The sequence below is a fragment of the Pleurodeles waltl genome, chromosome 12 (genome assembly GCF_031143425.1).
Source record: "Pleurodeles waltl isolate 20211129_DDA chromosome 12, aPleWal1.hap1.20221129, whole genome shotgun sequence".
Lineage (NCBI taxonomy): Eukaryota > Metazoa > Chordata > Amphibia > Caudata > Salamandridae > Pleurodeles > Pleurodeles waltl.
The window spans coordinates 116786948-116857959 of record NC_090451.1 but is presented as its reverse complement, the minus strand read 5'-3'; the positions used below and the strand labels follow the sequence as shown (position 1 = coordinate 116857959).

Here is a 71012-nt window from a genome sequence, read left to right as displayed (position 1 = left end):
TCCGGAGGAACATTTGCTGAATACACTTGATGTTTAAAGAGCTCTTTTCATTTATGTCACCAGGCCTCTGCAGTTCAGGAAAACCGACTCCTTGTTTGTGACTTTTGGACAGCCTGGAAAAGACAAGAAGGGGACTTTTATGACTCTGAGTAGGTGGATTAAGTTTTCAATTTTTCTGGCTTTGCAAGGCTTTTTAGAATATCTTCCAGTTCAGGGATGGTCTACGAGAGGAATGGCCACCTCCTGGGTTGAATTCCAGTGAGTAACAATCTAGGAAATTCCTAGGGTGGCTACTTGGTCCTCAGAGCATACATCTGTCAAGCATTATGGCTTAATAATTTTTCTGTTTTGCATTTGAGTACCAATGTTTTGAACTCTGCATTACCCTTAGTCCATCTTGTCTTTGTCACAAACATTACATCCTGCCCACCTTCCCATCAGTCCTTTGGCAAGGGCTTGGCACCCAGGTTGGGTGCATGGGGCTAGCATTTAAGTCTCCTCATGTTCTTTCTTCCTGTTGGAAGGTGACATCACCTTACTTTGTAATGACTGTCACAAGGACGCAATGGACTAAGGCTAATGAAGATTACCAATAAGTAACCAACGCATCACCACTCTTTCTGAATGTGCGTGGCTCATTCCGCAGGACTTGTTCTTTGTATAATTCCTGGATTTTCGGAAGCCCTTTGATGACAGCACCCCCACACTGAAAATTGTTTCAGCACCACTGTACAAGGGTCAGTTGTCATGCTCATCTGAGGCGTAAATTTGCATTGAAGTAGTCTAACTCCCCAGGCCTTGTCTTTTGCTCAATTTGCCTTTGTGAGTTTTCTCTCAATCACTGTCGACTTCCTTTGATCTTTCTTTCTTCTCTCACTTCACCTTCGCCTTCAGTGTATCTTTCGGACCTCTTAAGAGACACTCCCCCTTGTAGCCACTTCTATACTTCTGTCACCTAATTATTTTCCTATCCTTTCCCCTGTAACGTTGCTGATCCTAGCTATAGCATCACTATCCAGAATCTGTTCACCTGAGTTATGTTCCTCTTATCCCCACGCATCTAATAATCAGCTCTTGGTCTCCCTCCACCTCTCACGAGACATAGTCTGAGGCAGTGTCTCCATCTTGGAGAGACAATCCCTTGCACTTGTTTTGTTCTACTGGCGCTGCCGGCTTGAGCTTTGGTCAGCAGTGGCAAAAGAAGGACTAATGGAAAGTGAACGTATACTGGAGCAACAGAGTGTATGGATTTATAAGAGCTTGATTAAATGAGAAAAAAAGAGTTTAGTTGAGAGAAAAAATGCAACCTGGCCCGTACGGGGATTGAACCCGTGACCTTGGCGTTATTAGCACCACGCTCTAACCAACTGAGCTAACCTGCCATGAGTACTACAGATATCCTTTTTCCATGAGATGCAGATAGATAGAAGAGTGGTCTCACGATCGCAATTCCTTCATACTTTTCTCCTTCCGCCCCCTGTCTGGATTACAATAACAAGAGCTGTGGAGTGCTGCACGCCAGCCTCAGTGCCTCTTCTTTCACTCAATCTCACTGTGTGCTGTGATATCTTTGTAACATCGCTTGTTGCCGGAAAAAAAGGAAAGGATGGATAGTTTTTTTATTCTTTTACAACAAAACCCAAAATGCATCGGCTTGCTTGCTCATTAAGTTTACAAGGCCAGCTGCTTTTGAGATATTATAATTATAGTGGTTATTCGGCGTTGGAGGTAAGAGAGTTTTTTTTAGGTCTGGCCGTTCCTTCTGCTTCAAATTACTTGAGCTCATGTCAACAAAGTAACAACAAAACATAGCCAACGGTTCGATGCTCAAGCCTTCCCTACTGCGCCTTCCCATGTATCTCCTGCCGACCACAGTGCAGGAAATCTGAGTTTGCATTTGCGCAAAGAGACGTACAACACAAGAAGGCGCGCTTTCGTGCGCCGGGCACCACCCGGCCTGTGCATTCCTCACTGTCGTGAGATCAGTTTACTCAGCACAGCATGACGCTGCAATTGGTTAGTAGGGCAGGCCTGACCAGAATAGTATATTTGGGGTCATGTATTTGATTGCATTTTTAAAACATTAACAGAACTTAACTGCAATGTTTAAATAGGTCTAGACATATTTAAACAGTGTCAATTTAATAGAAGAATTGTGGACAATTCAGAGGGGAGGCAGCAATGTTTTTTTTTCCCATTGGGTGGATGCGGCATTAAAGAGTTTGAAGACCACTGGTCTAAGTGGACACTAATACACCTGGATGCTCCTGAATTCCTCGCAACAAATGCCAGCAAACCTGGCTGTAGAGCTACTGTGTTGGACTGATCCTGTCGATTCAAGTGGTCTTTCCTAGAGAGTCGGAGGTCATGGAAATAGATGGAGTTGATGGTAATCTTCAGGGCTTTGAAGTTTTCCCATCATCATCTGTCTCAAAAAAATGTGCTAGTAAAGACAGAGAATAAGGTCGCTGTCTTTTACATTAACCAAGAGTGAAGCAGGCATTCAAAATCCCTCAATGCAATAGCAGAACAATTGGGTTATTGAGCAGAGACCAACCTGTTGCATACGTCGGCAGTACTCATCAAGGGCACCGACAATGTGATGGCAGACAGCTGGAGGTTTCCAAATTTGCTGGAGTTGACGTTATCCAGGTCGTTGTTTTGAGAGATATGCCGAGAGTTTGTGAAACCCTTTCTGGATCTCTTTTCAAACAAGGACAATGCTCATCTTTGTCGATTCTGATCCAGGCTTCCGGAACAAGGAGTGTAGGTAGTGGACGTATTGGTGATAAAGTGGCTGAGAAGTCTCCTTTATACATTCCCCCACTTTTTATTGATCCAGATGGTTCTCTTCAAGTCTCAGCAGGGGGGAGGGAACTTTATTCTTGTGGGCCCTTATTGCCCAGAGATGTCATGGTTTCCTCTTCTGAACCCCTGGCTCTTCTACCTCCTTGGGTACTGCTCAAGTGTGTCTCTCTCAGAACGTCGTCCCTGACCTTCTTGCTCCAACTCACTCCATCGCTTTGGAGGTTGAGAAGTCTGGACTGCTAGCAAAGGGTCTTTCCTCTTCCTTAGTGGAGTTAATTCAGCACTCCAGCAGGCCTTCTACTTCGAAGTCTTACTCAAAGAACTGGAAGTCTTTTGAGCCGTGATGTTCTGCTCATGATCTTTTGGCACCTACCTGTAGTTTGTCTGCTATTTTGCATTTTCTTCTGAATGGGTTTCACTTGAATCTCTTTCCACTCTGAAAGCTCATTGCTTTGCGATAAAGGTTTTTAGGGACTTTTCTGTACCTTCGTCGATGTTACAATCTTTGGTGTCTAGACTGTTCTGATCTTTTGTCAATTGTAAGACCAGTTGAAAAATCCCTTTTCTCCAACTCAGAATCTTCCTACTCTTTTATAGGCTTTGCAATATTATCTCTTTGAGGATCTGGATACTGTAGACATAAAGATTGTTTCCTATAAAGTTATTTTCCTTTTTCCTATCACCTTGCTGAGAACAATTGGGGAGCTGGGAGCCTTAAAATGCTGTCCTCTCTTCATTTGATACTTTGGAAGATGGGGTAAATTTAAGGCCTAGCCTTACCTTTGCTGCAAAGGTTAAGTCTATTTTTGATAGATCTTAGGAAATAATTCTTCCTTCTTTCATTCCCTCTCCTTCCTCTCCGGAGGAACATTTGCTGAATACACTTGATGTTTAAAGAGCTCTTTTCATTTATGTCACCAGGCCTCTGCAGTTCAGGAAAACCGACTCCTTGTTAGTGACTTTTCGACAGCCTGGAAAAGACAAGAAGGTGACTTTTATGACTCTGAGTAGGTGGATTAAGTTGTCAATTTTTCTGGCTTTGCAAGGCTTTTTAGAATATCTTCCAGTTCAGGGATGGTCTACGAGAGGAATGGCCACCTCCTGGGTTGAATTAAAGTGAGTAACAATCTAGGAAATTCCTAGGGTGGCTACTTGGTCCTCAGAGCATACATTTGTCAAGCATTATGGCTTAATAATTTTTCTGTTTTGCATTTCAGTACCAATGTTTTGAACTCTGCATTACCCTTAGTCCATCTTGTCTATGTCCCAAACATTACATCCTGCCCACCTTCCCATCACTCCTTTCGCAAGAGCTTGGCACCCAGGTTGGGTGCATGGGGCTAGCATTTCAGGATCCTCCTGTTCTTTCTTCCTGTTGGAAGGTGACATCACCTTACTTTGTAATGACTGTCACAAGGACGCAATGGACTAAGGCTAATGAAGATTACCAATAAGTAACCAACGCATCACCATTCTTTCTGAATGTGCGTGGCTCATTCCGCAGGACTTGTTCTTTGTATGATTCCTGGATTTTCAGAAGCCCTTTGATGGCAGCACCCCCACACTGAAAATTGTTTCAGCACCACTGTACAAGGGTCAGTTGTCATGCTCATCTGCAGGGTAGATTTGCATTGAAGTAGTCTAACTCCCCAGGCCTTGTCTTTTGCTCAATTTGCCTTTGTGAGTTTTCTCTCAATCACTGTCGACTTCCTTTGATCTTTCTTGCTTCTTTTACTTCACCTTCGCCTTCAGTGTATCTTTCGGCCCTCTTAAGAGACACACCCACTTGTAGCCACTTCTATACTTCTGTCACCTAATTATTTTCCTATCGTTTCCCCTGTAACGTTGCTGATCCTAGCTATAGCATCACTATCCAGAATCTGTTCACCTGAGTTATGTTCCTCTTATCCCCACGCATCTAATAATCAGCTCTTGGTCTCCCTCCACCTCTCACGAGACATAGTCTGAGGCAGTGTCTCCATCTTGGAGAGACAATCCCTTGCACTTGTGTTGTTCTACTGGCGCTGCCGGCTTGAGCTTTGGTCAGCAGTGGCAAAAGAAGGACTAATGGAAAGTGAACGTATACTGGGGCAACAGAGTGTATGGATTTATAAGAGCTTGATTAAATGAGAAAAAAAGAGTTTAGTTGAGAGAAAAAATGCAACCTGGCCCGTACGGGGATTGAACCCGTGACCTTGGCGTTATTAGCACCACGCTCTAACCAACTGAGCTAACCTGCCATGAGTACTACAGATATCCTTTTTCCATGAGATGCAGATAGATAGAAGAGTTGGTCTCACGATCGCAATTCCTTCATACTTTTCTCCTTCCGCCCCCTGTCTGGATTACAATAACAAGAGCTGTGGAGTGCTGCACGCCAGCCTCAGTGCCTCTTCTTTCACTCAATCTCACTGTGTGCTGTGATATCTTTGTAACATCGCTTGTTGCCGGAAAAAAAGGAAAGGATGGATAGTTTTTTTATTCTTTTACAACAAAACCCAAAATGCATCGGCTTGCTTGCTCATTAAGTTTACAAGGCCAGCTGCTTTTGAGATATTATAATTATAGTGGTTATTCGGCGTTGGAGGTAAGAGAGTTTTTTTTAGGTCTGGCCGTTCCTTCTGCTTCAAATTACTTGAGCTCATGTCAACAAAGTAACAACAAAACATAGCCAACGGTTCGATGCTCAAGCCTTCCCTACTGCGCCTTCCCATGTATCTCCTGCCGACCACAGTGCAGGAAATCTGAGTTTGCATTTGCGCAAAGAGACGTACAACACAAGAAGGCGTGCTTTCGTGCGCCGGGCACCACCCGGCCTGTGCATTCCTCACTGTCGTGAGATCAGTTTACTCAGTAGAGCATGACGCTGCAATTGGTTAGTAGGGCAGGCCTGACCAGAATAGTATATTTGGGGTCATGTATTTGATTGCATTTTTAAAACAGTAACAGAACTTAACTGCAATGTTGAAATAGGTCTAGACATATTTAAACAGTGTCAATTTAATAGAAGAATTGTGGACAATTCAGAGGGGAGGCACCAATGTTTTTTTTTCCCATTGGGTGGATGCGGCATTAAAGAGTTTGAAGACCACTGGTCTAAGTGGACACTAATATACCTGGATGCTCCTGAATCCTCGCAACAGATGCCAGCAAACCTGGCTGGAGAGCTACTGTGTTGGACTGATCCTGTCGATTCAAGTGGTCTTTCCTAGAGAGTCGGAGGTCATGGAAATAGATGGAGTTGATGGTAATCTTCAGGGCTTTGAAGTTTTCCCATCATCATCTGTCTCAAAAAAATGTGCTAGTAAAGACAGAGAATGAGATAGCTGTCTTTTACATTAACCAACAGTGAAGCATGCATTCAAAATCCCTCAATGCAATAGCAGAACAATTGGGTTATTGGGCAGAGATCAACCTGTTGCACACGTCGGCAGTACACATCAAGGGCACCGACAATGTGATGGCATACAGCTGGAGGTTTCCAAATTTGCTGGAGTTGACGTTATCCAGGTCGTTGTTTTGAGAGATATGCCGAGAGTTTGTGAAACCCTTTCTGGATCTCTTTTCAAACAATGACAATGCTCATCTTTGTCGATTCTGATCCAGGCTTCCGGAACAAGGAGCCTAGGTAGTGGACGTATTTTGTGATAAAGTGGCTGAGAAGTCTCCTTTATACATTCCCCCCCTTTTTATTGATCCAGATGGTTCTCTTCAAGTCTCAGCAGGGGGAGGGAAATTTATTCTTGTGGGCCCTTATTGGCCAGAGATGTCATGGTTTCCTCTTCTGAACCCCTGGCCCTTCTACCTCCTTGAGTACTGCTCAAGTGTGTCTCTCTCAGAACGTCGTCCCTGACCTTCTTGCTCCAACTCACTCTATCGCTTTGGAGGTTGAGAAGTCTGGACTGCTAGCAAAGGGTCTTTCCTCTTCCTTAGTGGAGTTAATTCAGCACTCCAGCAGGCCTTCTACTTCGAAGTCTTACTCAAAGAACTGGAAGTCTTTTGAGACGTGATGTTCTGCTCATGATCTTTTGGCACCTACCTGTAGTTTGTCTGCTATTTTGCATTTTCTTCTGAATGGGTTTCACTTGAATCTCTTTCCACTCTGAAAGCTCATTGCTTTGCGATAAAGGTTTTTAGGGACTTTTCTGTACCTTTGTCGATGTTACAATCTTTGGTGTCTAGACTGTTCTGATCTTTTGTCAATTGTAAGACCAGTTGAAAAATCCCTTTTCTCCAACTCAGAATCTTCCTACTCTTTTATAGGCTTTGCAATTTTATCTCTTTGAGGATCTGGATACTGTAGACATAAAGATTGTTTCCTATAAAGTTATTTTCCTATTTCCTATCACCTTGCTGAGAACAATTGGGGAGCTGGGAGCCTTAAAATGCTGTCCTCTCTTCATTTGATACTTTGGAAGATGGGGTAACTTTAAGGCCTAGCCTTACCTTTGCTGCAAAGGTTAAGTCTATTTTTGATAGATCTTAGGAAATAATTCTTCCTTCTTTCATTCCCTCTCCTTCCTCTCCGGAGGAACATTTGCTGAATACACTTGATGTTTAAAGAGCTCTTTTCATTTATGTCACCAGGCCTCTGCAGTTCAGGAAAACCGACTCCTTGTTTGTGACTTTTGGACAGCCTGGAAAAGACAAGAAGGTGACTTTTATGACTCTGAGTAGGTGGATTAAGTTGTCAATTTTTCTGGCTTTGCAAGGCTTTTTAGAATATCTTCCAGTTCAGGGATGGTCTACGAGAGGAATGGCCACCTCCTGGGTTGAATTCCAGTGAGTAACAATCTAGGAAATTCCTAGGGTGGCTACTTGGTCATCAGAGCATACATTTATCAAGCATTATGGCTTAATAATTTTTCTGTTTTGCATTTCAGTACCAATGTTTTGAACTCTGCATTACCCTCAGTCCATCTTGTCTTTGTCACAAACATTACATCCTGCCCACCTTCCCATCAATCCTTTGGCAAGGGCTTGGCACCCAGGTTGGGTGCATGGGGCTAGCATTTAAGGATCCTCCTGTTCTTTCTTCCTGTTGGAAGTTGACATCACCTTACTTTGTAATGACTGTCACAAAGACGCAATGGACTAAGGCTAATGAAGATTACCAATGAGTAACCAACGCATCACCATTCTTTCTGAATGTGCGTGGCTCATTCCGCAGGACTTGTTCTTTGTATGATTCCTGGATTTTCAGAAGCCCTTTGATGGCAGGACCCCCACACTGAAAATTGTTTCAGCACCACTGTACAAGGGTCAGTTGTCATGCTCATCTGCGGCGTAAATTTGCATTGAAGTAGTCTAACTCCCCAGGCCTTGTCTTTTGCTCAATTTGCCTTTGTGAGTTTTCTCTCAATCACTGTCGACTTCCTTTGATCTTTCTTTATTCTTTTACTTCACCTTCGCCTTCAGTGTATCTTTCGGCCCTCTTAAGAGACACACCCCCTTGTAGCCACTTCTATACTTCTGTCACCTAATTATTTTCCTATCCTTTCCCCTGTAACGTTGCTGATCCTAGCTATAGCATCACTTTCCAGAATCTGTTCACCTGAGTTATGTTCCTCTTATCCCCACGCATCTAATAATCAGCTCTTGGTCTCCCTCCACCTCTCACGAGACATAGTCTGAGGCAGTGTCTCCATCTTGGAGAGACAATCCCTTGCACTTGTGTTGTTCTACTGGCACTGCCGGCTTGAGCTTTGGTGAGCAGTGGCAAAAGAAGGACTAATGGAAAGTGAACGTATACTGGAGCAACAGAGTGTATGGATTTATAAGAGCTTGATTAAATGAGAAAAAAAGAGTTTAGTTGAGAGAAAAAATGCAACCTGGCCCGTACGGGGATCGAACCCCCGACCTTGGCATTATTAGCACCACGCTCTAACCAACTGAGCTAACCGGCCATGAGTACTATGGATATCCTTTTTCCATGAAATGCAGATAGATAGAAGAGTTGGTCTCACTATCGCAATTCCTTCATACTTTTCTCCTTCCGCCCCCTGTCTGGATTACAATAACAAGAGATGTGGAGTGCTGCACGCCAACCTCAATGCCTCTTCTTTCACTCAATCTCACTGTGTGCTGTGATATCTTTGTAACATCGCTTGTTGCCGGAAAAAAAGGAAAGGATGGATAGTATTTTTATTCTTTTACAACAAAACCCAAAATGCATCAGCTTGCTTTTTCATTAAGTTTACAAGGCCAGCTGCTTTTGAGATATTATAATTATAGTGGTTATTCCGCGTTGGAGGTAAGAGAGTTTTTTTTAGGTCTGGCCGATCCTTCTGCTTCAAATTACTTGAGCTCATGTCAACAAAGTAACAACAAAACATAGCCAATGGTTCGATGCTCAAGCCTTCCCTACTGCGCCTTCCCATGTCTCTCCTGCCGACCACAGTGCAGGAAATCTGAGTTTGCATTTGCGCGAAGAGACGTACAACACAAGAAGGCGCGCTTTCGTGCGCCGTGCACCACCCGGCCTGTGCATTCCTCACTGTCGTGAGATCAGTTTACTCAGCAGAGCATGACGCTGCAATTGGTTAGTAGGGCAGGCCTTACCAGAATAGTATATTTGGGGTCATGTATTTGATTGCATTTTTAAAACAGTAACAGAACTTAACTGCAATGTTTAAATAGGTCTAGACATATTTAAACAGTGTCAATTTAATAGAAGAATTGTGGACAATTCAGAGGGGAGGCACCAATGTTTTTTTTTCCCATTGGGTGGATGCGGCATTAAAGAGTTTGAAGACCACTGGTCTAAGTGGACACTAATACACCTGGATGCTCCTGAATTCCTCGCAACAGATGCCAGCAAACCTGGCTGGAGAGCTACTGTGTTGGACTGATCCTGTCGATTCAAGTGGTCTTTCCTAGAGAGTCGGAGGTCATGGAAATAGATGGAGTTGATGGTAATCTTCAGGGCTTTGAAGTTTTCCCATCATCATCTGTCTCAAAAAAATGTGCTAGTAAAGACAGAGAATAAGGTAGCTGTCTTTTACATTAACCAACAGTGAAGCATGCATTCAAAATCCCTCAATGCAATAGCAGAACAATTGGGTTATTGGGCAGAGATCAACCTGTTGCTCACGTCGGCAGTACACATCAAGGGCACCGACAATGTGATGGCAGACAGCTGGAGGTTTCCAAATTTGCTGGAGTTGACGTTATCCAGGTCGTTGTTTTGAGAGATATGCCGAGAGTTTGTGAAACCCTTTCTGGATCTCTTTTCAAACAAGGCCAATGCTCATCTTTGTCGATTCTGATCCAGGCTTCCGGAACAAGGAGCCTAGGTAGTGGACGTATTGGTGATAAAGTGGCTGAGAAGTCTCCTTTATACATTCCCCCACTTTTTATTGATCCAGATGGTTCTCTTCAAGTCTCAGCAGGGGGGAGGGAACTTTATTCTTGTGGGCCCTTATTGGCCAGAGATGTCATGGTTTCCTCTTCTGAACCCCTGGCTCTTCTACCTCCTTGGGTACTGCTCAAGTGTGTCTCTCTCAGAACGTCGTCCCTGACCTTGTTGCTCCAACTAACTCTATCGCATTGGAGGTTGAGAAGTCTGGACTGCTAGCAAAGGGTCTTTCCTCTTCCTTAGTGGAGTTAATTCAGCACTCCAGCAGGCCTTCTACTTCGAAGTCTTACTCAAAGAACTGGAAGTCTTTTGAGACGTGATGTTCTGCTCATGATCTTTTGGCACCTACCTGTAGTTTGTCTTCTGAATGGGTTTCACTTGAATCTCTTTCCACTCTGAAAGCTCATTGCTTTGCGATAAAGGTTTTTAGGGACTTTTCTGTACCTTCGTCGATGTTACAATCTTTGGTGTCTAGACTGTTCTGATCTTTTGACAATTGTAAGACCAGTTGAAAAATTCCTTTTCTCCAACTCAGAATCTTCCTACTCTTTTATAGGCTTTGCAATTTTATCTCTTTGAGGATCTGGATACTGTAGACATAAAGATTGTTTACTGTAAAGTTATTTTCCTATTTCCTATCACCTTGCTGAGAACAATTGGGGAGCTGGGAGCCTTAAAATGCTGTCCTCTCTTCATTTGATACTTTGGAAGATGGGTTAACTTTAAGGCCTAGCCTTACCTTTGCTGCAAAGGTTAAGTCTATTTTTGATAGATCTTAGGAAATAATTCTTCCTTCTTTCATTCCCTCTCCTTCCTCTCCGGAGGAACATTTGCTGAATACACTTGATGTTTAAAGAGCTCTTTTCATTTATGTCACCAGGCCTCTGCAGTTCAGGAAAACCGACTCCTTGTTTGTGACTTTTGGACAGCCTGGAAAAGACAAGAAGGTGACTTTTATGACTCTGAGTAGGTGGATTAAGTTGTCAATTTTTCTGGCTTTGCAAGGCTTTTTAGAATATATTCCAGTTCAGGGATGGTCTACGAGAGGAATGGCCACCTCCTGGGTTGAATTCCAGTGAGTAACAATCTAGGAAATTCCTAGGGTGGCTACTTGGTCCTCAGAGCATACATTTGTCAAGCATTATGGCTTAATAATTTTTCTGTTTTGCATTTCAGTACCAATGTTTTGAACTCTGCATTACCCTCAGTCCATCTTGTCTTTGTCACAAACATTACATCCTGCCCACCTTCCCATCAATCCTTTGGCAAGGGCTTGGCACCCAGGTTGGGTGCATGGGGCTAGCATTTAAGGATCCTCCTGTTCTTTCTTCCTGTTGGAAGGTGACATCACCTTACTTTGTAATGACTGTCACAAGGACGCAATGGACTAAGGCTAATGAAGATTACCAATAAGTAACCAACGCATCACCATTCTTTCTGAATGTGCGTGGCTCATTCCGCAGGACTTGTTCTTTGTATGATTCCAGGATTTTCAGAAGCCCTTTGATGGCAGCACCCCCACACTGAAAATAGTTTCAGCACCACTGTACAAGGGTCAGTTGTCATGCTCATCTGCGGCGTAAATTTGCATTGAAGTAGTCTAACTCCCCAGGCCTTGTCTTTTGCTCAATTTGCCTTTGTGAGTTTTCTCTCAATCACTGTCGACTTCCTTTGATCTTTCTTTCTTCTTTTACTTCACCTTCGCCTTCAGTGTATCTTTCGGCCCTCTTAAGAGACACACCCCCTTGTAGCCACTTCTATACTTCTGTCACCTAATTATTTTCCTATCCTTTCCCCTGTAACGTTGCTGATCCTAGCTAAAGCATCACTATCCAGAATCGGTTCACCTGAGTTATGTTCCTCTTATCCCCACGCATCTAATAATCAGCTCTTGGTCTCCCTCCACCTCTCACGAGACTTAGTCTGAGGCAGTGTCTCCATCTTGGAGAGACAATCCCTTGCACTTGTGTTGTTCTACTGGCGCTGCCGGCTTGAGCTTTGGTCAGCAGTGGCAAAAGAAGGACTAATGGAAAGTGAACGTATACTGGAGCAACAGAGTGTATGGATTTATAAGAGCTTGATTAAATGAGAAAAAAAGAGTTTAGTTGAGAGAAAAAATGCAACCTGACCCGTACGGGGATCGAACCCGCAACCTTGGCATTATTAGCACCACGCTCTAACCAACTGAGCTAACCGGCCATGGGTACTAAAGATATCCTTTTTCCATGAAATGCAGATACATAGAAGAGTTGGTCTTACTATCGCCATTCCTTCATACTTTTCTACTTCCGCCCCCTGTCTGGATTACAATAACAAGAGCTGTGGAGTGCTGCACGCCAGCCTCAGTGCCTCTTCTTTCACTCAATCTCACTGTGTGCTGTGATATCTTTGGAACATCGCTTGTTGCCGGAGAAAAAGGAAAGGATGGATAGTATTTTTATACTTTTACAACAAAACCCAAAATGCATCGGCTTGCTTGGTCATTAAGTTTACAAGGCCAGCTGCTTTTGAGATATTATAATTATAGTGGTTATTCGGTGTTGGAGGTAAGAGAGTTTTTTTTAGGTCTGGCCGTTTCTTCTGCTTCAAATTACTTGAGCTCATGTCACCAAAGTAACAACAAAACATAGCCAACGGTTCGTTGCTCAAGCCTTCCCTACTGCGCCTTCCCATGTCTCTCCTGCCGACCACAGTGCAGGAAATCTGAGTTTGCATTTGCACGAAGAGACGTACAACACAAGAAGGCGCGCTTTCGTGCGCCGGGCACCACCCGGCCTGTGCATTCCTCACTGTCGTGAGATCAGTTTACTCAGCAGAGCATGACGCTGCAATTGGTTAGTAGGGCCTGCCTGACCAGAATAGTATATTTGGAGTCATGTATTTGATTGCATTTTTAAAACAGTAACAGAACTTAACTGCAATGTTTAAATAGGTCTAGACATATTTAAACAGTGTCAATTTAATAGAAGAATTGTGGACAATTCAGAGGGGCGGCACCAATGTTTTTTTTTCCCATTGGGTGGATGTGGCATTAAAGAGTTTGAGGACCACTGGTCTAAGTGGACACTAATACACCTGGATGCTCCTGAATTCCTCGCAACAGATGCCAGCAAACCTGGCTGCAGAGCTACTGTGTTGGACTGATCCTGTCGATTCAAGTGGTCTTTCCTAGAGAGTCGGAGGTCATGGAAATAGATGGAGTTGATGGTAATCTTCAGGGCTTTGAAGTTTTCCCATCATCATCTGTCTCAAAAAAATGTGCTAGTAAAGACAGAGAATAAGGTAGCTGTCTTTTACATTAACCAACAGTGAAGCATGCATTCAAAATCCCTCAATGCAATAGCAGAACAATTGGGTTATTGGGCAGAGATCAACCTGTTGCACACGTCGGCAGTACACATCAAGGGCACCGACAATGTGATGGCAGACAGCTGGAGGTTTCCAAATTTGCTGGAGCTGACGGTATCCAGGTCATTGTTTTGAGAGATATGCCGAGAGTTTGTGAAACCCTTTCTGGATCTCTTTTCAAACAAGGACAATGCTCATCTTTGTCGATTCTGATCCAGGCTTCTGGAACAAGGAGCCTAGGTAGTGGACGTATTGGTGATAAAGTGGCTGAGAAGTCTCCTTTATACATTCCCCCACTTTTTATTGATCCAGATGGCTCTCTTCAAGTCTCAGCAGGGGGGAGGGAACTTTATTCTTGTGGGCCCTTATTGGCCAGAGATGTCATGGTTTCCTCTTCTGAACCCTGGCTCTTCTACCTCCTTGGGTACTGCTCAAGTGTGTCTCTCTCAGAACGTCGTCCCTGACCTTCTTGCTCCAACTCACTCTATCGCCTTGGAGGTTGAGAAGTCTGGACTGCTAGCAAAGGGTCTTTCCTCTTCCTTAGTGGAGTTAATTCAGCACTCCAGCAGGCCTTCTACTTCGAAGTGTTACTCAAAGAACTGGAAGTCTTTTGAGACGTGATGTTCTGCTCATGATCTTTTGGCACCTACCTGTAGTTTGTCTGCTATTTTGCATTTTCTTTTGAATGGGTTTCACTTGAATCTCTTTCCACTCTGAAAGCTCATTGCTTTGCGATAAAGGGTTTTAGGGACTTTTCTGTACCTTCGTCGATGTTACAATCTTTGGTGTCTAGACTGTTCTGATCTTTTGTCAATTGTAAGACCAGTTGAAAAATCCCTTTTCTCCAACTCAGAATCTTCCTACTCTTTTATAGGCTTTGCAATTTTATCTCTTTCAGGATCTGGATGCTCTAGACTTAAAGATTGTTTCCTATAAAGTTATTTTCCTATTTCCTATCACCTTGCTGAGAACAATTGGGGAGCTGGGAGTCTTAAAATGCTGTCCTCTCTTCATTTGATACTTTGGAAGATGGGGTAACTTTAAGGCCTAGCCTTCCCTTTACTGCAAAGGTTAAGTCTATTTTTGATAGATCTTAGGAAATAATTCTTCCTTCTTTCATTCCCTCTCCTTCCTCTCCGGAGGAACATTTGCTGAATACACTTGATGTTTAAAGAGCTCTTTTCATTTATGTCACCAGGCCTCTGCAGTTCAGGAAAACCGACTCCTTGTTAGTGACTTTTCGACAGCCTGGAAAAGACAAGAAGGTGACTTTTATGACTCTGAGTAGGTGGATTAAGTTGTCAATTTTTCTGGCTTTGCAAGGCTTTTTAGAATATCTTCCAGTTCAGGGATGGTCTACGAGAGGAATGGCCACCTCCTGGGTTGAATTAAAGTGAGTAACAATCTAGGAAATTCCTAGGGTGGCTACTTGGTCCTCAGAGCATACATTTGTCAAGCATTATGGCTTAATAATTTTTCTGTTTTGCATTTCAGTACCAATGTTTTGAACTCTGCATTACCCTTAGTCCATCTTGTCTATGTCCCAAACATTACATCCTGCCCACCTTCCCATCACTCCTTTCGCAAGAGCTTGGCACCCAGGTTGGGTGCATGGGGCTAGCATTTCAGGATCCTCCTGTTCTTTCTTCCTGTTGGAAGGTGACATCACCTTACTTTGTAATGACTGTCACAAGGACGCAATGGACTAAGGCTAATGAAGATTACCAATAAGTAACCAACGCATCACCATTCTTTCTGAATGTGCGTGGCTCATTCCGCAGGACTTGTTCTTTGTATGATTCCTGGATTTTCAGAAGCCCTTTGATGGCAGCACCCCCACACTGAAAATTGTTTCAGCACCACTGTACAAGGGTCAGTTGTCATGCTCATCTGCAGGGTAGATTTGCATTGAAGTAGTCTAACTCCCCAGGCCTTGTCTTTTGCTCAATTTGCCTTTGTGAGTTTTCTCTCAATCACTGTCGACTTCCTTTGATCTTTCTTGCTTCTTTTACTTCACCTTCGCCTTCAGTGTATCTTTCGGCCCTCTTAAGAGACACACCCACTTGTAGCCACTTCTATACTTCTGTCACCTAATTATTTTCCTATCGTTTCCCCTGTAACGTTGCTGATCCTAGCTATAGCATCACTATCCAGAATCTGTTCACCTGAGTTATGTTCCTCTTATCCCCACGCATCTAATAATCAGCTCTTGGTCTCCCTCCACCTCTCACGAGACATAGTCTGAGGCAGTGTCTCCATCTTGGAGAGACAATCCCTTGCACTTGTGTTGTTCTACTGGCGCTGCCGGCTTGAGCTTTGGTCAGCAGTGGCAAAAGAAGGACTAATGGAAAGTGAACGTATACTGGGGCAACAGAGTGTATGGATTTATAAGAGCTTGATTAAATGAGAAAAAAAGAGTTTAGTTGAGAGAAAAAATGCAACCTGGCCCGTACGGGGATTGAACCCGTGACCTTGGCGTTATTAGCACCACGCTCTAACCAACTGAGCTAACCTGCCATGAGTACTACAGATATCCTTTTTCCATGAGATGCAGATAGATAGAAGAGTTGGTCTCACGATCGCAATTCCTTCATACTTTTCTCCTTCCGCCCCCTGTCTGGATTACAATAACAAGAGCTGTGGAGTGCTGCACGCCAGCCTCAGTGCCTCTTCTTTCACTCAATCTCACTGTGTGCTGTGATATCTTTGTAACATCGCTTGTTGCCGGAAAAAAAGGAAAGGATGGATAGTTTTTTTATTCTTTTACAACAAAACCCAAAATGCATCGGCTTGCTTGCTCATTAAGTTTACAAGGCCAGCTGCTTTTGAGATATTATAATTATAGTGGTTATTCGGCGTTGGAGGTAAGAGAGTTTTTTTTAGGTCTGGCCGTTCCTTCTGCTTCAAATTACTTGAGCTCATGTCAACAAAGTAACAACAAAACATAGCCAACGGTTCGATGCTCAAGCCTTCCCTACTGCGCCTTCCCATGTATCTCCTGCCGACCACAGTGCAGGAAATCTGAGTTTGCATTTGCGCAAAGAGACGTACAACACAAGAAGGCGTGCTTTCGTGCGCCGGGCACCACCCGGCCTGTGCATTCCTCACTGTCGTGAGATCAGTTTACTCAGTAGAGCATGACGCTGCAATTGGTTAGTAGGGCAGGCCTGACCAGAATAGTATATTTGGGGTCATGTATTTGATTGCATTTTTAAAACAGTAACAGAACTTAACTGCAATGTTGAAATAGGTCTAGACATATTTAAACAGTGTCAATTTAATAGAAGAATTGTGGACAATTCAGAGGGGAGGCACCAATGTTTTTTTTTCCCATTGGGTGGATGCGGCATTAAAGAGTTTGAAGACCACTGGTCTAAGTGGACACTAATATACCTGGATGCTCCTGAATCCTCGCAACAGATGCCAGCAAACCTGGCTGGAGAGCTACTGTGTTGGACTGATCCTGTCGATTCAAGTGGTCTTTCCTAGAGAGTCGGAGGTCATGGAAATAGATGGAGTTGATGGTAATCTTCAGGGCTTTGAAGTTTTCCCATCATCATCTGTCTCAAAAAAATGTGCTAGTAAAGACAGAGAATGAGATAGCTGTCTTTTACATTAACCAACAGTGAAGCATGCATTCAAAATCCCTCAATGCAATAGCAGAACAATTGGGTTATTGGGCAGAGATCAACCTGTTGCACACGTCGGCAGTACACATCAAGGGCACCGACAATGTGATGGCATACAGCTGGAGGTTTCCAAATTTGCTGGAGTTGACGTTATCCAGGTCGTTGTTTTGAGAGATATGCCGAGAGTTTGTGAAACCCTTTCTGGATCTCTTTTCAAACAATGACAATGCTCATCTTTGTCGATTCTGATCCAGGCTTCCGGAACAAGGAGCCTAGGTAGTGGACGTATTTTGTGATAAAGTGGCTGAGAAGTCTCCTTTATACATTCCCCCCCTTTTTATTGATCCAGATGGTTCTCTTCAAGTCTCAGCAGGGGGAGGGAAATTTATTCTTGTGGGCCCTTATTGGCCAGAGATGTCATGGTTTCCTCTTCTGAACCCCTGGCCCTTCTACCTCCTTGAGTACTGCTCAAGTGTGTCTCTCTCAGAACGTCGTCCCTGACCTTCTTGCTCCAACTCACTCTATCGCTTTGGAGGTTGAGAAGTCTGGACTGCTAGCAAAGGGTCTTTCCTCTTCCTTAGTGGAGTTAATTCAGCACTCCAGCAGGCCTTCTACTTCGAAGTCTTACTCAAAGAACTGGAAGTCTTTTGAGACGTGATGTTCTGCTCATGATCTTTTGGCACCTACCTGTAGTTTGTCTGCTATTTTGCATTTTCTTCTGAATGGGTTTCACTTGAATCTCTTTCCACTCTGAAAGCTCATTGCTTTGCGATAAAGGTTTTTAGGGACTTTTCTGTACCTTTGTCGATGTTACAATCTTTGGTGTCTAGACTGTTCTGATCTTTTGTCAATTGTAAGACCAGTTGAAAAATCCCTTTTCTCCAACTCAGAATCTTCCTACTCTTTTATAGGCTTTGCAATTTTATCTCTTTGAGGATCTGGATACTGTAGACATAAAGATTGTTTCCTATAAAGTTATTTTCCTATTTCCTATCACCTTGCTGAGAACAATTGGGGAGCTGGGAGCCTTAAAATGCTGTCCTCTCTTCATTTGATACTTTGGAAGATGGGGTAACTTTAAGGCCTAGCCTTACCTTTGCTGCAAAGGTTAAGTCTATTTTTGATAGATCTTAGGAAATAATTCTTCCTTCTTTCATTCCCTCTCCTTCCTCTCCGGAGGAACATTTGCTGAATACACTTGATGTTTAAAGAGCTCTTTTCATTTATGTCACCAGGCCTCTGCAGTTCAGGAAAACCGACTCCTTGTTTGTGACTTTTGGACAGCCTGGAAAAGACAAGAAGGTGACTTTTATGACTCTGAGTAGGTGGATTAAGTTGTCAATTTTTCTGGCTTTGCAAGGCTTTTTAGAATATCTTCCAGTTCAGGGATGGTCTACGAGAGGAATGGCCACCTCCTGGGTTGAATTCCAGTGAGTAACAATCTAGGAAATTCCTAGGGTGGCTACTTGGTCATCAGAGCATACATTTATCAAGCATTATGGCTTAATAATTTTTCTGTTTTGCATTTCAGTACCAATGTTTTGAACTCTGCATTACCCTCAGTCCATCTTGTCTTTGTCACAAACATTACATCCTGCCCACCTTCCCATCAATCCTTTGGCAAGGGCTTGGCACCCAGGTTGGGTGCATGGGGCTAGCATTTAAGGATCCTCCTGTTCTTTCTTCCTGTTGGAAGTTGACATCACCTTACTTTGTAATGACTGTCACAAAGACGCAATGGACTAAGGCTAATGAAGATTACCAATGAGTAACCAACGCATCACCATTCTTTCTGAATGTGCGTGGCTCATTCCGCAGGACTTGTTCTTTGTATGATTCCTGGATTTTCAGAAGCCCTTTGATGGCAGGACCCCCACACTGAAAATTGTTTCAGCACCACTGTACAAGGGTCAGTTGTCATGCTCATCTGCGGCGTAAATTTGCATTGAAGTAGTCTAACTCCCCAGGCCTTGTCTTTTGCTCAATTTGCCTTTGTGAGTTTTCTCTCAATCACTGTCGACTTCCTTTGATCTTTCTTTATTCTTTTACTTCACCTTCGCCTTCAGTGTATCTTTCGGCCCTCTTAAGAGACACACCCCCTTGTAGCCACTTCTATACTTCTGTCACCTAATTATTTTCCTATCCTTTCCCCTGTAACGTTGCTGATCCTAGCTATAGCATCACTTTCCAGAATCTGTTCACCTGAGTTATGTTCCTCTTATCCCCACGCATCTAATAATCAGCTCTTGGTCTCCCTCCACCTCTCACGAGACATAGTCTGAGGCAGTGTCTCCATCTTGGAGAGACAATCCCTTGCACTTGTGTTGTTCTACTGGCACTGCCGGCTTGAGCTTTGGTGAGCAGTGGCAAAAGAAGGACTAATGGAAAGTGAACGTATACTGGAGCAACAGAGTGTATGGATTTATAAGAGCTTGATTAAATGAGAAAAAAAGAGTTTAGTTGAGAGAAAAAATGCAACCTGGCCCGTACGGGGATCGAACCCCCGACCTTGGCATTATTAGCACCACGCTCTAACCAACTGAGCTAACCGGCCATGAGTACTATGGATATCCTTTTTCCATGAAATGCAGATAGATAGAAGAGTTGGTCTCACTATCGCAATTCCTTCATACTTTTCTCCTTCCGCCCCCTGTCTGGATTACAATAACAAGAGATGTGGAGTGCTGCACGCCAACCTCAATGCCTCTTCTTTCACTCAATCTCACTGTGTGCTGTGATATCTTTGTAACATCGCTTGTTGCCGGAAAAAAAGGAAAGGATGGATAGTATTTTTATTCTTTTACAACAAAACCCAAAATGCATCAGCTTGCTTTTTCATTAAGTTTACAAGGCCAGCTGCTTTTGAGATATTATAATTATAGTGGTTATTCCGCGTTGGAGGTAAGAGAGTTTTTTTTAGGTCTGGCCGATCCTTCTGCTTCAAATTACTTGAGCTCATGTCAACAAAGTAACAACAAAACATAGCCAATGGTTCGATGCTCAAGCCTTCCCTACTGCGCCTTCCCATGTCTCTCCTGCCGACCACAGTGCAGGAAATCTGAGTTTGCATTTGCGCGAAGAGACGTACAACACAAGAAGGCGCGCTTTCGTGCGCCGTGCACCACCCGGCCTGTGCATTCCTCACTGTCGTGAGATCAGTTTACTCAGCAGAGCATGACGCTGCAATTGGTTAGTAGGGCAGGCCTTACCAGAATAGTATATTTGGGGTCATGTATTTGATTGCATTTTTAAAACAGTAACAGAACTTAACTGCAATGTTTAAATAGGTCTAGACATATTTAAACAGTGTCAATTTAATAGAAGAATTGTGGACAATTCAGAGGGGAGGCACCAATGTTTTTTTTTCCCATTGGGTGGATGCGGCATTAAAGAGTTTGAAGACCACTGGTCTAAGTGGACACTAATACACCTGGATGCTCCTGAATTCCTCGCAACAGATGCCAGCAAACCTGGCTGGAGAGCTACTGTGTTGGACTGATCCTGTCGATTCAAGTGGTCTTTCCTAGAGAGTCGGAGGTCATGGAAATAGATGGAGTTGATGGTAATCTTCAGGGCTTTGAAGTTTTCCCATCATCATCTGTCTCAAAAAAATGTGCTAGTAAAGACAGAGAATAAGGTAGCTGTCTTTTACATTAACCAACAGTGAAGCATGCATTCAAAATCCCTCAATGCAATAGCAGAACAATTGGGTTATTGGGCAGAGATCAACCTGTTGCTCACGTCGGCAGTACACATCAAGGGCACCGACAATGTGATGGCAGACAGCTGGAGGTTTCCAAATTTGCTGGAGTTGACGTTATCCAGGTCGTTGTTTTGAGAGATATGCCGAGAGTTTGTGAAACCCTTTCTGGATCTCTTTTCAAACAAGGCCAATGCTCATCTTTGTCGATTCTGATCCAGGCTTCCGGAACAAGGAGCCTAGGTAGTGGACGTATTGGTGATAAAGTGGCTGAGAAGTCTCCTTTATACATTCCCCCACTTTTTATTGATCCAGATGGTTCTCTTCAAGTCTCAGCAGGGGGGAGGGAACTTTATTCTTGTGGGCCCTTATTGGCCAGAGATGTCATGGTTTCCTCTTCTGAACCCCTGGCTCTTCTACCTCCTTGGGTACTGCTCAAGTGTGTCTCTCTCAGAACGTCGTCCCTGACCTTGTTGCTCCAACTAACTCTATCGCATTGGAGGTTGAGAAGTCTGGACTGCTAGCAAAGGGTCTTTCCTCTTCCTTAGTGGAGTTAATTCAGCACTCCAGCAGGCCTTCTACTTCGAAGTCTTACTCAAAGAACTGGAAGTCTTTTGAGACGTGATGTTCTGCTCATGATCTTTTGGCACCTACCTGTAGTTTGTCTTCTGAATGGGTTTCACTTGAATCTCTTTCCACTCTGAAAGCTCATTGCTTTGCGATAAAGGTTTTTAGGGACTTTTCTGTACCTTCGTCGATGTTACAATCTTTGGTGTCTAGACTGTTCTGATCTTTTGACAATTGTAAGACCAGTTGAAAAATCCCTTTTCTCCAACTCAGAATCTTCCTACTCTTTTATAGGCTTTGCAATTTTATCTCTTTGAGGATCTGGATACTGTAGACATAAAGATTGTTTACTGTAAAGTTATTTTCCTATTTCCTATCACCTTGCTGAGAACAATTGGGGAGCTGGGAGCCTTAAAATGCTGTCCTCTCTTCATTTGATACTTTGGAAGATGGGTTAACTTTAAGGCCTAGCCTTACCTTTGCTGCAAAGGTTAAGTCTATTTTTGATAGATCTTAGGAAATAATTCTTCCTTCTTTCATTCCCTCTCCTTCCTCTCCGGAGGAACATTTGCTGAATACACTTGATGTTTAAAGAGCTCTTTTCATTTATGTCACCAGGCCTCTGCAGTTCAGGAAAACCGACTCCTTGTTTGTGACTTTTGGACAGCCTGGAAAAGACAAGAAGGTGACTTTTATGACTCTGAGTAGGTGGATTAAGTTGTCAATTTTTCTGGCTTTGCAAGGCTTTTTAGAATATATTCCAGTTCAGGGATGGTCTACGAGAGGAATGGCCACCTCCTGGGTTGAATTCCAGTGAGTAACAATCTAGGAAATTCCTAGGGTGGCTACTTGGTCCTCAGAGCATACATTTGTCAAGCATTATGGCTTAATAATTTTTCTGTTTTGCATTTCAGTACCAATGTTTTGAACTCTGCATTACCCTCAGTCCATCTTGTCTTTGTCACAAACATTACATCCTGCCCACCTTCCCATCAATCCTTTGGCAAGGGCTTGGCACCCAGGTTGGGTGCATGGGGCTAGCATTTAAGGATCCTCCTGTTCTTTCTTCCTGTTGGAAGGTGACATCACCTTACTTTGTAATGACTGTCACAAGGACGCAATGGACTAAGGCTAATGAAGATTACCAATAAGTAACCAACGCATCACCATTCTTTCTGAATGTGCGTGGCTCATTCCGCAGGACTTGTTCTTTGTATGATTCCAGGATTTTCAGAAGCCCTTTGATGGCAGCACCCCCACACTGAAAATAGTTTCAGCACCACTGTACAAGGGTCAGTTGTCATGCTCATCTGCGGCGTAAATTTGCATTGAAGTAGTCTAACTCCCCAGGCCTTGTCTTTTGCTCAATTTGCCTTTGTGAGTTTTCTCTCAATCACTGTCGACTTCCTTTGATCTTTCTTTCTTCTTTTACTTCACCTTCGCCTTCAGTGTATCTTTCGGCCCTCTTAAGAGACACACCCCCTTGTAGCCACTTCTATACTTCTGTCACCTAATTATTTTCCTATCCTTTCCCCTGTAACGTTGCTGATCCTAGCTAAAGCATCACTATCCAGAATCGGTTCACCTGAGTTATGTTCCTCTTATCCCCACGCATCTAATAATCAGCTCTTGGTCTCCCTCCACCTCTCACGAGACTTAGTCTGAGGCAGTGTCTCCATCTTGGAGAGACAATCCCTTGCACTTGTGTTGTTCTACTGGCGCTGCCGGCTTGAGCTTTGGTCAGCAGTGGCAAAAGAAGGACTAATGGAAAGTGAACGTATACTGGAGCAACAGAGTGTATGGATTTATAAGAGCTTGATTAAATGAGAAAAAAAGAGTTTAGTTGAGAGAAAAAATGCAACCTGACCCGTACGGGGATCGAACCCGCAACCTTGGCATTATTAGCACCACGCTCTAACCAACTGAGCTAACCGGCCATGGGTACTAAAGATATCCTTTTTCCATGAAATGCAGATACATAGAAGAGTTGGTCTTACTATCGCCATTCCTTCATACTTTTCTACTTCCGCCCCCTGTCTGGATTACAATAACAAGAGCTGTGGAGTGCTGCACGCCAGCCTCAGTGCCTCTTCTTTCACTCAATCTCACTGTGTGCTGTGATATCTTTGGAACATCGCTTGTTGCCGGAGAAAAAGGAAAGGATGGATAGTATTTTTATACTTTTACAACAAAACCCAAAATGCATCGGCTTGCTTGGTCATTAAGTTTACAAGGCCAGCTGCTTTTGAGATATTATAATTATAGTGGTTATTCGGTGTTGGAGGTAAGAGAGTTTTTTTTAGGTCTGGCCGTTTCTTCTGCTTCAAATTACTTGAGCTCATGTCACCAAAGTAACAACAAAACATAGCCAACGGTTCGTTGCTCAAGCCTTCCCTACTGCGCCTTCCCATGTCTCTCCTGCCGACCACAGTGCAGGAAATCTGAGTTTGCATTTGCACGAAGAGACGTACAACACAAGAAGGCGCGCTTTCGTGCGCCGGGCACCACCCGGCCTGTGCATTCCTCACTGTCGTGAGATCAGTTTACTCAGCAGAGCATGACGCTGCAATTGGTTAGTAGGGCCTGCCTGACCAGAATAGTATATTTGGAGTCATGTATTTGATTGCATTTTTAAAACAGTAACAGAACTTAACTGCAATGTTTAAATAGGTCTAGACATATTTAAACAGTGTCAATTTAATAGAAGAATTGTGGACAATTCAGAGGGGCGGCACCAATGTTTTTTTTTCCCATTGGGTGGATGTGGCATTAAAGAGTTTGAGGACCACTGGTCTAAGTGGACACTAATACACCTGGATGCTCCTGAATTCCTCGCAACAGATGCCAGCAAACCTGGCTGCAGAGCTACTGTGTTGGACTGATCCTGTCGATTCAAGTGGTCTTTCCTAGAGAGTCGGAGGTCATGGAAATAGATGGAGTTGATGGTAATCTTCAGGGCTTTGAAGTTTTCCCATCATCATCTGTCTCAAAAAAATGTGCTAGTAAAGACAGAGAATAAGGTAGCTGTCTTTTACATTAACCAACAGTGAAGCATGCATTCAAAATCCCTCAATGCAATAGCAGAACAATTGGGTTATTGGGCAGAGATCAACCTGTTGCACACGTCGGCAGTACACATCAAGGGCACCGACAATGTGATGGCAGACAGCTGGAGGTTTCCAAATTTGCTGGAGCTGACGGTATCCAGGTCATTGTTTTGAGAGATATGCCGAGAGTTTGTGAAACCCTTTCTGGATCTCTTTTCAAACAAGGACAATGCTCATCTTTGTCGATTCTGATCCAGGCTTCTGGAACAAGGAGCCTAGGTAGTGGACGTATTGGTGATAAAGTGGCTGAGAAGTCTCCTTTATACATTCCCCCACTTTTTATTGATCCAGATGGCTCTCTTCAAGTCTCAGCAGGGGGGAGGGAACTTTATTCTTGTGGGCCCTTATTGGCCAGAGATGTCATGGTTTCCTCTTCTGAACCCTGGCTCTTCTACCTCCTTGGGTACTGCTCAAGTGTGTCTCTCTCAGAACGTCGTCCCTGACCTTCTTGCTCCAACTCACTCTATCGCCTTGGAGGTTGAGAAGTCTGGACTGCTAGCAAAGGGTCTTTCCTCTTCCTTAGTGGAGTTAATTCAGCACTCCAGCAGGCCTTCTACTTCGAAGTGTTACTCAAAGAACTGGAAGTCTTTTGAGACGTGATGTTCTGCTCATGATCTTTTGGCACCTACCTGTAGTTTGTCTGCTATTTTGCATTTTCTTTTGAATGGGTTTCACTTGAATCTCTTTCCACTCTGAAAGCTCATTGCTTTGCGATAAAGGGTTTTAGGGACTTTTCTGTACCTTCGTCGATGTTACAATCTTTGGTGTCTAGACTGTTCTGATCTTTTGTCAATTGTAAGACCAGTTGAAAAATCCCTTTTCTCCAACTCAGAATCTTCCTACTCTTTTATAGGCTTTGCAATTTTATCTCTTTCAGGATCTGGATGCTCTAGACTTAAAGATTGTTTCCTATAAAGTTATTTTCCTATTTCCTATCACCTTGCTGAGAACAATTGGGGAGCTGGGAGTCTTAAAATGCTGTCCTCTCTTCATTTGATACTTTGGAAGATGGGGTAACTTTAAGGCCTAGCCTTCCCTTTACTGCAAAGGTTAAGTCTATTTTTGATAGATCTTAGGAAATAATTCTTCCTTCTTTCATTCCCTCTCCTTCCTCTCCGGAGGAACATTTGCTGAATACACTTGATGTTTAAAGAGCTCTTTTCATTTATGTCACCAGGCCTCTGCAGTTCAGGAAAACCGACTCCTTGTTTGTGACTTTTGGACAGCCTGGAAAAGACAAGAAGGTGACTTTTATGACTCTGAGTAGGTGGATTAAGTTGTCAGTTTTTCTGGCTTTGCAAGGCTTTTTAGAATATCTTCCAGTTCAGGGATGGTCTACGAGAGGAATGGCCACCTCCTGGTTTGAATTCCAGTGAGTAACAATCTAGGAAATTCCTAGGGTGGCTACTTGGTCCTCAGAGCATACATTTGTCAAGCATTATGGCTCAATAATTTTTCTGTTTTTCATTTGAGTACCAATGTTTTGAACTCTGTATTACCCTGAGTCCATCTTGTCTTTGTCACAAACATTACATCCTGCCCACCTTCCCATCAGTCCTTTGGCAAGGGCTTGGCACCCAGGTTGGGTGCATGGGGCTAGCATTTAAGGATCCTCCTGTTCTTTCTTCCTGTTGGAAGGTGACATCACCTTACTTTGTAATGACTGTCACAAGGATGCAATGGACTAAGGCTAATGAAGATTACCAATAAGTAACCAACGCATCACCACTCTTTCTGAATGTGCGTGGCTCATTCCGCAGGACTTGTTCTTTGTATAATTCCTGGATTTTCAGAAGCCCTTTGATGGCAGCACCCCCACACTGAAAATTGTTTCAGCACCACTATACAAGGGTCAGTTGTCATGCTCATATGCGGCGTAATTTTGCATTGAAGTAGTCTAACTCCCCAGGCCTTGTCTTTTGCTCAATTTGCCTTTGTGAGTTTTCTGTCAATCACTGTCGACTTCCTTTGATTTTTCTTTCTTCTTTCACTTCACCTTCGACTTCAGTGTATCTTTCGGCCCTCTTAAGAGACACACCCCCTTTTAGCCACTTCTATACTTCTGTCACCTAATTATTTTCCTATCCTTTCCCCTGTAACGTTGCTGATCCTAGCTATAGCATCACTATCCAGAATCTGTTCACCTGAGTTATGTTCCTCTTATCCCCACGCATCTAATAATCAGCTCTTGGTCTCCCTCCACCTCTCACGAGACTTAGTCTGAGGCAGTGTCTCCATCTTGGAGAGACAATCCCTTGCACTTGTGTTGTTCTACTGGCGCTGCCGGCTTGAGCTTTGGTCAGCAGTGGCAAAAGAAGGACTAATGGAAAGTGAACGTATACTGGAGCAACAGAGTGTATGGATTTATAAGAGCTTGATTAAATGAGAAAAAAAGAGTTTAGTTGAGAGAAAAAATGCAACCTGACCCGTACGGGGATCGAACCCGCAACCTTGGCATTATTAGCACCACGCTCTAACCAACTGAGCTAACCGGCCATGGGTACTAAAGATATCCTTTTTCCATGAAATGCAGATACATAGAAGAGTTGGTCTTACTATCGCCATTCCTTCATACTTTTCTACTTCCGCCCCCTGTCTGGATTACAATAACAAGAGCTGTGGAGTGCTGCACGCCAGCCTCAGTGCCTCTTCTTTCACTCAATCTCACTGTGTGCTGTGATATCTTTGGAACATCGCTTGTTGCCGGAGAAAAAGGAAAGGATGGATAGTATTTTTATACTTTTACAACAAAACCCAAAATGCATCGGCTTGCTTGGTCATTAAGTTTACAAGGCCAGCTGCTTTTGAGATATTATAATTATAGTGGTTATTCGGTGTTGGAGGTAAGAGAGTTTTTTTTAGGTCTGGCCGTTTCTTCTGCTTCAAATTACTTGAGCTCATGTCACCAAAGTAACAACAAAACATAGCCAACGGTTCGTTGCTCAAGCCTTCCCTACTGCGCCTTCCCATGTCTCTCCTGCCGACCACAGTGCAGGAAATCTGAGTTTGCATTTGCACGAAGAGACGTACAACACAAGAAGGCGCGCTTTCGTGCGCCGGGCACCACCCGGCCTGTGCATTCCTCACTGTCGTGAGATCAGTTTACTCAGCAGAGCATGACGCTGCAATTGGTTAGTAGGGCCTGCCTGACCAGAATAGTATATTTGGAGTCATGTATTTGATTGCATTTTTAAAACAGTAACAGAACTTAACTGCAATGTTTAAATAGGTCTAGACATATTTAAACAGTGTCAATTTAATAGAAGAATTGTGGACAATTCAGAGGGGCGGCACCAATGTTTTTTTTTCCCATTGGGTGGATGTGGCATTAAAGAGTTTGAGGACCACTGGTCTAAGTGGACACTAATACACCTGGATGCTCCTGAATTCCTCGCAACAGATGCCAGCAAACCTGGCTGCAGAGCTACTGTGTTGGACTGATCCTGTCGATTCAAGTGGTCTTTCCTAGAGAGTCGGAGGTCATGGAAATAGATGGAGTTGATGGTAATCTTCAGGGCTTTGAAGTTTTCCCATCATCATCTGTCTCAAAAAAATGTGCTAGTAAAGACAGAGAATAAGGTAGCTGTCTTTTACATTAACCAACAGTGAAGCATGCATTCAAAATCCCTCAATGCAATAGCAGAACAATTGGGTTATTGGGCAGAGATCAACCTGTTGCACACGTCGGCAGTACACATCAAGGGCACCGACAATGTGATGGCAGACAGCTGGAGGTTTCCAAATTTGCTGGAGCTGACGGTATCCAGGTCATTGTTTTGAGAGATATGCCGAGAGTTTGTGAAACCCTTTCTGGATCTCTTTTCAAACAAGGACAATGCTCATCTTTGTCGATTCTGATCCAGGCTTCTGGAACAAGGAGCCTAGGTAGTGGACGTATTGGTGATAAAGTGGCTGAGAAGTCTCCTTTATACATTCCCCCACTTTTTATTGATCCAGATGGCTCTCTTCAAGTCTCAGCAGGGGGGTGGGAACTTTATTCTTGTGGGCCCTTATTGGCCAGAGATGTCATGGTTTCCTCTTCTGAACCCTGGCTCTTCTACCTCCTTGGGTACTGCTCAAGTGTGTCTCTCTCAGAACGTCGTCCCTGACCTTCTTGCTCCAACTCACTCTATCGCCTTGGAGGTTGAGAAGTCTGGACTGCTAGCAAAGGGTCTTTCCTCTTCCTTAGTGGAGTTAATTCAGCACTCCAGCAGGCCTTCTACTTCGAAGTGTTACTCAAAGAACTGGAAGTCTTTTGAGACGTGATGTTCTGCTCATGATCTTTTGGCACCTACCTGTAGTTTGTCTGCTATTTTGCATTTTCTTTTGAATGGGTTTCACTTGAATCTCTTTCCACTCTGAAAGCTCATTGCTTTGCGATAAAGGGTTTTAGGGACTTTTCTGTACCTTCGTCGATGTTACAATCTTTGGTGTCTAGACTGTTCTGATCTTTTGTCAATTGTAAGACCAGTTGAAAAATCCCTTTTCTCCAACTCAGAATCTTCCTACTCTTTTATAGGCTTTGCAATTTTATCTCTTTCAGGATCTGGATGCTCTAGACTTAAAGATTGTTTCCTATAAAGTTATTTTCCTATTTCCTATCACCTTGCTGAGAACAATTGGGGAGCTGGGAGTCTTAAAATGCTGTCCTCTCTTCATTTGATACTTTGGAAGATGGGGTAACTTTAAGGCCTAGCCTTCCCTTTACTGCAAAGGTTAAGTCTATTTTTGATAGATCTTAGGAAATAATTCTTCCTTCTTTCATTCCCTCTCCTTCCTCTCCGGAGGAACATTTGCTGAATACACTTGATGTTTAAAGAGCTCTTTTCATTTATGTCACCAGGCCTCTGCAGTTCAGGAAAACCGACTCCTTGTTTGTGACTTTTGGACAGCCTGGAAAAGACAAGAAGGTGACTTTTATGACTCTGAGTAGGTGGATTAAGTTGTCAGTTTTTCTGGCTTTGCAAGGCTTTTTAGAATATCTTCCAGTTCAGGGATGGTCTACGAGAGGAATGGCCACCTCCTGGTTTGAATTCCAGTGAGTAACAATCTAGGAAATTCCTAGGGTGGCTACTTGGTCCTCAGAGCATACATTTGTCAAGCATTATGGCTCAATAATTTTTCTGTTTTTCATTTGAGTACCAATGTTTTGAACTCTGTATTACCCTGAGTCCATCTTGTCTTTGTCACAAACATTACATCCTGCCCACCTTCCCATCAGTCCTTTGGCAAGGGCTTGGCACCCAGGTTGGGTGCATGGGGCTAGCATTTAAGGATCCTCCTGTTCTTTCTTCCTGTTGGAAGGTGACATCACCTTACTTTGTAATGACTGTCACAAGGATGCAATGGACTAAGGCTAATGAAGATTACCAATAAGTAACCAACGCATCACCACTCTTTCTGAATGTGCGTGGCTCATTCCGCAGGACTTGTTCTTTGTATAATTCCTGGATTTTCAGAAGCCCTTTGATGGCAGCACCCCCACACTGAAAATTGTTTCAGCACCACTATACAAGGGTCAGTTGTCATGCTCATATGCGGCGTAATTTTGCATTGAAGTAGTCTAACTCCCCAGGCCTTGTCTTTTGCTCAATTTGCCTTTGTGAGTTTTCTGTCAATCACTGTCGACTTCCTTTGATTTTTCTTTCTTCTTTCACTTCACCTTCGACTTCAGTGTATCTTTCGGCCCTCTTAAGAGACACACCCCCTTTTAGCCACTTCTATACTTCTGTCACCTAATTATTTTCCTATCCTTTCCCCTGTAACGTTGCTGATCCTAGCTATAGCATCACTATCCAGAATCTGTTCACCTGAGTTATGTTCCTCTTATCCCCACGCATCTAATAATCAGCTCTTGGTCTCCCTCCACCTCTCACGAGACTTAGTCTGAGGCAGTGTCTCCATCTTGGAGAGACAATCCCTTGCACTTGTGTTGTTCTACTGGCGCTGCCGGCTTGAGCTTTGGTCAGCAGTGGCAAAAGAAGGACTAATGGAAAGTGAACGTATACTGGAGCAACAGAGTGTATGGATTTATAAGAGCTTGATTAAATGAGAAAAAAAGAGTTTAGTTGAGAGAAAAAATGCAACCTGACCCGTACGGGGATCGAACCCGCAACCTTGGCATTATTAGCACCACGCTCTAACCAACTGAGCTAACCGGCCATGGGTACTAAAGATATCCTTTTTCCATGAAATGCAGATACATAGAAGAGTTGGTCTTACTATCGCCATTCCTTCATACTTTTCTACTTCCGCCCCCTGTCTGGATTACAATAACAAGAGCTGTGGAGTGCTGCACGCCAGCCTCAGTGCCTCTTCTTTCACTCAATCTCACTGTGTGCTGTGATATCTTTGGAACATCGCTTGTTGCCGGAGAAAAAGGAAAGGATGGATAGTATTTTTATACTTTTACAACAAAACCCAAAATGCATCGGCTTGCTTGGTCATTAAGTTTACAAGGCCAGCTGCTTTTGAGATATTATAATTATAGTGGTTATTCGGTGTTGGAGGTAAGAGAGTTTTTTTTAGGTCTGGCCGTTTCTTCTGCTTCAAATTACTTGAGCTCATGTCACCAAAGTAACAACAAAACATAGCCAACGGTTCGTTGCTCAAGCCTTCCCTACTGCGCCTTCCCATGTCTCTCCTGCCGACCACAGTGCAGGAAATCTGAGTTTGCATTTGCACGAAGAGACGTACAACACAAGAAGGCGCGCTTTCGTGCGCCGGGCACCACCCGGCCTGTGCATTCCTCACTGTCGTGAGATCAGTTTACTCAGCAGAGCATGACGCTGCAATTGGTTAGTAGGGCCTGCCTGACCAGAATAGTATATTTGGAGTCATGTATTTGATTGCATTTTTAAAACAGTAACAGAACTTAACTGCAATGTTTAAATAGGTCTAGACATATTTAAACAGTGTCAATTTAATAGAAGAATTGTGGACAATTCAGAGGGGCGGCACCAATGTTTTTTTTTCCCATTGGGTGGATGTGGCATTAAAGAGTTTGAGGACCACTGGTCTAAGTGGACACTAATACACCTGGATGCTCCTGAATTCCTCGCAACAGATGCCAGCAAACCTGGCTGCAGAGCTACTGTGTTGGACTGATCCTGTCGATTCAAGTGGTCTTTCCTAGAGAGTCGGAGGTCATGGAAATAGATGGAGTTGATGGTAATCTTCAGGGCTTTGAAGTTTTCCCATCATCATCTGTCTCAAAAAAATGTGCTAGTAAAGACAGAGAATAAGGTAGCTGTCTTTTACATTAACCAACAGTGAAGCATGCATTCAAAATCCCTCAATGCAATAGCAGAACAATTGGGTTATTGGGCAGAGATCAACCTGTTGCACACGTCGGCAGTACACATCAAGGGCACCGACAATGTGATGGCAGACAGCTGGAGGTTTCCAAATTTGCTGGAGCTGACGGTATCCAGGTCATTGTTTTGAGAGATATGCCGAGAGTTTGTGAAACCCTTTCTGGATCTCTTTTCAAACAAGGACAATGCTCATCTTTGTCGATTCTGATCCAGGCTTCTGGAACAAGGAGCCTAGGTAGTGGACGTATTGGTGATAAAGTGGCTGAGAAGTCTCCTTTATACATTCCCCCACTTTTTATTGATCCAGATGGCTCTCTTCAAGTCTCAGCAGGGGGGTGGGAACTTTATTCTTGTGGGCCCTTATTGGCCAGAGATGTCATGGTTTCCTCTTCTGAACCCTGGCTCTTCTACCTCCTTGGGTACTGCTCAAGTGTGTCTCTCTCAGAACGTCGTCCCTGACCTTCTTGCTCCAACTCACTCTATCGCCTTGGAGGTTGAGAAGTCTGGACTGCTAGCAAAGGGTCTTTCCTCTTCCTTAGTGGAGTTAATTCAGCACTCCAGCAGGCCTTCTACTTCGAAGTGTTACTCAAAGAACTGGAAGTCTTTTGAGACGTGATGTTCTGCTCATGATCTTTTGGCACCTACCTGTAGTTTGTCTGCTATTTTGCATTTTCTTTTGAATGGGTTTCACTTGAATCTCTTTCCACTCTGAAAGCTCATTGCTTTGCGATAAAGGGTTTTAGGGACTTTTCTGTACCTTCGTCGATGTTACAATCTTTGGTGTCTAGACTGTTCTGATCTTTTGTCAATTGTAAGACCAGTTGAAAAATCCCTTTTCTCCAACTCAGAATCTTCCTACTCTTTTATAGGCTTTGCAATTTTATCTCTTTCAGGATCTGGATGCTCTAGACTTAAAGATTGTTTCCTATAAAGTTATTTTCCTATTTCCTATCACCTTGCTGAGAACAATTGGGGAGCTGGGAGTCTTAAAATGCTGTCCTCTCTTCATTTGATACTTTGGAAGATGGGGTAACTTTAAGGCCTAGCCTTCCCTTTACTGCAAAGGTTAAGTCTATTTTTGATAGATCTTAGGAAATAATTCTTCCTTCTTTCATTCCCTCTCCTTCCTCTCCGGAGGAACATTTGCTGAATACACTTGATGTTTAAAGAGCTCTTTTCATTTATGTCACCAGGCCTCTGCAGTTCAGGAAAACCGACTCCTTGTTTGTGACTTTTGGACAGCCTGGAAAAGACAAGAAGGTGACTTTTATGACTCTGAGTAGGTGGATTAAGTTGTCAGTTTTTCTGGCTTTGCAAGGCTTTTTAGAATATCTTCCAGTTCAGGGATGGTCTACGAGAGGAATGGCCACCTCCTGGTTTGAATTCCAGTGAGTAACAATCTAGGAAATTCCTAGGGTGGCTACTTGGTCCTCAGAGCATACATTTGTCAAGCATTATGGCTCAATAATTTTTCTGTTTTTCATTTGAGTACCAATGTTTTGAACTCTGTATTACCCTGAGTCCATCTTGTCTTTGTCACAAACATTACATCCTGCCCACCTTCCCATCAGTCCTTTGGCAAGGGCTTGGCACCCAGGTTGGGTGCATGGGGCTAGCATTTAAGGATCCTCCTGTTCTTTCTTCCTGTTGGAAGGTGACATCACCTTACTTTGTAATGACTGTCACAAGGATGCAATGGACTAAGGCTAATGAAGATTACCAATAAGTAACCAACGCATCACCACTCTTTCTGAATGTGCGTGGCTCATTCCGCAGGACTTGTTCTTTGTATAATTCCTGGATTTTCAGAAGCCCTTTGATGGCAGCACCCCCACACTGAAAATTGTTTCAGCACCACTATACAAGGGTCAGTTGTCATGCTCATATGCGGCGTAATTTTGCATTGAAGTAGTCTAACTCCCCAGGCCTTGTCTTTTGCTCAATTTGCCTTTGTGAGTTTTCTGTCAATCACTGTCGACTTCCTTTGATTTTTCTTTCTTCTTTCACTTCACCTTCGACTTCAGTGTATCTTTCGGCCCTCTTAAGAGACACACCCCCTTTTAGCCACTTCTATACTTCTGTCACCTAATTATTTTCCTATCCTTTCCCCTGTAACGTTGCTGATCCTAGCTATAGCATCACTATCCAGAATCTGTTCACCTGAGTTATGTTCCTCTTATCCCCACGCATCTAATAATCAGCTCTTGGTCTCCCTCCACCTCTCACGAGACTTAGTCTGAGGCAGTGTCTCCATCTTGGAGAGACAATCCCTTGCACTTGTGTTGTTCTACTGGCGCTGCCGGCTTGAGCTTTGGTCAGCAGTGGCAAAAGAAGGACTAATGGAAAGTGAACGTATACTGGAGCAACAGAGTGTATGGATTTATAAGAGCTTGATTAAATGAGAAAAAAAGAGTTTAGTTGAGAGAAAAAATGCAACCTGACCCGTACGGGGATCGAACCCGCAACCTTGGCATTATTAGCACCACGCTCTAACCAACTGAGCTAACCGGCCATGGGTACTAAAGATATCCTTTTTCCATGAAATGCAGATACATAGAAGAGTTGGTCTTACTATCGCCATTCCTTCATACTTTTCTACTTCCGCCCCCTGTCTGGATTACAATAACAAGAGCTGTGGAGTGCTGCACGCCAGCCTCAGTGCCTCTTCTTTCACTCAATCTCACTGTGTGCTGTGATATCTTTGGAACATCGCTTGTTGCCGGAGAAAAAGGAAAGGATGGATAGTATTTTTATACTTTTACAACAAAACCCAAAATGCATCGGCTTGCTTGGTCATTAAGTTTACAAGGCCAGCTGCTTTTGAGATATTATAATTATAGTGGTTATTCGGTGTTGGAGGTAAGAGAGTTTTTTTTAGGTCTGGCCGTTTCTTCTGCTTCAAATTACTTGAGCTCATGTCACCAAAGTAACAACAAAACATAGCCAACGGTTCGTTGCTCAAGCCTTCCCTACTGCGCCTTCCCATGTCTCTCCTGCCGACCACAGTGCAGGAAATCTGAGTTTGCATTTGCACGAAGAGACGTACAACACAAGAAGGCGCGCTTTCGTGCGCCGGGCACCACCCGGCCTGTGCATTCCTCACTGTCGTGAGATCAGTTTACTCAGCAGAGCATGACGCTGCAATTGGTTAGTAGGGCCTGCCTGACCAGAATAGTATATTTGGAGTCATGTATTTGATTGCATTTTTAAAACAGTAACAGAACTTAACTGCAATGTTTAAATAGGTCTAGACATATTTAAACAGTGTCAATTTAATAGAAGAATTGTGGACAATTCAGAGGGGCGGCACCAATGTTTTTTTTTCCCATTGGGTGGATGTGGCATTAAAGAGTTTGAGGACCACTGGTCTAAGTGGACACTAATACACCTGGATGCTCCTGAATTCCTCGCAACAGATGCCAGCAAACCTGGCTGCAGAGCTACTGTGTTGGACTGATCCTGTCGATTCAAGTGGTCTTTCCTAGAGAGTCGGAGGTCATGGAAATAGATGGAGTTGATGGTAATCTTCAGGGCTTTGAAGTTTTCCCATCATCATCTGTCTCAAAAAAATGTGCTAGTAAAGACAGAGAATAAGGTAGCTGTCTTTTACATTAACCAACAGTGAAGCATGCATTCAAAATCCCTCAATGCAATAGCAGAACAATTGGGTTATTGGGCAGAGATCAACCTGTTGCACACGTCGGCAGTACACATCAAGGGCACCGACAATGTGATGGCAGACAGCTGGAGGTTTCCAAATTTGCTGGAGCTGACGGTATCCAGGTCATTGTTTTGAGAGATATGCCGAGAGTTTGTGAAACCCTTTCTGGATCTCTTTTCAAACAAGGACAATGCTCATCTTTGTCGATTCTGATCCAGGCTTCTGGAACAAGGAGCCTAGGTAGTGGACGTATTGGTGATAAAGTGGCTGAGAAGTCTCCTTTATACATTCCCCCACTTTTTATTGATCCAGATGGCTCTCTTCAAGTCTCAGCAGGGGGGTGGGAACTTTATTCTTGTGGGCCCTTATTGGCCAGAGATGTCATGGTTTCCTCTTCTGAACCCTGGCTCTTCTACCTCCTTGGGTACTGCTCAAGTGTGTCTCTCTCAGAACGTCGTCCCTGACCTTCTTGCTCCAACTCACTCTATCGCCTTGGAGGTTGAGAAGTCTGGACTGCTAGCAAAGGGTCTTTCCTCTTCCTTAGTGGAGTTAATTCAGCACTCCAGCAGGCCTTCTACTTCGAAGTGTTACTCAAAGAACTGGAAGTCTTTTGAGACGTGATGTTCTGCTCATGATCTTTTGGCACCTACCTGTAGTTTGTCTGCTATTTTGCATTTTCTTTTGAATGGGTTTCACTTGAATCTCTTTCCACTCTGAAAGCTCATTGCTTTGCGATAAAGGGTTTTAGGGACTTTTCTGTACCTTCGTCGATGTTACAATCTTTGGTGTCTAGACTGTTCTGATCTTTTGTCAATTGTAAGACCAGTTGAAAAATCCCTTTTCTCCAACTCAGAATCTTCCTACTCTTTTATAGGCTTTGCAATTTTATCTCTTTCAGGATCTGGATGCTCTAGACTTAAAGATTGTTTCCTATAAAGTTATTTTCCTATTTCCTATCACCTTGCTGAGAACAATTGGGGAGCTGGGAGTCTTAAAATGCTGTCCTCTCTTCATTTGATACTTTGGAAGATGGGGTAACTTTAAGGCCTAGCCTTCCCTTTACTGCAAAGGTTAAGTCTATTTTTGATAGATCTTAGGAAATAATTCTTCCTTCTTTCATTCCCTCTCCTTCCTCTCCGGAGGAACATTTGCTGAATACACTTGATGTTTAAAGAGCTCTTTTCATTTATGTCACCAGGCCTCTGCAGTTCAGGAAAACCGACTCCTTGTTTGTGACTTTTGGACAGCCTGGAAAAGACAAGAAGGTGACTTTTATGACTCTGAGTAGGTGGATTAAGTTGTCAGTTTTTCTGGCTTTGCAAGGCTTTTTAGAATATCTTCCAGTTCAGGGATGGTCTACGAGAGGAATGGCCACCTCCTGGTTTGAATTCCAGTGAGTAACAATCTAGGAAATTCCTAGGGTGGCTACTTGGTCCTCAGAGCATACATTTGTCAAGCATTATGGCTCAATAATTTTTCTGTTTTTCATTTGAGTACCAATGTTTTGAACTCTGTATTACCCTGAGTCCATCTTGTCTTTGTCACAAACATTACATCCTGCCCACCTTCCCATCAGTCCTTTGGCAAGGGCTTGGCACCCAGGTTGGGTGCATGGGGCTAGCATTTAAGGATCCTCCTGTTCTTTCTTCCTGTTGGAAGGTGACATCACCTTACTTTGTAATGACTGTCACAAGGATGCAATGGACTAAGGCTAATGAAGATTACCAATAAGTAACCAACGCATCACCACTCTTTCTGAATGTGCGTGGCTCATTCCGCAGGACTTGTTCTTTGTATAATTCCTGGATTTTCAGAAGCCCTTTGATGGCAGCACCCCCACACTGAAAATTGTTTCAGCACCACTATACAAGGGTCAGTTGTCATGCTCATATGCGGCGTAATTTTGCATTGAAGTAGTCTAACTCCCCAGGCCTTGTCTTTTGCTCAATTTGCCTTTGTGAGTTTTCTGTCAATCACTGTCGACTTCCTTTGATTTTTCTTTCTTCTTTCACTTCACCTTCGACTTCAGTGTATCTTTCGGCCCTCTTAAGAGACACACCCCCTTTTAGCCACTTCTATACTTCTGTCACCTAATTATTTTCCTATCCTTTCCCCTGTAACGTTGCTGATCCTAGCTATAGCATCACTATCCAGAATCTGTTCACCTGAGTTATGTTCCTCTTATCCCCACGCATCTAATAATCAGCTCTTGGTCTCCCTCCACCTCTCACGAGACTTAGTCTGAGGCAGTGTCTCCATCTTGGAGAGACAATCCCTTGCACTTGTGTTGTTCTACTGGCGCTGCCGGCTTGAGCTTTGGTCAGCAGTGGCAAAAGAAGGACTAATGGAAAGTGAACGTATACTGGAGCAACAGAGTGTATGGATTTATAAGAGCTTGATTAAATGAGAAAAAAAGAGTTTAGTTGAGAGAAAAAATGCAACCTGACCCGTACGGGGATCGAACCCGCAACCTTGGCATTATTAGCACCACGCTCTAACCAACTGAGCTAACCGGCCATGGGTACTAACGATATCCTTTTTCCATGAAATGCAGATACATAGAAGAGTTGGTCTTACTATCGCCATTCCTTCATACTTTTCTACTTCCGCCCCCTGTCTGGATTACAATAACAAGAGCTGTGGAGTGCTGCACGCCAGCCTCAGTGCCTCTTCTTTCACTCAATCTCACTGTGTGCTGTGATATCTTTGGAACATCGCTTGTTGCCGGAGAAAAAGGAAAGGATGGATAGTATTTTTATACTTTTACAACAAAACCCAAAATGCATCGGCTTGCTTGGTCATTAAGTTTACAAGGCCAGCTGCTTTTGAGATATTATAATTATAGTGGTTATTCGGTGTTGGAGGTAAGAGAGTTTTTTTTAGGTCTGGCCGTTTCTTCTGCTTCAAATTACTTGAGCTCATGTCACCAAAGTAACAACAAAACATAGCCAACGGTTCGTTGCTCAAGCCTTCCCTACTGCGCCTTCCCATGTCTCTCCTGCCGACCACAGTGCAGGAAATCTGAGTTTGCATTTGCACGAAGAGACGTACAACACAAGAAGGCGCGCTTTCGTGCGCCGGGCACCACCCGGCCTGTGCATTCCTCACTGTCGTGAGATCAGTTTACTCAGCAGAGCATGACGCTGCAATTGGTTAGTAGGGCCTGCCTGACCAGAATAGTATATTTGGAGTCATGTATTTGATTGCATTTTTAAAACAGTAACAGAACTTAACTGCAATGTTTAAATAGGTCTAGACATATTTAAACAGTGTCAATTTAATAGAAGAATTGTGGACAATTCAGAGGGGCGGCACCAATGTTTTTTTTTCCCATTGGGTGGATGTGGCATTAAAGAGTTTGAGGACCACTGGTCTAAGTGGACACTAATACACCTGGATGCTCCTGAATTCCTCGCAACAGATGCCAGCAAACCTGGCTGCAGAGCTACTGTGTTGGACTGATCCTGTCGATTCAAGTGGTCTTTCCTAGAGAGTCGGAGGTCATGGAAATAGATGGAGTTGATGGTAATCTTCAGGGCTTTGAAGTTTTCCCATCATCATCTGTCTCAAAAAAATGTGCTAGTAAAGACAGAGAATAAGGTAGCTGTCTTTTACATTAACCAACAGTGAAGCATGCATTCAAAATCCCTCAATGCAATAGCAGAACAATTGGGTTATTGGGCAGAGATCAACCTGTTGCACACGTCGGCAGTACACATCAAGGGCACCGACAATGTGATGGCAGACAGCTGGAGGTTTCCAAATTTGCTGGAGCTGACGGTATCCAGGTCATTGTTTTGAGAGATATGCCGAGAGTTTGTGAAACCCTTTCTGGATCTCTTTTCAAACAAGGACAATGCTCATCTTTGTCGATTCTGATCCAGGCTTCTGGAACAAGGAGCCTAGGTAGTGGACGTATTGGTGATAAAGTGGCTGAGAAGTCTTCTTTATACATTCCCCCACTTTTTATTGATCCAGATGGTTCTCTTCAAGTCTCAGCAGGGGGGAGGGAACTTTATTCTTGTGGGCCCTTATTGGCCAGAGATGTCATGGTTTCCTCTTCTGAACCCCTGGCTCTTCTACCTCCTTGGGTACTGCTCAAGTGTTTCTCTCTCAGAACGACGTCCCTGACCTTCTTGCTCCAACTCACTCTATCGCTTTGGAGGTTGAGAAGTCTGGACTGCTAGCAAAGGGTCTTTCCTCTTCCTTAGTGGTGTTAATTCAGCACTCCAGCAGGCCTTCTACTTCGAAGTCTTACTCAAAGAACTGGAAGTCTTTTGAGACGTGATGTTCTGCTCATGATCTTTTGGCACCTACCTGTAGTTTGTCTGCTATTTTGCATTTTCTTCTGAATGGGTTTCAGTTGAATCTCTTTCCACTTTGAAAGCTCATTGCTTTGCGATAAAGGTTTTTAGGGACTTTTCTGTACCTTCGTCGATGTTACAATCTTTGGTGTCTAGACTGTTCTGATCTTTTGTCAATTGTAAGACCAGTTGAAAAATCCCTTTTCTCCAACTCAGAATCTTCCTACTCTTTTATAGGCTTTGCAATTTTATCTCTTTGAGGATCTGGATACTGTAGACATAAAGATTGTTTCCTTTAAAGTTATTTTCCTATTTCCTATCACCTTGCTGAGAACAATTGGGGAGCTGGGAGCCTTAAAATGCTGTCCTCTCTTCATTTGATACTTTGGAAGATGGGGTAACTTTAAGGCCTAGCCTTACCTTTGCTGCAAAGGTTAAGTCTATTTTTGATAGATCTTAGGAAATAATTCTTCCTTCTTTCATTCCCTCTCCTTCCTCTCCGGAGGAACATTTGCTGAATACACTTGATGTTTAAAGAGCTCTTTTCATTCATGTCACCAGGCCTCTGCAGTTCAGGAAAACCGACTCCTTGTTTGTGACTTTTGGACAGCCTGGAAAAGACAAGAAGGTGACTTTTATGACTCTGAGTAGGTGGATTAAGTTGTCAGTATTTCTGGCTTTGCAAGGCTTTTTAGAATATCTTCCAGTTCAGGGATGGTCTACGAGAGGAATGGCCACTTCCTGGGTTGAATTCCAGTGAGTAACAATCTAGGAAATTCCTAGGGTGGCTAGCTGGTCCTCAGAGCATACATTTGTCAAGCATTATGGCTTAATCATTTTTCTGTTTTGCATTTGAGTACCAATGTTTTGAACTCTGCATTACCCTTAGTCCATCTTGTCTTTGTCACAAACATTACATCCTGCCCACCTTCCCATCAGTCCTTTGGCAAGGGCTTGGCACCCAGGTTGGGTGCATGGGGCTAGCATTTAAGGATCCTCCTGTTCTTTCTTCCTGTTGGAAGGTGACATCACCTTACTTTGTAAAGACTGTCACAAGGACGCAATGGACTAAGGCTAATGAAGATTACCAATAAGTAACCAACGCATCCCCATTCTTTCTGAATGTGCGTGGCTCATTCCGCAGGACTTGTTCTTTGTATGATTCCTGGATTTTCAGAAGCTCTTTGATGGCAGCACCCCCACACTGAAAATTGTTTCAGCACCACTGTACAAGGGTCAGTTGTCATGCTCATCTGCGGCGTAAATTTGCATTGAAGTAGTCTAACTCCCCAGGCCTTGTGTTTTGCTCAATTTGCCTTTGTGATTTTTCTCTCAATCACTGTCGACTTCCTTTGATTTTTCTTTCTTCTTTCACTTCACCTTCGCCTTCAGTGTATCTTTAGGACCTCTTAAGAGACACACCCCCTTGTAGCCACTTCTATACTTCTGTCACCTAATTATTTTCCTATCCTTTCCTCTGTAACGTTGCTGATCCTAGCTATAGCATCACTATCCAGAATCTGTTCACCTGAGTTATGTTCCTCTTATCCCCATGCATCTAATAATCAGCTCTTGGTCTCCCTCCACCTCTCACGAGATATAGTCTGAGGCAGTGTCTCCATCTTGGAGAGACAATCCCTTGCACTTGTGTTGTTCTACTGGCGCTGCCGGCTTGAGCTTTGGTCAGCAGTGGCAAAAGAAGGACTAATGGAAAGTGAACGTATACTGGAGCAACAGAGTGTATGGATTTATAAGAGCTTGATTAAATGAGAAAAAAAGAGTTTAGTTGAGAGAAAAAATGCAACCTGGCCCATAAGGGGATCGAACCCGCAACCTTGGCATTATTGGCACCACGCTCTAACCAACTGAGCTACAGGCCATGGGTACTAAAGTTATCCTTTTTCCATGAAATGCAGATACATAGAAGCGGTGGTCTCACTATCGCAATTCCTTCATACTTTTCTCCTTCCGCCCCCTGTCTGGATTACAATAACAAGAGCTGTGGAGTGCTGCACGCCAGCCTCAGTGCCTCTTCTTTCACTCAATCTCACTGTGTGCTGTGATATCTTTGTAACATCGCTTGTTGCTGGAAAAAAAGGAAAGGATGGATAGTATTTTTATTCTTTTACAACAAAACCCAAAATGCATCGGCTTGCTTGCTCATTAAGTTTACAAGGCCAGCTGCTTTTGAGATATTATAATTATAGCGGTTATTCGGCGTTGGAGGTAAGAGAGTTTATTTTAGGTCTGGCTGTTCCTTCTGCTTAAAATTACTTGAGCTCATGTCAACAAAGTAACAACAAAACATAGCCAACGGTTCGTTGCTCAAGCCTTCCCTACTGCGCCTTCCCATGTCTCTCCTGCCGACCACAGTGCAGGAAATCTGAGTTTGCATTTGCGCGAAGAGACGTACAACACAAGAAGGCGCGCTTTTGTAAGCTGGGCACCACCCGGCCTGTGCATTCCTCACTGTCGTGAGATCAGTTTACTCACAGAGCATGACGCTGCAATTGGTTAGTAGGGCAGGCCTGACCAGAATAGTATATTTGGGGTCATGTATTTGATTGTATTTTTAAAACAGTAACAGAACTTAACTGCAATGTTTAAATAGGTCTAGACATATTTAAACAGTGTCAATTTAATAGAAGAATTGTGGAAAATTCAGAGGGGAGGCACCAATGTTTTTTTTTCCCATTGGGTGGATGCGGCATTAAAGAGTTTGAAGACCACTGGTCTAAGTGGACACTAATACACCTGGATGCTCCTGAATTCCTCGCAACAGATGCCAGCAAACCTGGCTGGAGAGCTACTGTGTTGGACTGATCCTGTCGATTCAAGTCGTCTTTCCTAGAGAGTTGGAGGTCATGGAAATAGATGGAGTTGATGGTAATCTTCAGGGCTTTGAAGTTTTCCCATCATCATCTGTCTCAAAAAAATGTGCTAGTAAAGACGGAGAATAAGGTAGCTGTCTTTTACATTAACCAACAGTGAAGCATGCATTCAAAATCCCTCAATGCAATAGCAGAACAATTGGGTTATTGGGCAGAGATCAACCTGTTGCACACGTCGGCAGTACACATCAAGGGCACCGACAATGTGATGGCAGACAGCTGGAGGTTTCCAAATTTGCTGGAGTTGACGTTATCCAGGTCGTTGTTTTGAGAGATATGCCGAGAGTTTGTGAAACCCTTTCTGGATCTCTTTTCAAACAAGGACAATGCTCATCTTTGTCGATTCTGATCCAGGCTTCCGGAACAAGGAGCCTAGGTAGTGGACGTATTGGTGATAAAGTGGCTGAGAAGTCTCCTTTATACATTCCCCCACTTTTTATTGATCCAGATGGTTCTCTTCAAGTCTCAGCAGGGGGGAGGGAACTTTATTCTTGTGGGCCCTTATTGGCCAGAGATGTCATGGTTTCCTCTTCTGAACCCCTTTCTCTTCTACCTCCTTGGGTACTGCTCAAGTGTGTCTCTCTCAGAACGTCGTCCCTGACCTTCTTGCTCCAACTCACTCTATCGCTTTGGAGGTTGAGAAGTCTGGACTGCTAGCAAAGGGTCTTTCCACTTCCTTAGTGGATTTAATTCAGCACTCCAGCAGGCCTTCTACTTCGAAGTCTTACTCAAAGAACTGGAAGTCTTTTGAGACGTGATGTTCTGCTCATGATCTTTTGGCACCTACCTGTTGTTTGTCTGCTATTTTGCATTTTCTTCTGAATGGGTTTCACTTGAATCTCTTTCCACTCTGAAAGCTCATTGCTTTGCGATAAAGGTTTTTAGGGACTTTTCTGTACCTTCGTCAATGTTACAATCTTTGGTGTCTAGACTGTTCTGATCTTTTCTCAATTGTAAGACCAGTGGAGAAATCCCTTTTCTCCAACTCAGAATCTTCCTACTCTTTTATAGGCTTTGCAATTTTATCTCTTTGAGGATCTGGATACTGTAGACTTAAAGATTGTTTCCTATAAAGTTATTTTCCTATTTCCTATCACCTTGCTGAGAACAATTGGGGAGCTGGAAGCCTTAAAATGCTGTCCTCTCTTCATTTGATACTTTGGAAGATGGGGTAACTTTAAGGCCTAGCCTTACCTTTGCTGCAAAGGTTAAGTCTATTTTTGATAGATCTTAGGAAATAATTCTTCCTTCTTTCATTCCCTCTCCTTCCTCTCCGGAGGAACATTTGCTGAATACACTTGATGTTTAAAGAGCTCTTTTCATTTATGTCACCAGGCCTCTGTAGTTCAGGAAAACCGAATCCTTGTTTGGGACTTTTCGACAGCCTGGAAAAGACAAGAAGGTGACTTTTATGACTCTGAGTAGGTGGATTAAGTTGTCAATTTTTCTGGCTTTGTAAGGGTTTTTAGAATATCTTCCAGTTCAGGGATGGTCTACGAGAGGAATGGCCACCTCCTGGGTTGAATTCCAGTGAGTAACAATCTAGGAAATTCCTAGGGTGGCTACTTGGTCATCAGAGCATACATTTGTCAAGCATTATTGCTTAGTAATTTTTCTGTTTTGCATTTGAGTACCAATGTTTTGAACTCTGCATTACCCTTAGTCCATCTTGTCACAAACATTATATCCTGCCCACCTTCCCATCAGTCCTTTGGCAAGGGCTTGGCACCCAGGTTGGGTGCATGGGGCTAGCATTTAAGGATCCTCCTGTTCTTTCTTCCTGTTGGAAGGTGACATCACCTTACTTTGTAATGACTGTCACAAGGACGCAATGGACTAAGGCTAATGAAGATTACCAATAAGTAACCAACGCATCACCACTCTTTCTGAATGTGCGTGGCTCATTCCGCAGGACTTGTTCTTTGTATGATTCCTGGATTTTCAGAAGCCCTTTGATGGCAGCACCCCCACACTGAAAATTGTTTCAGCACCACTGGACAAGGGTCAGTTGTCATGCTCATCTGCGGCGTAAATTTGCATTGAAGTAGTCTAACTCCCCAGGCCTTGTCTTTTGCTCAATTTGCATTTATGAGTTTTCTCTCAATCACTGTCGACTTCCTTTGATCTTTCTTTCTTCTTTCACTTCACCTTCGCCTTCAGTGTATCTTTCGGCCCTCTTAAGAGACACACCCCCTTGTAGCCACTTCTGTACTTCTGTCACCTAATTATTTTCCTATCCTTTCCCCTGTAACGTTGCTGATCCTAGCTATAGCATCACTATCCAGAATCTGTTCACCTGAGTTATGTTCCTCTTATCCCCACGCATCTAATAATAAGCTCTTGGTCTCCCTCCACCTCTCACGAGACATAGTCTGAGGCAGTGTCTCCATCTTGGAGAGACAATCACTTGCACTTGTGTTGTTCTACTGGCGCTGCCGGCTTGAGCTTTGGTCAGCAGTGGCAAAAGAAGGACTAATGGAAAGTGAACGTATACTGGAGCAACAGAGTGTATGGATTTATAAGAGCTTGATTAAATGAGAAAAAAAAGAGTTTAGTTGAGAGAAAAAATGCAACCTGGCCCATACAGGGATCGAACCTGCAACCTTGGCGTTATTAGCACCACGCTCTAACCAACTGAGCTAACCGGCCATGGGTACTAAAGATATCCTTTTTCCATGAAATGCAGATACATAGAAGAGTTGGTCTCACTATCGCAATTCCTTCATACTTTTCTCCTTCCGCCCCCTGTCTGGATTACAATAACAAGAGCTGTGGAGTGCTGCACGCCAGCCTCAGTGCCTCTTCTTTCACTCAATCTCACTGTGTGCTGTGATATCTTTGTAACATCGCTTGTTGCCGGAAAAAAAGGAAAGGATGGATAGTATTTTTATTCTTTTACAACAAAACCCAAAATGCATCGGCTTGCTTGGTCATTAAGTTTACAAGGACAGCTGCTTTTGAGATATTATAATTATAGTGGTTATTCGGTATTGGAGGTAAGAGAGTTTTTTTAGGTCTGGCCGTTCCTTCTGCTTCAAATTACTTGAGCTCATGTCAACAAAGTAACAACAAAACATAGCCAACGGTTCGTTGCTCAAGCCTTCCCTACTGCGCCTTCCCATGTCTCTCCTGCCGACCACAGTGCAGGAAATCTGAGTTTGCATTTGCGCGAAGAGACGTACAACACGAGAAGGCGCGCTTTCGTTCGCTGGGCACCACCCGGCCTGTGCATTCCTCACTGTCGTGAGATCAGTTTACTCAGCAGAGCATGACGCTGCAATTGGTTAGTAGGGCAGGCCTGACCAGAATAGTATATTTGGGGTCATGTATTTGATTGCATTTTTAAAACAGTAACAGAACTTAACTGCAATGTTTAAATAGGTCTAGACATATTTAAACAGTGTCAATTTAATAGAAGAATTGTGGACAATTCAGAGGGGCGGCACCAATGTTTTTTTTTCCCATTGGGTGGATGCGGCATTAAAGAGTTTGAAGACCACTGGTCTAAGTGGACACTAATACACCTGGATGCTCCTGAATTCCTCGCAACAGATGCCAGCAAACCTGGCTGGAGAGCTACTTTGTTGGACTGATCCGGTCGATTCAAGTGGTCTTTCCTAGAGAGTCGGAGGTCATGGAAATAGATGGAGTTGATGGTAATCTTCAGGGCTTTGAAGTTTTCCCATCATCATCTGTCTCAAAAATATGTGCTAGTAAAGACAGAGAATAAGGTAGCTGTCTTTTACATTAACCAACAGTGAAGCATGCATTCAAAATCCCTCAATGCAATAGCAGAACAATTGGGTTATTGGGCAGAGATCAACCTGTTGCACACGTCGGCACTACACATCAAGGGCACCGACAATGTGATGGCAGACAGCTGGAGGTTTCCAAATTTGCTGGAGTTGACATTATCCAGGTCATTGTTTTGAGAGATATGCCGAGAGTTTGTGAAACCCTTTCTGGATCTCTTTTCAAACAAGGACAATGCTCATCTTTGTCGAATCTGATCCAGGCTACCGTAACAAGGAGCCTAGGTAGTGGACGTATTGGTGATAAAGTGGCTGAGAAGTCTCCTTTATACATTCCCCCACTTTTTATTGATCCAGATGGTTCTCTTCAAGTCTCAGCAGGGGGAGGGAACTTTATTCTTGTGGGCCCTTATTGGCCAGAGATGTCATGGTTTCCTCTTCTGAACCCCTGGCTCTTCTACCTCCTTGGGTACTGCTCAAGTGTGTCTCTCTCAGAATGTCGTCCCTGACCTTCTTGCTCCAACTCACTCTATCGCTTTGGAGGTTGAGAAGTCTGGACTGCTAGCAAAGGGTCTTTCCTCTTCCTTAGTGGAGTTAATTCAGCACTCCAGCAGGCCTTCTACTTCGAAGTCTTACTCAAAGAACTGGAAGTCTTTTGAGACGTGATGTTCTGCTCATTATCTTTTGGCACCTACCTGTAGTTTGTCTGCTATTTTGCATTTTCTTCTGAATAGGTTTCACTTGAATCTCTTTCCACTCTGAAAGCTCATTGCTTTGCGATAAAGGTTTTTAGGGACTTTTCTGTACCTTCGTCGATGTTACAATCTTTGGTGTCTAGACTGTTCTGATCTTTTGTCAATTGTAAGACCAGTTGAAAAATCCCTTTTCTCCAACTCAGAATCTTCCTACTCTTTTATAGGCTTTGCAATTTTATCTCTTTGAGGATCTGGATACTGTAGACATAAAGATTGTTTCCTATAAAGTTATTTTCCTATTTCCTATCACCTTGCTGAGAACAATTGGGGAGCTGGGAGCCTTAAAATGCTGTCCTCTCTTCATTTGATACTTTGGAAGATGGGGTAACTTTAAGGCCTAGCCTTACCTTTGCTGCAAAGGTTAAGTCTATTTTTGATAGATCTTAGGAAATAATTCTTCCTTCTTTCATTCCCTCTCCTTCCTCTCCGGAGGAACATTTGCTGAATACACTTGATGTTTAAAGAGCTCTTTTCATTTATGTCACCAGGCCTCTGCAGTTCAGGAAAACCGACTCCTTGTTTGTGACTTGTCGACAGCCTGGAAAAGACAAGAAGGTGACTTGTATGACTCTGAGTAGGTGGATTAAGTTGTCAATTTTTCTGGCTTTGCAAGGCTTTTTAGAATATCTTCCAGTTCAGGGATGGTCTACGAGAGGAATGGCCACCTCCTGGGTTGAATTCCAGTGAGTAACAATCTAGGAAATTCCTAGGGTGGCTACTTGGTCCTCAGAGCATACATTTGTCAAGCATTATCGCTTAATAATTTTTCTGTTTTGCATTTGAGTACCAATGTTTTGAACTCTGCATTACCCTTAGTCCATCTTGTCCTTGTCACAAACATTAAATCCTGCCCGCCTTCCCATCAGTCCTTTGGCAAGGGCTTCGCACCCAGGTTGGGTACATGGGGCTAGCATTTAAGGATCCTCCTGTTCTTTCTTCCTGTTGGAAGGTGACATCACCTTACTTTGTAATGACTGTCACAAGGACGCAATGGACTAAGGCTAATGAAGATTACCAATAAGTAACCAACGCATCACCACTCTTTCTGAATGTGCGTGGCTCATTCCGCAGGACTTGTTCTTTGTATGATTCCTGGCTGGAGAGCTACTGTGTTGAACTAATCCTGTCGATTCAAGTGGTCTTTCCTAGAGAGTCGGAGGTCATGGAAATAGATGGAGTTGATGGTAATCTTCAGGGCTTTGAAGTTTTCCCATCATCATCTGTCTCAAAAAAATGTGCTAGTAAAGACAGAGAATAAGGTAGCTGTCTTTTACATTAACCAACAGTGAAGCATGCATTCAAAATCCCTCAATGCAATAGCAGAACAATTGGGTTATTGGGCAGAGATCAACCTGTTGCATACGTTGGCAGTACACATCAAGGGCACCGACAATGTGATGGCAGACAGCTGGAGGTTTCCAAATTTGAAGGAGTTGACGTTATCCAGGTCGTTGTATTGAGAGATATGCCGAGAGTTTGTGAAACCCTTTCTGGATCTCTTTTCAAACAAGGACAATGCTCATCTTTGTCGATTCTGATCCAGGTTTCCGGAACAAGGAGCCTAGGTAGTGGACGTATTGGTGATAAAGTGGCTGAGAAGTCTCCTTTATACATTCCCCCCCTTTTTATTGATCCAGATGGTTCTCTTCAAGTCTCAGCAGGCAGGGGGGAGGGAACTTTATTCTTGTGGGCCCTTATTGGCCAGAGATGTCATGGTTTCCTCTTCTGAACCCCTGGCTCTTCTACCTCCTTGGGTACTGCTCAAGTGTGTCTCTCTCAGAACGTCGTCCCTGACCTTCTTGCTCCAACTCACTCTATTGCTTTGGAGGTTGAGAAGTCTGGACTGCTAGCAAAGGGTCTTTCCTCTTCCTTAGTGGAGTTAATTCAGCACTCCAGCAGGCCTTCTACTTTGAAGTCTTAATCAAAGATCTGTAAGTCTTTTGAGACGTGAGGTTCTGCTCATGATCTTTTCGCACCTACCTGTGGTTTGTCTGCTATTTTGCATTTTCTTCTGAATGGGTTTCACTCGAATCTCTTTCCACTCTGAAAGCTCATTGCTTTGCGATAAAGGCTTTTAGGGACTTTTCTGAACCTTCATCGATGTTACAATCTTTGGTGTCTAGACTGTTCTGATCTTTTGTCAATGGTAAGACCAGTTGAAAAATCCCTTTTCTCCAACTCAGAATCTTCCTACTCTTTTATAGGCTTTGCAATTTTATCTCTTTGAGGATCTGGATACTGTAGACTTAAAGATTGTGTCCTATAAAGTTATTTTCCTATTTGCTATCACCTTGCTGAGAATAATTGGGGAGCTGGGAGCCTTAAAATGCTGTACTCTCTTCTTTGAAACTTTGGAAGATGGGGTAACTTTAAGGCCTAGCCTTACCTTTGCTGCAAAGGTTAAGTCTATTTTTGATAGATCTTAGGAAATAATTCTTCCTTCTTTCATTCCCTCTCCTTCCTCTCCGGAGGAACATTTGCTGAATACACTTGATGTTTAAAGAGCTCTTTTCATTTATGTCACTAGGCCTCTGCAGTTCAGGAAAACCGACTCCTTGTTTGTGACTTTTGGACAGCCTGGAAAAGACAAGAAGGTGACTTTTATTACTCTGAGTAGGTGGATTAAGTTGTCAATTTTTCTGGCTTTGCAAGATTTTTAGAATATCTTCCAGTTCAGGGATTTTCTACGAGAGGAATGGCCACCTCCTGGGTTGAATTCCAGTGAGTAACAATCTAGGAAATTCCTAGGGAGGCTACTTGGTCCTCAGAGCATACATTTGTCAAGCATTATCGCTTAATAATTTTTCTGTTTTGCATTTGAGTACCAACGTTTTGAACTCTGCATTACCCTTAGTCCATCTTGTCCTTGTCACAAACATTACATCCTGCCCACCTTCACATCAGTCCTTTGGCAACTGCTTGGCACTCAGGTTGGGTGCATGGGGCTATCATTTAAGGATCCTCCTGTTATTTCTTCCTGTTGGAAGGTGACATCACCTTACTTTGTAATGACTGTCACAAGGACGCAATGGACTAAGGCTAATGAAGATTACCAATAAGTAACCAATGCATCACCACTCTTTCTGAATGTGCGTGGCTCATTCTGCAGGACTTGTTCTTTGTATGATTCCTGGATTTTCAGAAGCCCTTTGATGGCAGCACCCCCACACTGAAAATTGTTTCAGCACCACTGGACAAGGGTCAGTTGTCATGCTCATCTGCTGCGTAACTTTGCATTGAAGTAGTCTAACTCCCCAGGCCTTGTCTTTTGCTCAATTTGCCTTTGTGAGTTTTCTCTCAATCACTGTCGACTTCCTTTGATCTTTCTTTCTTCTTTCACTTCACCTTCGCCTTCAGTGTATCTTTCGGCCCTCTTAAGAGACACACCCCCATGTAGCCACTTCTATACCTCTGTCACCTAATTATTTTCCTATCCTTTCCCCTGTAACGTTGCTGATCCTAGCTATAGCATCATTATCCAGAATCTGTTCATCTGAGTTATGTTCCTCTTATCCCCACACATCTAATAATCAGCTCTTGGTCTCCCTCCACCTCTCACGTGACATAGTCTGAGGCAGTATCTCCATCTTGGAGAGACAATCCCTTGCACTTGTGTTGTTCTACTGGCGCTGCCGGCTTCAGCTTTGGTCAGCAGTCGCAAAAGAAGGACTAACGGAAAGTGAACGTATACTGGAGCAACAGAGTGTATGGATTTATAAGCGCTTGATTAAATGAGAAAAAAAGAGTTTAGTTGAGAGACAAAATGCAACATTGGCCCGTACAGGGAATGAACCCGCGACCTTGGCGTTATTAGCACCATGCTATACCCAACTGAGCTCACTGGCCATGAGTAGGATACATATCCTTTTTCCATGAAATGCAGATACAGAGAAGAGTTGGTCTCACTATCACAATTCCTTCATACGTTTCTCCTTCCGCCCCCTGTCTGGATTACAATAACAAGAGCTGTGGAGTGCTGCACGCCAGCCTCAGCGCCTCTTCTTTCACTCAATCTCACTGTGTGCTGTGATATCTTTGTAACATCGCTTGTTGCCGGAAAAAGGAAAGAATGGATAGTATTTTTATTCTTTTACAACAAAACCCAAAATGCATCGGCTTGCTTGGTCATTAAGTTTACAAGGCCAGCTGCTTTTGAGATATTATAATTATAGTGGTTATTCGGCGTTGGAGGTAAGAGAGTTTTTTTTAGGTCTAGCCGTTCCTTCTGCTTCAAATTATTTGAGCTAATGTCAACAAAGTAACAACAAAACATAGCCAACGGTTCGTTGCTCAAGCCTTCCCTACTGCGCCTTCTCATGTCTCTCCTGCCGACCACAGTGCAGGAAATCTGAGTTTGCATTTGCGCGAAGAGACGTACAACACAAGAAGGCGCGCTTTCGTGCGCCGGGCACCACCCGGCCTGTGCATTCCTCACTGTCGTGAGATCAGTTTACTCAGCAGAGCATGACGCTGCAATTGGTTAGTAAGGCCTGCCTGACCAGAATAGTATATTTGGGGTCATGTATTTGATTGCATTTTAAAAACAGTAACAGAACTTAACTGCAATGTTTAACTAGGTCTAGACATATTTAAAGAGTGTCAATTTAATAGAAGAATTGTGGACAATCAGAGGGGAGGCACCAATGTTTTTTTTTCCCATTGGGTGGATGCGGCATTAAAGAGTTTGAAGACCACTGGTCTAAGTGGACACTAATACACCTGGATGCTCCTGAATTCCTCGCAACAGATGCCAGCAAACCTGGCTGGAGAGCTACTGTGTTGGACTGATCCTGTCGATTCAAGTGGTCTTTCCTAGAGAGTCGGAGGTGATGGAAATAGATGGAGTTGATGGTAATCTTCAGGGCTTTGAAGTTTTCCCATCATCATCTGTCTCAAAAAAATGTGCTAGTAAAGACAGAGAATAAGGTAGCTGTCTTTTACATTAACCAACAATGAAGCATGGATTCAAAATCCATCAAGGCAAAAGCAGAACAATTGGGTTATTGGGCAGAGATCAACCTGTTGCATACGTCGGCAGTACACATCAAGGGCACCGACAATGTGATGGCAGACAGCTGGAGGTTTCCAAATTTGCTGGAGTTGACGTTATCCAGGTCGTTGTTTTGAGAGATATGCCGAGAGTTTGTGAAACCCTTTCTGGATCTCTTTTCAAACAAGGACAATGCTCATCTTTGTCGATTCTGATCCAGGTTTCCGGAACAAGGAGCCTAGGTAGTGGACGTATTGTGATAAAGTGGCTGAGAAGTCTCCTTTATACATTCCCCCCCTTTTTATTGATCCAGATGGTTCTCTTCAAGTCTCAGCAGGGGGAGGGAACTTGATTCTTGTGGGCCCTTATTGGCCAGAGATGCCATGGTTTCCTCTTCTGAACCCCTGGATCTTCTACCTCCTTGGGTACTGCTCAAGTGTGTCTCTCTCAGAACATCGTCCCTGACCTTCTTGCTCCAACTCACTCTATCGCTTTGGAGGTTGAGAAGTCTGGACTGCTAGCAAAGGGTCTTTCCTTTTCCTTAGTCGAGTTAATTCAGCACTCCAGCAGGCCTTCTACTTCGAAGTCTTACTCAAAGAACTGGAAGTCTTTTGAGACGTGATGTTCTGCTCATGATCTTTTGGCACCTACCTGTAGTTTGTCTGCTATTTTGCATTTTCTTCTGAATGGGTTTCACTTGAATCTCTTTCCACTCTAAAAGCTCATTGCTTTGCGATAAAGGCTTTTAGGGACTTTTCTGAACCTTCATCGATGTTACAATCTTTGGTGTCTAGACTGTTCTGATCTTTTGTCAATGGTAAGACCAGTTGAAAAATCCCTTTTCTCCAACTCAGAATCTTCCTACTCTTTTATAGGCTTTGCAATTTTATGTCTTTGAGGATCTGGATACTGTAGCCTTAAAGATTGTTTCCTATAAAGGTTTTTTCCTATTTGCTATCACATTGCTGAGAACAATTGGGGAGCTGGGAGCCTTAAAATGCTGTCCTCTCTTCATTTGATATTTTGGAAGATGGTGTAACTTTAAGGCCTAGCCTTACCTTTGCTGCAAAGGTTAGGTCTATTTTTGATAGATCTTAGGAAATAATTCTTCCTTCTTTCATTCCCTCTCCTTCCTCTCCGGAGGAACATTTGCTGAATACACTTGATGTTTAAAGAGCTCTTTTCATTTGTGTCACCAGGCCACTGCAGTTCAGGAAATCCGACTCCTTGTTTGTGACTTTTGGACAGCCTGGAAAAGACAAGAAGGTGACTTTTATGACTCTGAGTAGGTGGATTAAGTTGTCACTTTTTCTGGCTTTGCAAGGCTTTTTAGAATATCTTCCAGTTCAGGGATGGTCTACGAGAGGAATGGCCACCTCCTGGGTTGAATTCCAGTGAGTAACAATCTAGGAAATTCCTAGGGTGGCTACTTGGTCATCAGAGCATACATTTGTCAAGCATTATTGCTTAATAATTTTTCTGTTTTGCATTTGAGTACCAATGTTTTGAACTCTGCATTACCCTTAGTCCATCTTGTCCTTGTCACAAACATTACATGCTGCCCACCTTCTCATCAGTCCTTTGGCAAGGGCTTGGCACCCAGGTTGGATGCATGGGGCTAGCATTTAAGGATCCTCCTGTTCTTTCTTCCTGTTGGAAGGTGACATCACCTTACTTTGTAATGACTGTCACAAGGACGCAATGGACTAAGGCTAATGAAGATTACAAATAAGTAACCAACGCATCACCACTCTTTCTGAATGTGCGTGTCTCATTCTGCAGGACTTGTTCTATGTATGATTCCTGGATTTTCAGAAGCCCTTTGATGGCAGCACACCCACACTGAAAATTGTTTCAGAACCACTGGACAAGGGTCAGTTGTCATGTTCATCTGCGGCGTAAATTTGCATTGAAGTAGTCTAACTCCCCAGGCCTTGTTTTTTGTTCAATTTGCCTTTGTGAGTTTTCTCTCAATCACTGTCGACTTCCTTTGATCTTTCTTTCTTCTTTCACTTCACCTTCGCCTTCAGTGTATCTTTCGGCCCTCTTAAGAGACGCACCCCCTTGTAGCCACTTCTATAATTCTGTCACCTAATTATTTTCCTATCCTTTCCCCTGTAACGTTGCTGAACCTAGCTATAGCATCACTATCCAGAATCTGTTCACCTGAGTTATGTTCCTCTTATCCCCACACATCTAATAATCAGCTCTTGGTCTCCCTCCACCTCTCACGTGACATAGTCTGAGGCAGTGTCTCCATCTTGGAGAGACTATCCCTTACACTTGTGTTGTTCTACTGGCGCTGCCGGCTTCAGCTTTGGTCAGCAGTCGCAAAAGAAGGACTAATGGAAAGCAAACGTATACTGGAGCAACAGAGTTTATGGATTTATAAGTGCTTGATTAAATGAGAAGAAAAGAGTTTAGTTGATAGAAAAAATGCAACCTGGCCCGTACAGGGATCGAACCCGCGACCTTGGCATTATTAGCACCACGCTCTAACCAACTGAGCTAACCGGCCATGAGTAGGAAAGGTATCTTTTTTCCATGACATGCAGATACATAGAAGAGTCGGTCTCACTATCGCAATTTCTTCATACCTTTCTCCTTCCGCCCCCTGTCTGGATTACAATAACAAGAGCTGTGGAGTGCTGCACGCCAGCCTCAGCGCCTCTTCTTTCACTCAATCTCACTGTGTGCTGTGATATCTTTGTAACATCGCTTGTTGCCGGAAAAAAGGAAAGGATGGATAGTATTTTTATTCTTTTACAACAAAACCCAAAATGCATCGGCTTGCTTGGTCATTAAGTTTACAAGGCCAGCTGCTTTTGAGATATTCTAATTATAGTGGTTATTCGGCGTTGGAGGTAAGAGAGTTTTTTTTAGGTCTGGCCGTTCCTTCTGCTTCAAATTATTTGAGCTCATGTCAACAAAGTAACAACAAAACATAGCCAACGGTTCGTTGCTCAAGCCTTCCCTACTGCGCCTTCCCATGTCTCTCCTGCCGACCACAGTGCAGGAAATCTGATTTTGCATTTGCACGATGAGACGTACAACACAAGAAGGCGCGCTTTCGTGCGCCGGGCACCCCCCGGCCTGTGCATTCCTCACTGTCGTGAGATCAGTTTACTCAGCAGAGCATGACGCTGCAATTGGTTAGTAAGGCCTGCCTGACCAGAATAGTATATTTGGGGTCATGTATTTGATTGCATTTTAAAAACAGTAACAGAACTTAACGGCAATGTTTAAATAGGTCTAGACATATTTAAACAGTGTCAATTTAATAGAAGAATTGTGGACAATTCAGAGGGGAGGCACCAATGTTTTTTTTCCCATTGGGTGGATGCAGCATTAAAGAGTTTGAAGACCACTGGTCTAAGTGGACACTAATACACCTGGATGCTCCTGAATTCCTCGCAACAGATGACATCAAACCTGGCTGGAGAGCTACTGTGTTGGACTGATCCTGTCGATTCAAGTGGTCTTTCCTAGAGAGTCGGAGGTCATGGAAATAGATGGAGTTGATGGTAATCTTCAGGGCTTTGAAGTTTTCCCATCATCATCTGTCTCAAAAAAATGTGCTAGTAAAGACAAAGAATAAGGTAGCTGTCTTTTACATTAACCAACAGTGAAGCATGCATTCAAAATCCATCAATGCAATAGCAGAACAATTGGGTTATTGGGCAGAGATCAACCTGTTGCATACGTCGGCAGTACACATCAAGGGCACTGACAATGTGATGGCAGACAGCTGGAGGTTTCCAAATTTGCTGGAGTTGACGTTATCCAGGTCGTTGTTTTGGGAGATATGCCGAGAGTTTGTGAAACCCTTTCTGGATCTCTTTTCAAACAAGGACAATGCTCATCTTTGTCGATTCTGATCCAGGTTTCCGGAACAAGGAGCCTAGGTAGTGGACGTATTGGTGATAAAGTGGCTGATAAGTCTCCTTTATACATTCCCCCCCTTTTTATTGATCCAGATGGTTCTCTTCAAGTCTCTGCAGGGGGGAGGGAACTTTATTCTTGTTGGCCCTTATTGGCCAGAGATGTCATGGTTTCCTCTTCTGAACCCCTGGCTCTTCTACCTCCTTGGGTACTGCTCAAGTGTGTCTCTCTCAGAACGTCTTCCCTGACCTTCTTGCTCCAACTCACTCTATCGCTTTGGAGGTTGAGAAGTCTGGACTGCTAGCAAAGGGTCTTTCCTCTTCCTTAGTGGAGTTAATTCAGCACTCCAGCAGGCCTTCTACTTCGAAGTCTTACTCAAAGAACTGGAAGTCTTTTGAGACGTGATGTTCTGCTCATGATCTTTTGGCACCTACCTGTAGTTTGTCTGCTATTTTGCATTTTCTTCTGAATGGGTTTCACTCGAATCTCTTTCCACTCTGAAAGCTCATTGCTTTGCGATAAAGGCTTTTAGGGACTTTTCTGAACCTTCATCGATGTTACAATCTTTGGTGTCTAGACTGTTCTGATGTTTTGTCAATGGTAAGACAAGTTGAAAAATCCCTTTTCTCCAACTCAGAATCTTCCTACTCTTTTATAGGCTTTGCAATTTTATCTCTTTGAGGATATGGATACTGTAGACTTAAAGATTGTTTCCTATAAAGTTATTTTCCTATTTGCTATCACCTTGCTGAGAACAATTGGGGAGCTGGGAGCCTTAAAATGCTGTCCTCTCTTCATTTGATATTTTGGAAGATGGGGTAACTTTAAGGTCTAGCCTTACCTTTGCTGCAAAGGTTAAGTCTATTTTTGATAGATCTTAGGAAATAATTCTTCCTTCTTTCATTCCCTCTCCTTCCTCTAGGGAGGAACATTTGCTGAATACACTTGATGTTTAAAGAGCTCTTTTCATTTGTGTCACCAGGCCTCTGCAGTTCAGGAAAACCGACTCCTTGTTTGTGACTTTTGGACAGGCTGGAAAAGACAAGAAGGTGACTTTTAAGACTCTGAGTAGGTGGATTAAGTTGTCAATTTTTCTGTCTTTGCAAGGCTTTTTAGAACATCTTCCAGTTCAGGGATGGTCTACGAGAGGAATGGCCACCTCCTGGGTTGAATTCCAGTGAGTAACAATCTAGGAAATTCCTAGGGTGGCTACTTGGTCCTCAGAGCATACATTTGTCAAGCATTATTGCTTAATAATTTTTCTGTTTTGCATTTGAGTACCAATGTTTTGAACTCTGCATTACCCTTAGTCCATCTTGTCCTTGTCACAAACATTACATCCTGCCCACCTTCTCATCAGTCCTTTGGCAAGGACTTGGCACCCAGGTTGGATGCATGGGGCTAGCATTTAAGGATCCTCCTGTTCTTTCTTCCTGTTGGAAGGTGACATCACCTTACTTTGTAATGACTGTCACAAGGACGCAATGGACTAAGGCTAATGAAGATTACAAATAAGTAACCAACGCATCACCACTCTTTCTGAATGTGCGTGGCTCATTCTGCAGGACTTGTTCTTTGTATGATTCCTGGATTTTCAGAAGCCCTTTGATGGCAGCACCCCCACACTGAAAATTGTTTCAGCACCACTGGACAAGGGTCAGTTGTCATGCTCATCTGAGCGTAAATTTGCATTGAAGTTGTCTAAGTCCCCAGGCCTTGTCTTTTGCTCAATTTGCCTGTGTGAGTTTTCTCTCAATCACTGTCGACTTCCTTTGATCTTTCTTTCTTCTTTCCCTTCACCTTCGCCTTCAGTGTATCTTTTGGCCCTCTTAAGAGACACACCCCCTTGTAGCCACTTCTATACTTCTGTCACCTAATTATTTTCCTATCCTTTCCCCTGTAACGTTGCTGATCCTAGCTATAGCATCACTATCCAGAATCTGTTCAGCTGAGTTATGTTCCTCTCATCCCCACGCATCTAATAATCAGCTCTTGGTCTCCCTCCATCTCTCACGTGACATAGTCTGAGGCAGTGTCTCCATCTTGGAGAGACTATCCCTTGCACTTGTGTTGTTCTACTGGCGCTGCCGGCTTGAGCTTTGGTCAGCAGTCGCAAAAGAAGGACTAATGGAAAGTGAACGTATACTGGAGCAACAGAGTGTATGGATTTATAAACGCTTGATTAAATGAGAAAAAAAGAGTTTAGTTGAGAGAAAAAATGCAACTTGGCCCATACGGGGATCTAACCCGCGACCTTGGCGTTATCAGTACCATGCTCTAATCAACTGAGCTAACCTGCCATTAGTAGGAGTGATATCTTTTTTCCATGAAATGCAGATACATAGAAGAGGTGGTCTCACTATCGCAATTCCTTCATACTTTTCTCCTTCAGCCCCCTGTCTGGATTACAATAACAAGAGCTGTGGAGTGCTGCACGCCAGCCTTGTAGTGTGGTCAGTTTTACGTATCCGTTTGTGCATTAGCTTCGGGCTTTAGGCCTATGTGCATTTTGCCCTGGATGTATTTTATTCCTCTGCTCGCAGGTTAGAGCCTCTGTGCCCTTTGCTCTAAATGCTTTTATTCAGCTTCGTACTGTTATTTTTCGAATAACCAGTTCTACGGTCTTGTTTTATTTTTTGATATCACACTGTTTAGCCTACTTCAGCGCTGGAGTTCTCAACAACACATTCTTGTTCACTCTGGGCTCCAGTCAAGGATACAGTCTGGTACATTGCTGATAGAAGTGGTAGGAGTTTAGTCTCTGCATACATTCTTGCGTAGGGACATTTTGTGATCGCACTGACATGTTAGTTATAAATACACATCCTTGTCCTAAAACACGCAAGAGGGAGATTCTGACCAGGGGACCACAACTAGACGCTGACTGCCTCGTTGCAGATGCTGAACCAGATCACAGGCCTTTGCTCAGGTATGAGGGCTGATGTCTCCTAAGGGATTCAGAAAGGCAAGTTCGAAGCTTAACATGCTGTGCTCAAAATAGAACTAGCTGAGGGAGAGTAGAAATTGTTAAACACCATGATAGCTTTGTTTTTATGTTTCACTCTCCTCGTGACTATTTCAATCCTACTGTGTTGTATGGTTCTGGTTATTGCGGCTCACGCCTTATTATCTAAAATGCAGTTGTTTTATTAAATCATTATATAAAACTTATACTGCCTTTGTCATTTCTATATGAGATCATATTGTAAATGAGAGAGTTGGTTTGGATCTGAGTGACCACGACTTCCCTGACAAGTTCCAAAGATGTCATGCACTCGGCTGCCCAATCATTTCTTCCCTGTTGGAGAAATGAGGCACTGCTAGTTAGCCGGAGCAAAACCGGATTTAGGGTGACAGAGGTCCTTCCAAGTGGGTTAGACTCAGTCCCCCACACCGTGAACGATCATGCTGCCTAGAAATCCAGTAGTCTCATTTAGGATAATGAGAGCCCACGCTACATGGCGCCACCAACGATTGGTCTGGCTCTAATTTTTGGGTCCGGCTGACTCTCTCGGTCTTATATATATATATTGACTCCTCGGTTCCGTAAGCGGAGACATCCGTGGAGCTGAGGATTTCCGCCGCCACGGGATAGGTGCATCCTATTACTTAGTGGTTGGTTGTTCAAGCTTGAACTTTGATAGGAAAAACCCAGTTATTGGTGTGCCTTCTCTGCCCAGGTGCTATTTTTCACTAAATGGCGAATCCTCTAGCACTGAACATAGCGCTTAATATGCGCCAACCGCTCACTGGACATCTAACAGCACATGGGCTGACAGTCCAGGGGGGTCCGGTCACTTTTGTGGTGGACGCCCATGCAGCCTATAGAACAGAACTTTTTTATTCTTGGGTCGTATTTCCAGCAGTTGATGGGGGTACAAACACTTTTCACGAATACACTGTTGCGAATATCCCTGGACAATACAGGGCTTATGCATACTTAGAGATACCTTTATCTTATCAAGAACACCATAATTGGCTTGATGGCGCCCTCCCACACACAGTTGCACAAGTTAGGTTAGGTCCACTGAGTATCGATGGTCCAACCTGGCCTTTATTGGCTACATACACACCATATCCTGCGGTTGCTAATTTGGCAGTGGCTTACGTGCGTCGTTTATATATAGAATTGGCAACTACATACAGAAGACTGGTTCAATTTGTACTGCAGGCTTTAAATACTAATGCAGCGCGTACTGCTCCGGCTCACCCACAGGCAGTGGTTCTGGGTATTAATCCGACCACTGTGCACTCAGTAAAGGGTAAAGTACCGGCTAAACGTGAGGAAACTCCATTTTGGCTGGCGCAAAAAATTAATACGCTGGAAGCAGTATTTCCCCATACGGGACCTCAGGATAAACATAGAATATTGACGATGTGTTTGCCGTATGGAATGGTTCCTCCGGTGGACTTTTGTAATACCTGGGGCATGGTGTTTGCCGCGCTCTACACTACAGCACACGGTACACCAACATTAGCTAATTTGCCGGAAGTGCTTAAACAAATTCAAGATGAATATGGGGCTGCCCCGCCTTAGATTTAGGCATGCAGTTGATGGGCAATTTTGCCGCGGTTTCTTCTATTATTTTGAGCAATCTCAAGGGAGAGGCAGTAGCACTAGCTGTGCGTATGCGTCTTCGGGACGTTACGCAAATTGATCAGGAGCTTGAACTGCCTAGAATAATAGCAGAAACATATTCCAGTATTGGTCGCGATAGCCTAGGGGCTAGACCACAAAAACCCCAGTTACAGGGTAAAAATAGTAAAGATAATGCTAAACAACAGCAGCCTGAGGGTGCTAAGAAGCGCTGGGAAAAGAAACAACAGACACCTAAGAAAGATGGGGGACAATCTCCGCAACCGGAGACCCCGCAGAATAGGTATAATCTCAGGAATAGGGATAATTTGAAAACGCCTGATAGATATCAATATTCTGATACACGCCAATCTCGTTCCTTTCAGGACTCCTCGGACAAGAGAAGTGAGAGAGGTGGGTGGTCAGAGCGGAGGACTGAGTACGTGAAACCGAGATAGGAATCACAACGCTCAACGGAGGTTTCTGTTAAACAGGAAGAGAAACCGCTCCAACAAAAGCAACAATTTAAAAAAAAGAAAGTGGCAGCAGTCTCAGTTAGACATGCCGCTCAAGAAGAGAGTTCTCTTGACGAACAAGACATGGGCACTAGCACTGATAGACAGCGCGGCAGAGGTCACAATAGTTCGCCGGAGTCTTCTAGAGCATCTGGAGGTGAAAGCAACTGATGACTTCATACAAGTCAAAACAGCAGATATGCGAGTCTCTGATCCTGATAGAGTATATAAAATAACTTTACAATTAGAAGGGGACATTGACCGCATTGTATAGCCATCTTTTGGGACCATGTGGTAAAATCGTATGACGTTCTGCTGGCCGAACAAGATTGGCCACCTGACTTTGTTCGCGACTGTCCGGTTGGGGAGGAGGTTATTACACCTTCATTCTCATCACTTGTTCCGAGAGAACTGGCGGAGTCCTATAGTAAATCATGGCCTCTGGCACAAGCTCCCGCCCTGTATAGAAATAACGTGGGGTGGGATAGACAATCACCTTATCATGTAATTCCAAGAAAGGGCGAACCTCAGCCGCAGAATCCTATCAAATTTGAGGCAAGGGCATCGGTTAGGAAAATTCTTACACAATTGGAGTACCAAGGAGTAATTGAACCCTGTGTCTCACCGATGAATAATCCCTTATTTCCAGTTGCTAAACCGGACCATTCATATAGGATAGTGGTGGATTAAAGACACTTAAATGGACATACACGCACATATCCAATACAGAATTCACATAGCGCAGCGCTTATGAACAATATTGTGCGTAAAAAATACAAAACAACATTAGATATCTCGAATGGATTTTTCTGCCAAAATATAGCGCCCGAAAGACGGGACTATACCAGTTTCAGTGCGTTTGGCTCTCAAAAAAAGTTTTGTCGTTTGCTTCAGGGGTATAAGAATAGCCCAGGACTATTTTCGGCTTGTGTGACTGAAATTCTGCACGAATTGGACCCTGAAGCTTTGTCATATGTTGATGACATATATTTGACGGACGATGAGATACTGCAGCATCTAAGGCGTGTAGCACGCATTGTTGTGGGGTTTGCTGAAATTGGCTACAAGTTTAATTTTAAAAAATCAAAGATTGCCTTCCTCAGCGTCATTTTCCTGGGATACGAGTTGTCGAATGAGGGCAAGAGCTTAGCGCCACATTTTTGGGAGAAATGTGCTCAATTGCAGCCTCCTAATACGGTTCGGAAGCTCCAGTCTTTGTTGGGGTTTCTGAATTTTGGCAGAACTTACATTCCTGATTATGCTACGCGTATAAAACCATTATACGAGTTGATTCGCCCACATTTTTCGAGTAGATTTTGGACAATTGAGCATACACATATCCTTTGAGATCTACAGACTGATCTCTTAGCTGTTAAACATTTACACACTAGGGACAATAAAACGCATCTAGTCATCAGTGTAATACCTGGTGCTGTTGGGTTTACGTATGTCACCTTTAATGAGGGTGAGACAGTCCCGATAGCATACAAGTCCCACTTGTCTTCTGCTGCAGAACAACGTTTTGCACAAACCGAGAAAATACTCACTGCTGTACAAATGGCTGTGATTAAAGAAAGACCTCTTGCCCAGGGCCAACGCATTATTGTCGTTTCCCCGATTCTGGCCTTAGAGGCTGTTACTAAAGCGAGTGTTCCTAATTCGAAAGCTTTACACCCGCGATGGATACAATGGGCTACGTCTTTGACAGCCACTGATGTAGATTACATATTTGACCCTAAACTGCAGACTCAAGAATTTCTTCAATATGAAATGGAATACGCAGTTCCCGCTGGCACGTTACCTATTGACCAATATCAGGTGGTCATGTATACAGATGGCTCTGCGCAGCCTGCGGTTGGGACTAAACAGCAGTATTCTGCTGCATGTGCGGTGGTGAGCGGCACTATGGAGGGGGAAGTGTTCTGCCCCCGACATACTTATACACAGACCTTGGGAGATTGTACAGCACACTTGGCTGAGCTCAAAGCTCTATTGTTGGCCTTAGAACACGCGGATCTGGCGATACTAACCTTGCTGGTCTGTGACTCCTACTACTGTGTTCAGTCTTTCAATGAATATTTACACTACTAGAGGTTGAATGGGTTCAGAGATTCTAAAGGCAACACCATTAAACACAAATTGCTGTGGGGGAAGGTTGCGAATCTGAGGGAAACGCTTCCTAAAGTCCATTTTGTGCATACACTTGGACACCAGCGCATTGGGATACACGTTGCTGGAAATACTTTGGCTGATGAAGCTGCAAAATCGGCGGTGGTGGTTGCCACTGTAGCTGCAGTGACTCGTGCGAGTTCCAAACCAGACACAGAGATTTCGGCTGCCATACAGGCTACGGCTGATGGCACGCCATTTCCTAAAGGATTCCCTTCTAAATATAGTTACTGCCTGGGTAGTATGCTAAATGCTGTTGTAAAAATTCCAGGCGTTGGTGTACGTGAAATACCCAATACAGTTGAGAGACCTCGATTAATATCTGCAGCACATGAGGTGGCGGCATCTGCTCATGCTGGTGTGGCTGCCACGATTGCACTTTTACAGGCTCGTTACTGGTGGCCTGGTCTCTATAAGGAGACAAAGCAGTATGTCCTTTGTTGTGACGTCTGTCAACAAATTAAAGCTTCAACGGCTAGGCGCCCACAGCAGACGCCCCTTCTGATTTCGAATAAACCTTTACAGTGTGTGTACTTGGATCATTGTGGTCCGCTGACACAAGATAGTGCATACAAATATATAGTGGTTGCTGTAGATTCTTGCTCCAGATTTGTGTGGGTGTGGCCGCAGCGCTCGGCTGACGCTCGGACTGTTATTAAAGATTTGCGCATCTTTGTCGATACATTTGCAGTTGCGGCTTTTCATTCGGACCAGGGCCCTGCTTTTGCCTCTAAGGCATTCAGGGACACCATGGCTTCGTTGGGGGTCTAACTCCAGTTCTCGTCTCCATTTCATCCCGAGGGAAATTCTGTTGTGGAGCGTTTAAATCGTGATTTAAAGCAATCCTTAACGGCCAGAGTTATAGGAACGGGTCGTAGTTGGCTAGCCCACCTGTATGGGGTACAGAGAGCACTTAATAACTTGCCTAGAAGGTCCCTGAGGGGTCGTACTTCATATGAGTGCCTGTTTGGAACACAAATGTATGTTCCTGATCTAGATGGTCCTGGTGTGGAGGCGGCAGATACGCCCTTTGACATAAATGATCGTGTTACTGTTTTACAGGATTTACAACAATTCAGTGAAGATAACTCTTCTGCGAGTGCTGCCTCCACAGGAATTAAGGATGAGCCAGTAACGTCTACTGGTTGGATACCCAGGATTGGAGATCTTGTGCGTGAAAAGGTCGCAGTAAAGAAAGAATTTGGTCCTTCTTATCGAGCACCAGTCCCTGTGTTAGGGGTTAGCGGCACGAGAACTGTAATATTACCGCCGCTGCACGGGGCCAAAGGAAATCGCTTTGTTTCTATTGATAATGTCAAGTTACAACATGTGGCTGATTCTGCACAGCAGACCAAGAAGGACACCCAGTAGTTCCGGAATCCCTCTCACTACTGGGGAAGAAGTCCCGCTGCAGGTGATTTGCACCGATGCTCTTTCCTCTCCGAGCTTGGGGAGGGTGGAAGCTGATCTTGCGATTGTTCTACAGACGACGATTAATTTGGAATCTTTTGATCAAGCTGCTGTATGTTCTAATGATATTTCGGAACATGTGGTTTATAGCGTGCCAAGGCGAGAGCCACCATCTGCTTCTATGTTCACGGTTGCTCCTTTTGCGAGAACTGCCTCTGGCTGCTTCAACGACACTGATGATGCTGTGTCAGACTCCTCGTCCTCTCTATCTTCAACCCGAGGTCCAAGTAAGCTGATGTCTTGGCTTAGACACACATATTTTTTTCTTCCTTGGAACTATTTGTGGCTTTTTATGACTGTCATGACTCTTTTCTTGTGGTTGGGATTTGTGGTTACTTTTTCTTTTGGTAATACATGGTCATTTTCTTCCTGAACGATCTGACACTGAGCACGTGGAGACGGTGTTGAGACCACATTTTTCGTCTCATATGGTTCGAAGAGACTTGTCCAATGTGAACATTTCTGCAATACCGATTCCGGATGGAATTGTGGGGGATAAAGTGATGTTTGATATATATGGTCCCACTGAATTGATTTAAATACCGTATGTTCTCAAGTTATCAATGAATGATATCGTTATACCTGGCATTGTTTCTGATGATTGGGATGTGAAGACAGTAGATTCCATGCTAACTGAATTGCAATATTATACTGTCTATGACAATGAAGATGCTTACCTATTTAGAGATAATCATGGTGACATGTTTTGCTACAATTATTATGGACACCATTTTATTCACAGAGCGAGTAGCCCTAAGTCAATATTTGAATATGTGCAATGGGAACATTGCCCGACTCCTCCACAGGGGAGTTCTAAGACGTATTATGATAAATTTGCATATTTTTCTGGGCATAATCAACAGAATGCTAAATCTTACTATTTTAAAGTTACTCCGTATGCTGATAAGCAGATGTTATTGACCGATACTAAATTACTGTATTGAAATTTGTTTGTATCTAAACTTTCGGTTGAGGGGTATGAATATTGGTCCAAGACTGTTGACTTAAAAAGTGTCTGGGGAACGAAAAATTGGCAAATGCGAGGCAGGGACACTTTATTTAGGGCATGTATTATTCCTGTCCAAATGATTTTCCTCAATGACACTGTGCAACAGACTAGCTGTTTGGGCTTAGCAACGATTGGGAATTTGAATTTGCCTGGTATACCTGTCCCATCCAAATTGAACAATTGGCAGCGATATGTTAATGCCACGTTTAGTGAGTTTACACACTGGGTCCAGAATGGTACGCTTAACACTTCATTGATACATCCGGGCGGGTGGTTATTATGGCCCGTAGAAACTAATGGGTGTCATCAGCGTTTTGTCACCTCTTCAGGGGGGTTCAGAACCAGTAGGGCAGACCCTCGCTACATATCACCAGAACATGCTGATATCATAACTACATACAGTGTGGGGAAGCTTTGTCAGCAATGGTTAAAGTCATCTCACATTACTGTCTAATGATACTGACTTACAAGATTTTTTGTCAGGACCGAGAACGCCACGGAAGAAACGTTTTCTATATGAAGTATATAATGAGATTTGGAAGCTGTCACAGCAAGAGGCAACGGCCAGGTTGAGACAGATTGATCAGGAAAATTTGTTACAGACTTTGTCTGTTGTGGATAGTGGGATGCATACCCTTTCGGACCGTGTTTACACAATAGACAACATTGTTTCCTCTGCCATAGACATTATTAAATCGGATATGTCGTCTTTATATCATGGGCAGAGTCAGACGCGGTCCATCATGCAGCTGGGTTGGACTCTACAGACCTTGAAGGCAGGTCGCGTTCCGTGGCAGCACATTCGTGCCAGGGAGATATTTATTTCCTTTAATTTGACTCGTCAACAACAGCTGATGGCTCAAAAGGAAGCGACGTATGTAATGTTGAATATTGAAAAATTGGAGAAACTGCCTTTTACGGTTGCTGAAATTCCGTCATCTGAGTGGTTGATTCATGGGGTATTAATCTGCCTATCTCCACTCTGCAATTTACTTCTTGTTTAAAGCACATTCCGGTGGGTAGATATGAACGGTTGGGAGACAGTTACATACACGAGGTGTGGGAGCTTCCCTTTCAATACAGATGTATTAATGGTTTGAGGGCGGCTTTTCTTAGCGGTAGCGAATGCAAAACTTCTGTCAGCCATTCCATGGTTTGTAAACAGCTGTCCTTGCACGGGGCGTGTGATGCCTCGATTGCTAACTTAGCTTGTTATCTGAAGGGAGTTCCAGTCTCAGTAATTAAAAACACTTTCCAGGTGCTTTCAAACGGCAGTTATATCCTTCTTAACAGTGAACCCTGTTGTGGCCTGCGTGCCGAAATAGTTTACGTAGTCGTTGTCACCAAGGCCGCTACGTGCTGCGGGAATGTGTTGTTTCCCCCACTCAAATTAGGGAGGTAGCGGACATCTGGCCTCATATTGCAACTTCCAAGGTGAATTTCGACAAGTTGAGTCGACTAAAGGCACTATTGTTTCAAAAGCATGTGGCCCTTACATCTGCTAGCGAGACCTACGCACTTCAGGTGGCGAGGTCATCAGCGGAAATACAGTCCCTTTTGAATACTAACTTTCCGAGTCACTTTGGTGAACTCGTGGGACGTATATTTAATGCGTCCAGCACTGCTGGAATTGCACATTTTTTCAAAGCCGTTGGTGTTGGTTTTACTCACACCTTCTCTTCTCTATTTGGTTTAATACCTTCGGCTATTCACTCTATTTTCTGAAGCATTTTTGGGGGTTTCCCCATTACTTTGGCCTTATTGGCTGGGGTTTTGCTGTTGCTACTGTTCTTCCGCAATGGCTGTCCAGCCGCGACAAGATCCCATGTTGGTGTTCCCGATTAGGGCTCATTCCCAGGCTTGTACACTACGGTTGCGTTTGCTTCGTGAGGCAGTTTATGAGATTCCCTTCCTGGAGGAAGTTGGTATTGTCTCATTCATAGTCCCTGCACGGAGTGCCGCCCTGGATGGTTTTGGGGCTTTGGAACACACCTGCTCCATGATACTTTTTGGTGTGGATATTCCGATATTGACATATATCGAAGTGGAGGAACTCCTGCTTTCCATGGCTTCTGTTTGACAATTGGATTTTTTTTTTTATAAATCCAGGAACTGTGTACCCAGTTGGAGCCTGACCTGATGTCAGCAATCCGCCATCCCACAGGAATCCCCCCTCAAGTGCAGGTGCTATCAGTGCTCTATTTCCTTGCAAGTGGGTCTTTTCAAACAACAGTGGCCATGGCATCAGGGATGTCCCAGCCTATGTTTTCCAACGTATTGTCCAGAGTGTTCTCTGCCCTTCTGAAACACATGCTGAGGTACATCGTTTTCCCTCAGGTGGAGGATTTGCCTACAGTGAAAGGTGATTTCTATGCCCAGGGACATATCCCCAACATCATAGGTGCCATTGATGGGACCCATGTGGCTTTGGTCCCCCCCCACAGGAGTGAACAGGTGTACAGAAACCGGAAGAGATATCATTCTATGAATGTACAGATGGTATGTTTGGCAGACCAGTACATCTCCCAGGTAAATGCTATGTTTCCTGGCTCTGTGCATGACGCCTACATCCTGCGGAATAGCAGCATCCCTTTTTTGATGGGTCAACTCCAGAGGCAGCGGGTGTGGCTATTAGGGGACTCTGGTTACCCCAACCTGCCATGGCTACTGACCCCAGTGAGGAATCCCAGGACCAGGGCAGAGGAACGCTACAATGAGGCCCATGGGCGGACTAGAAGGGTGATCGAACGCACCTTGGGCCTCCTGAAGGCCAGGTTCAGGTGCCTCCATATGACAGGTGGTTCCCTATTCTACTCACCAAGGAAGGTGTGCCAGATCATCATCGGCTGCTGTATGCTTCACAATCTTGCTTTGCGACGCCAGGTGCCTTTTCTGCAGGAGGATGGTCCAGATGATGGTGTTGTGGCAGCTGTGGAGCCTGTGGACAGTGATGAGGAGGAAGCAGAGGAAGAAGACATTGACAACAGGGACTCAGTCATTCAGCAATATTTCCAGTGACACACAGGTGAGAACACTTTCTTGACTAGTACAAGTACTTTCACACTTCTACCTCTATCCTGTCTGTCAATTTCAAGCAGTATTTGGTAACTGAGTTGTACATTTCCATTACGGTTTCACTGGTGTGGTTACCAACGTGTGTCATCTGCTTGCATCCTTCATGGACTTGTGATGTGTGACATAGGTATGTTGACATTACATTTGAGAACGGATTTTGTCACTGTCATAGCCAATACACATTTTCAAAATCACAGACTGACTCCAGATTGTTTTGTGCTTAAAGGGTGTTTATTGAAGTGCTAAATATTGGAGGGGGTGGTAAAATGGTGAGGGGTGGTGGTGGAGGAATGTCCATGGCAGAGTCCAGTCTATTAGTCTCACAGGTGCACTGCCCATATGGGCATAGGAAGTGGAGCTGGGGCAGTTCCAATATGGACAGGGTTACAAAGTGGGACAGGGGGATGACAATCAGGGTGGTCTCATTTCTTGGCGGGGGTCTTGCCATTGTGCTCTATCCTGTTCCTGGATCTCAGGGACCACTTGCGGGGTGGTTCTCCGTCTGCAGGGGGTGGGGTGCTGGTGTGGTGGCCCTGTGGTGGGGCGTCCTGTCCACTAGCGGCGGCAGAGGTGGTGGGCAGTTCATCGTCCATGCTAGTGTCAGGGGCCCCTTGGAGTGCCACAGTGTCCCTCATGGTGTTCTGTATGTCCTTCAGCACCCCTACGATAGTGCCCAGGGCGGAGCTGATGGTTCTGAGTTCCTCCCTGAACCCCAAATACTGTTCCTCCTGTAGGCGCTGGGTCTCCTGAAACTTGGCCAGGACCGTAGCCATCGTCTCCTGGGAGTGGTGGTATGCTCCCATGATGGAGGAGAGGGCCTCGTGGAGAGTGGGTTCCCTTGGCCTGTCCGCCCCCTGTCGCACAGCATCCCTCCCAGTTCCCCTGTGTTCCTGTGCCTCCGTCCCCTGGACCGTGTGCCCACTACCACTGCCCCCAGGTCCCTGTTGTTGTTGGGGTGGTGGGTTATCCTAGGTTCCCTGTAGTGGTGGACACACAGCTGATTGAGGTGTCCTGGGGACGAAGGTATGGGCCCGCTGGGTGGGTGCTGTGCTGGTGTTTCCAGAGGGTGGAAGGTCTGTGTTGGGCTGTGCCTGTGCGAGGGGAACCGACTCTCCCAAGGCCCACGATGGTCCTGGCTGGTCATCTGGATCCAGTTGGCCAGAGCTGCTGTCATCACTGTGGGCCTCTTCTGTTGGTGGGGTAGAGATGTCTGGACCCTCCTGTCTGGTGACGTGAGGTAGTGGTCCTGCAGGGGTGTTAAAGAATGATTATTGCATCTGTGTGTGTCATGCTGTGCAATGGGTGGGTGAGCGTGTACCCCAGTGCTAGCATTCCTGTGTGGGGGCTTGTGTGATGATGGTTGGGGGGGTGTTATGGGTATGTGCAGTGGGCATGCTTTAGTGAGCGGTGTCCATGCTTTGTTGTTTCATGCAGGGCTTGGTGTTGGGATGGGTGGTTTGTGTTATTAGTACATTAGTGAGGAGTTGGAGTGATAGGGGAGGGGGTGAGGGTGGGGGAGTGTGATTGCATGCAGGTAGGGTGGGGGATATGACAGTTAAGATTTGACTTACCAGTGTCCATTCCTCCACCGACTCCTCTGAGGCCCTCAGGATGCATGATGGTCAAGACCTGCTCCTTCCATGTTGTTAGTTGTGGGGGAGGAGGTGGGGGTCCGCCGCCAGTCCTCTGTACCGCGATGTTGTGCCTGGAGACCACGGAACGCACCTTCCCCCGTAGGTCGTTCCACCGCTTCCTGATGTCCTCCCGATTTCTTGGGTGCTGTCCCACTGCGTTGACCCTGTCCACTATTCTTCGCCATAGCTCCATCTTCCTTGCAATTGAGGTGTGCTGCACCTGTGATCCAAACAGCTGTGGCTCTACCCGGACGATGTCCTCCACCATGACCCTGAGCTCCTTCTCGGAGAACCTGGGGTGACTTTGCCGTGCCATGGGGTGGTGTAGGTGATGTGTGGGGTGGTGTATGTGGTGATGAGTGTGGTGATGTGTAGTGGTGTGTGGTGTTTTGTGCGTGGATGTTGTGTGGGTGATGGTGTTGTGTGCCTCTGTGTGGTGGGGTTGTCTTTGCTGTGCTCTCTCTCTGGCCTTCGTCAATAATTTTTGGTCGTAGGGG

General features: G+C 44.0%; 11 non-coding genes across 11 annotated transcripts; all 11 read right to left on the bottom strand.

Annotated features, from left to right (window-relative positions):
- Nucleotides 1-1308: 1308 nt before the first annotated feature.
- TRNAI-AAU (transfer RNA isoleucine (anticodon AAU)) lies at nt 1309-1382 on the bottom strand. Its single transcript has one exon. It is a non-coding gene; the product is annotated as a tRNA-Ile (tRNA).
- Nucleotides 1383-4974: 3592 nt separating this feature from the next.
- Nucleotides 4975-5048, bottom strand: TRNAI-AAU (transfer RNA isoleucine (anticodon AAU)). The gene has a single exon. It is a non-coding gene; the product is annotated as a tRNA-Ile (tRNA).
- Nucleotides 5049-12290: 7242 nt separating this feature from the next.
- TRNAI-AAU (transfer RNA isoleucine (anticodon AAU)) lies at nt 12291-12364 on the bottom strand. The gene has a single exon. It is a non-coding gene; the product is annotated as a tRNA-Ile (tRNA).
- Nucleotides 12365-15956: 3592 nt separating this feature from the next.
- Nucleotides 15957-16030, bottom strand: TRNAI-AAU (transfer RNA isoleucine (anticodon AAU)). Its single transcript has one exon. It is a non-coding gene; the product is annotated as a tRNA-Ile (tRNA).
- A 7242-nt stretch (nt 16031-23272) lies between these two features.
- TRNAI-AAU (transfer RNA isoleucine (anticodon AAU)) lies at nt 23273-23346 on the bottom strand. The gene has a single exon. It is a non-coding gene; the product is annotated as a tRNA-Ile (tRNA).
- Nucleotides 23347-26938: 3592 nt separating this feature from the next.
- Nucleotides 26939-27012, bottom strand: TRNAI-AAU (transfer RNA isoleucine (anticodon AAU)). The gene has a single exon. It is a non-coding gene; the product is annotated as a tRNA-Ile (tRNA).
- Nucleotides 27013-30604: 3592 nt separating this feature from the next.
- On the bottom strand, nt 30605-30678 carry TRNAI-AAU (transfer RNA isoleucine (anticodon AAU)). The gene has a single exon. It is a non-coding gene; the product is annotated as a tRNA-Ile (tRNA).
- Nucleotides 30679-34270: 3592 nt separating this feature from the next.
- Nucleotides 34271-34344, bottom strand: TRNAI-AAU (transfer RNA isoleucine (anticodon AAU)). Its single transcript has one exon. It is a non-coding gene; the product is annotated as a tRNA-Ile (tRNA).
- A 3592-nt stretch (nt 34345-37936) lies between these two features.
- On the bottom strand, nt 37937-38010 carry TRNAI-AAU (transfer RNA isoleucine (anticodon AAU)). Its single transcript has one exon. It is a non-coding gene; the product is annotated as a tRNA-Ile (tRNA).
- A 7253-nt stretch (nt 38011-45263) lies between these two features.
- TRNAI-AAU (transfer RNA isoleucine (anticodon AAU)) lies at nt 45264-45337 on the bottom strand. The gene has a single exon. It is a non-coding gene; the product is annotated as a tRNA-Ile (tRNA).
- Nucleotides 45338-54629: 9292 nt separating this feature from the next.
- On the bottom strand, nt 54630-54703 carry TRNAI-AAU (transfer RNA isoleucine (anticodon AAU)). The gene has a single exon. It is a non-coding gene; the product is annotated as a tRNA-Ile (tRNA).
- Between the last annotated feature and the right edge of the window lie 16309 nt (nt 54704-71012).